At 30.2% G+C, this 72,089-nt stretch overlaps 6 protein-coding genes and 1 long non-coding RNA gene across 8 annotated transcripts in view; 3 read left to right on the top strand and 4 right to left on the bottom strand.

Annotated features, from left to right (window-relative positions):
* Positions 1–9,556: 9,556 nt before the first annotated feature.
* On the top strand, positions 9,557–11,314 carry LOC145950834 (uncharacterized). The gene is made up of 2 exons (XR_014428686.1): positions 9,557–10,053; positions 11,097–11,314. It is a non-coding gene; the product is annotated as an uncharacterized LOC145950834 (long non-coding RNA).
* A 1,747-nt stretch (positions 11,315–13,061) lies between these two features.
* On the bottom strand, positions 13,062–13,619 carry LOC109818451 (uncharacterized). The gene has a single exon (XM_020383924.3). The coding sequence runs from the start codon at positions 13,548–13,550 to the stop codon at positions 13,173–13,175; it is 378 nt and encodes a 125-aa protein (XP_020239513.1). The 5' UTR covers positions 13,551–13,619; the 3' UTR covers positions 13,062–13,172.
* Positions 13,620–17,066: 3,447 nt separating this feature from the next.
* LOC109818444 (uncharacterized) lies at positions 17,067–19,922 on the bottom strand. The gene has a single exon (XM_020383911.1). It carries the CDS (start codon positions 19,920–19,922, stop codon positions 17,067–17,069), a length of 2,856 nt encoding a protein of 951 aa, XP_020239500.1.
* Positions 19,923–23,082: 3,160 nt separating this feature from the next.
* LOC109818436 (uncharacterized) lies at positions 23,083–25,830 on the bottom strand. Its single transcript, XM_020383901.1, has one exon. It carries the CDS (start codon positions 25,828–25,830, stop codon positions 23,083–23,085), a length of 2,748 nt encoding a protein of 915 aa, XP_020239490.1.
* An 11,062-nt stretch (positions 25,831–36,892) lies between these two features.
* On the top strand, positions 36,893–39,637 carry LOC109818437 (uncharacterized). The gene has a single exon (XM_020383902.2). The coding sequence runs from the start codon at positions 36,893–36,895 to the stop codon at positions 39,635–39,637; it is 2,745 nt and encodes a 914-aa protein (XP_020239491.2).
* Positions 39,638–54,370: 14,733 nt separating this feature from the next.
* On the top strand, positions 54,371–58,000 carry LOC109818440 (senescence-specific cysteine protease SAG39). The gene is made up of 2 exons (XM_083062278.1): positions 54,371–55,999; positions 56,101–58,000. Exons 1-2 carry the CDS (start codon positions 55,564–55,566, stop codon positions 56,787–56,789), a joined length of 1,125 nt encoding a protein of 374 aa, XP_082918404.1. The 5' UTR covers positions 54,371–55,563; the 3' UTR covers positions 56,790–58,000.
* An 8,922-nt stretch (positions 58,001–66,922) lies between these two features.
* LOC109818449 (uncharacterized) overlaps positions 66,923–72,089 on the bottom strand; it is a 5,844-nt gene continuing 677 nt past the window's right edge. Inside the window, exons 3-10 of one of the 2 annotated variants that reach the window (XM_020383922.3) lie at positions 71,050–71,187; positions 70,899–70,958; positions 70,475–70,601; positions 69,366–70,156; positions 69,225–69,288; positions 68,796–68,935; positions 68,384–68,701; positions 66,924–67,917 (exon numbers count right to left, since the gene is read on the bottom strand). In XM_020383922.3, the coding sequence (XP_020239511.1) occupies positions 67,342–67,917; positions 68,384–68,701; positions 68,796–68,935; positions 69,225–69,288; positions 69,366–70,156; positions 70,475–70,601; positions 70,899–70,958; positions 71,050–71,187 (2,214 nt within the window). In that variant the 3' untranslated portion in view covers positions 66,924–67,341. Of the gene's footprint in view, positions 67,918–68,383; positions 68,702–68,795; positions 68,936–69,224; positions 69,289–69,365; positions 70,157–70,474; positions 70,959–71,049; positions 71,188–72,089 lie in introns of both variants that reach the window. The other variant, XM_020383921.3, reaches the window with a different exon arrangement.

Genomic DNA, 72,089 nt, shown 5'->3' on the forward strand with positions numbered 1-72,089 from the left:
AATTTAGGGACAAGTTCAGAAGAAAAAAAATTTGTGACAAAATAAAAATTTAAGATTACAAATGCAGTTAAACCTAATTTTTTTAAAAAAAATTGTAAAATAGTGGAATGGATTAGCAATTAATGCTCGAGGAAGATCTCTTCAAGTTGGAATGCCTAAATTTATTTAGGTGCTTAAAATAGTTATAATTTTTCGCCACTTTAATTTTTTTCATCCCCACCACATAGGTGCATCCCTATTCAGTAATACAGCTGAATAATCCAAAATGTTCGGATGCACATATTTCACGTCCAGAATACTAAATTCATGCGAGTATTTATTACTTTAATTGATGCACGTCTAGCTCAAACTGACACTGAACCAAACAGAGCCTTAATGAGAATATTTCTTCCTTTGAAGATTTTCAAATCTCTGGTCGAAGTGAGAGGCCAGAAGTAGCAAAGACATGAAAAAAAATGTAAATACGTATTCAGATTAAAATAATTAAGTTCAAATATCTATTATCTATTAATATATATATATATATATATATATATATATATATTTCGTATAAAAAACTGTCTAATAAATATTTTGTGAGATGTGTTTTGGTTTTTCCATTTGCGCAGTTAACACAAATTTTATTAAATTCTCAATATACAATTATGCATCACATGTATATATATTTTTTTTATCTCATTCTTAAATATTTATTAATTTTTTTCTCTTATCTTTTCACTACATTACTTATTATATTTATTATTTTTGATTTTTTTCTCTTTCCTTAATTAATATTCTATCTCAAATCATATACATTATAAACTGGATAAAGAAACATCATTTTGCTAAAATTAATTTAAGATTACACTTTACTTCAATAATCAACAATGATAATTGCATTTATTTATTTTTATTTAATAGTAAGTTCATATTTAATGGATAAAAATATATTTGAAGAGTTTTTTTGGTAACAAGATATCACCTTGCATTAATAAATATTAGTCACATAAAAATTATATTTATTTATTTTTAATTAAATATGTATATCAAATATATTGAATCTTTTTAGTAGTGTTTTTATAAAAAAAATATCTCAAGTTAAATTATAAAATAAAAAATACATGCACACATAACGGAGGTTTGAAAAAATAAACATATATGTCAATAACTATACAGTCTTTCCTCTCTTCTTTGTGTCAAGTTTCACAACTAATTCACCACTTTTTGCTTAGCAATTTTATCATTACGACAGTATTATTATGATTAGTGGGTTGAGGCACTAAAAATAAAAATTAAATAATAAAAATATAATAATTTAAAAGTTTTGAATTTATAAAAAAATATTTTTTTAAAAAAATAAAAAGATATAATAATTAATAAAATATGAAAAATTAAGATGGTTATTAAAAGGATATCCCTTTATATTAGTATAGATTTGACACCAACAAGATTTCATCGTTTCATCATAGTCACTCTCAAAGTCTCAATGGAACCTCGTCACGCCACACTCGTAATCAATTTTTTTTTTATTTCTTTATTTTTTTATTTCTTTTTTGAATGGGATTTTCTTGCACTCATCAATTACAAAATTCCATTCAATTATTTTACATGAACAAATATTTTCTGCACCTAACTTTTAAATTCACGCACCCATCATACCTATTCTACTTCAATAAGTGTTCCAAAACACATCTAATACAAAAAAGAAAAGAAAAAAAAAACTAGATACAGAAAGAAATTCTCTGTTAAGTAACACAGCCACATTAATGGTAACAGATTGGCCCATCATTTACCATCGGTAAAGTTATTCGAGCTTGTCTAACTCATTGAAATTGACCTATTACAAATTAATTAACACATTTTTAAGTTGATTAAGGTCCAATGTTACCGAATATTATTATTAATTGATGAAAATCTCAATGACTAAAAGAAGATTTACAAAAATTAAAAATAATAATTTGAAGAGTTCAATGAACCCAATAACAAATATTAAATATGTTATAATGGATTAAAATTTATTTAAATGATTTATTTATATTTTAGACTTAAAAATTACTTAAACTTATTTTCTTAATTTTAATATAAATTTGGTTATTTATTTTAATTAAATAAGTTCATATGATTTTTTATATTGTTTAGATTAGTTTTGAATACTTTTAGGTTTCTTAGTAAAAATAAATATTAGTGAGAATTGGTGAAATTTTATTTCCTAGTGAATTTTAGTGAAAAGTTACTACATGAAAATAATATATTGTTTATTTTATTTATCTCTTATAAGCATTCAAGACATATTTAAAATATTAATGAAATTATAAATTTTTCATTGTGAGAAACTTTTTTTGTTATAAAAGAAAACTTGATAATATTAATTTTATCGACAATCACGATTAAAGTCATATATATATTTTTTTAATAATGAACTAAATTTTATTACTTCTAGTTGGTCCTTAACAGATCACATGCTAAACAAATTGACTCAAAAGCCACACATTAAAAATATCATTTAATCATCATAGACTAAAGTAAAATATATAACATCCACTATAAAATAACAAAATAATATATATATATATATATATATATATATATATATATATATATATATATATATGGGGAATGCTAATGTATTCCCACCTATTTTTTAGTGGGAGTATGTTAGCAACCTACACCAAAATTTTAGGACAAAAAAACCACTCATTTATTTTGATTTGATTAATTTGTATAAAGGATATTATAGTAATTTAATTTAATTTTAAATGAAAATAAAATATTTTCTCTCTCTTATTAACTTCATTCTCCAATTCATTTATTTTTTCTAATTAATTAATTTTTATTTGTTCAGAGAAAAAGGGGAGAGACATCATGAGAGATGAGAGAGAAATGAATTAAAGAAAGAATTTAATAGGAAAGAGATAAATATGTTAGAGAAAGAATTTAATAGGAAAGAGAAATGAGTAAGAGAAGAAATTTAATAGGAGAGATAAATGACTTAGAGTGAAGTTAATAAGAGAGAGAAAATATTTTATTTTCATTTAAAATTAAATTAAATTACTATAATATCCTTTATACAAATAAACCAAATCAAAAGAAATAAGTGATTTTTTTGTCCTAAAATTTTAGTGTAGGTTGTTAACATACTCTCACTAAAAAATAGGTGGGAGTACATTAACATTTCCCTACATATATGTATATATATATAATAGAAACAAAATAAAATATGTCGATTGTATCAAATTAAAGTAAACACAAAATATTAACCTTAAAAAATGTAATATCCCAAATTTTATTAAATAAAACAAGTTATTTTGATTTTAAATATTTATTGAGATTATTAGAAGGTTTATCATATTTTTATTTACGTATTTTACTATTTACATATACGTATTTTACTATTCACATATATGTATTTATGTATTTATGAATAATAAATATATTATTATTTTAATGAATAGTAAATATAATAATATTTTAATAAAAAGTATATATGATTAGAATGCCAATCATTCGAAGGAAATACGTAAGCCCTTACGTAAGTTTTCAAATAATTATATTAATATTAAATTATATTATATAATATTATGAATAGTAACTTAAGAATTGTTATAAATAAGAGACGGAGGTTTTGAAAAATGATACAATCGAAGTGGAAATTTAGAGAGAAAGATAGAGGGAGAGAGAGAGAATCCAAAAGAGGAGGTTCTGCTCAAGTTGTAACTCTTGTTTATCTAGGTAAGGGGGAGGAGAACCTTATCTTTTTAAAATTTTATATACTATTATGTGTAATTATTTATGCATTTATTTGACTATATTTATTTAGTGGGGTGCCCCTAACCTCACTATATTTATATATTTATTCAGTGAGGTGTTTCTAACTTCACTATATTTATATATTTATTCAGTGAGGTGTTCCTAACCTCACTATATTTATATATTTATTCAGTGAGGTGTTTCTAACTTCACTATATTTATATATTTATTCAGTGAGGTGTTCCTAACTTCACTATATTTATATATTTATTCAGTAAGGTGTTTCTAACTGCACTATATTTATATATTTATTCAGTGAGGTGTTCTTAACCTCATTTAACTACTTAACTTTTAATTACAATGTTTATTTATGTTATTATTATATTTATTCAGTGAGGTGTTCCTAACCTCATCTAACTACTTAACTTTTAATTACTATGTTATTGTTATATTTATTCAGTGAGGTGTTTCTAACCTCATCTAACTATTTAACTTTTAATTATTATGTTTATTTATTTACGTTATTATTTAGTGGGGTGTTTCTAACCTCATATATTTGTTTAACCTTTAATTACTATTACTTATTCTATGATTATTCTTAAATCTATTTTGAGTAATTTTTTTATGATTAATATAATTTGTTAAAATGTCTTTTACTCATTTTAAAGATAATTAATACTCTATGGCCATAGACGATAAAGTTTGAATTATTTGTAGCTGGAGGTTTAACCTTGGGGATTTAAATGAGTAAGAAATGGAGGTGGAATATCTTTTGGTTGGTATTATAATGATGCTCATTATCCTGACTAGTCACTACAAGTATAATTCAAATTTTATTGTATCAAGAAAATCTAATATTTAATCTGTATATATATATATTTACATATATATATATATATGTTAAAATTTTATTTATAAATAATTATGTTTTTTTTTTGTTCGAATTATTGTATTTATTGGACATTGTTCTTACTCCTTTCTTTTCTTTGTTTTTTTTTTTTTTTAAATTAAATATATTATAAATAGATGGATCAACTTGAGATTCCAGATCATTTTGCTGTTATTGTTACTGCTGTCCTACATGGAAGGAAATTGGAATATGGAGACTATTTGATGGATCTGTTATAACTTTACTTGTCAATCATATTATTTTAATTGTAATTTTCTTTCCGTTATGAATATATATATATTGTATTAAAAGAGTAAGGAAAAGGAATAATGTGTAAAATAATACGTTATTCTAAATATTTTAGAACGATATGTTATGTATTAAATTCACAAGATATTCTTTTCTTTACTTTTATTTTTATTAAATAAATATATAGATATTGTTAATGATATAATTGCGAAAATATTATAAAATTTTATAATTTTATATTGTATAATTTGGGTATTAGAATTAGGCGTTACATTAAATGGTATCAGAGCAACGTTCCATGTGTAACTTGGGGAAATGTGCTAACCATGTTTCTATTATTATAAACTGATCTATAAAATTACAGATGGCAGGGAGAAGGAATACCGAACTAACAGAGGTTACAAGCTATTAGGGACATGGTTGCCGCCTTGTTAAGGAATCAACCACCAGGAAGAACAGGAGAGTCACAAGGACTTGTAGAATTCAGAAGCAATAACCCTTCCCAATTTGATGGAGGATACAATCCTGAAAAAGCTGAATTATGGATTAAAGAAATAGAAAAAATATTTCGAGCTATGAACTGTCCTGACAACCAAAAAGTAAATTATGCAGTATTTATGTTAGTAGGAGAAGCAGAATATTGGTGGGATAGTACCAGGAGATTATTAGAAGGAGGGGGAATAATCATTACATGGGAAGTATTTAGAACCAAATTTTTTGAAAAATATTTTCCTAATGATGTTAGGAGGGTTAAAGAAATAGAATTTATGCAGTTAAAACAAGGGAATATGACAGTGGGAGAATATGCTTCTAAGTTTGAGGAATTGGGAAAATACTCTACTTTCTTTTATCACCCTGATGAGAGGATGAAGTGTATTAAATTTGAGGATGGACTTAGACCAGAATTAAGAAAGGCAGTAGGGATATTAGAAATCTCTGATTTTCCCACATTAATACACAAGTGTCGATTTTTGGAAGGTTTTGATCATAATAAGGATAATAGACCAAAATCTTTTGACCCTCAATTTAATAAGAAAAGGGATAATGAAAGAAAACCTTATGTTCGACCACAATGGAAACCCCAATCCTCTCAATTTGCAGGAAATTCTAGTAGGTCCATTAATAATCAAGCCAAGTGTTTTAAGTGTGGACAGGGTCATTATACTAAAGATTGTCATCTCAAAGGACCTGTTTGTTTCAAGTGTGGAAAACCTGGTCATGTATTTTCTGAGTGTGGACAACCAAAGACGCACGTGAATACTTCCGGATCCAAACCAAGACCTTCTACAACTGGAAGAGTTTACACCATGACCGGAACTGAAGCTGCTCAAAACAACGATCTAATACAAGGTAAATGTTTCATTAAAGGCAAAACTTTAAATGTACTGTATGATTCAGGCGCAACTCATTCTTTTATCTCCAATAATTGTGTTCAATACCTCCAATTACCAATTTCTTCTTTAGAGAATAATTTGATTGTTTCAACCCCTACAAACAAATCTGTAATTGCCAATAAGGTTTGTTCAGACTGTCCTATTTTTATTGGCGATAAAAAATTTCTTGTAAATTTGATCTGCTTACCTTTATCACAATTAGATGTGATTTTAGGTATGAACTGGTTATCTTCCAACCACGTTCTTCTTAATTGTGCAGAAAAGTCTATAATATTTTCTGATCCTAAGGACCCATCGATTTCATTATCTAAACCAATAAACAAGTTTCCTTGGGGTAAAGTTCAAGGATATTTAATCTTATCCTCTATGGAAGCTAAAGAGGAAGTCAACTTGAAAGACATAGCTGTCGTTCAAAATTTTCCTGAAGTCTTTCCTAATGATATTCCTGGTTTGCCACCTAACAGAGAGATTGAATTTTTGATTGATTTAATACCTGGAACTGGACCAATTTCAATGGCACCCTATAGGATGTCACCTTCTGAATTAGCTGAGTTGAAGAAACAATTAGAGGAGTTACTTGAAAAACAATTCATACGCCCTAGTGTATCACCTTGGGGGGCTCCTGTTTTGTTAGTCAAAAAGAAAGATGGAAGCTTTAGGCTGTGTGTGGACTATCGGCAATTAAATAAGTTTACCATAAAGAATAAATACCCTCTTCCTAGGATAGATGATTTAATGGATCAATTAAAAGGAGCCACTGTATTTTCTAAGATAGATCTAAGATCAGGATACCATCAAATCAAAGTGAAAGCTGAAGACATACAGAAAACTGCATTTAGAACAAGGTATGGTCATTATGAATATCAAGTAATGCCTTTTGGAGTAACCAATGCACCTGCAGTGTTCATGGATTATATGAATAGGATTTTTCGTCCGTATTTAGACCATTTTGTGGTGGTCTTTATAGATGATATCCTCATATATTCTCGAACTCATGAAGAGCATGAAGAACACCTTCAAACTGTTCTCCAAATCCTGAAAGACAAACAACTGTATGCCAAACTTTCTAAGTGTGAATTTTGGTTAGAGGAGGTTAAGTTTTTAGGACATGTGATTTCCAAAGATGGAGTGTCTGTGGATCCATCTAAGGTAGAAGCAGTTCTACTATGGGAACCTCCAAAGACGGTAACAGAAATCCGTAGTTTTTTGGGTTTGGCAGGATATTACAGGAGATTCATTGAGGGATTTTCTAAAATAGCTATGCCTTTAACTCAACTCACCAAGAAAGGACAACCCTTTGAGTGGACAGAAAAATGTGAGAATAGTTTTCAGGAGCTTAAGAAAAGATTAACTACTGCACCAGTCTTAGCCTTACCCAATCCTAATGGACAATTTGTCATATTTTGTGATGCCTCAAAAATGGGATTAGGGTGTGTTCTTATGCAAGATAGAAGGGTAGTAGCATATGCTTCTAGACAATTGAGAGCTCATGAAAGGAATTACCCAACCCATGATCTAGAACTAGCTGCCATTGTTTTTGCACTCAAAATATGGAGACATTATGTGTATGGTGGTAAGTTTGATGTTTTTAGTGATCATAAGAGTTTGAAATATTTGTTTGATCAAAAGGAACTGAATATGAGACAAAGAAGGTGGATGGAATTTTTGAAAGATTATGATTTTGAATTACATTACCATCCAGGGAAAGCCAATGTTGTGGCTGATGCACTGAGTAGAAAATCCTTACATGTCTCCTCGTTAATGATTCAAGAGATGAATTTGATAGAAAAATTTAGAGACATGAGTTTATCAACTACGGTAAGTCAAGATAAAATACAATTGCATGCGGTTCAAATTACTAGTGACTTACATGAACAAATTGGTGAGGCTAAGGTAGTTGATAAATTCATTCAGAAGAAAAAGAGGTTGATAGGTCAAAAGGATGGTGAAAAGTTCGATTTAGATCAAAGAGGAGTTTTGAGATTTAATAATAGGATATGTGTACCAAATGATTCAGAAATTAAGAAAATAATTTTAGGTGAGGCACATAAGAGCAAGTTGAGCATACACCCTGGGGCAACAAAGATGTATCAAGATCTCAAAAGAATGTTTTGGTGGCCCAAAATGAAAAAGGAAATAGCACAATATGTGGCTACATGTTTGATTTGTCAAAAAGCTAAAATAGAACACCAAAAGCCAGCAGGAATGTTACAACCCTTAGATATACCTGAATGGAAATGGGACAGTATAGCAATGGATTTTGTAGTTGGTTTACCACGAACAATTCATAAGTTTGATTCCATATGGGTTATTGTGGATAGACTAACAAAATCTGCTCATTTCTTACCCATCAACATTAGGTATTCTCTAGAAAAATTGACTGAACTGTATATAAGAGAGATTGTAAGGTTGCATGGGGTACCATCTAGCATAATATCTGATAGGGATCCTAGATTCACTTCTAGATTTTGGGGAAGTTTACATCAAGCATTAGGAACTAAGCTTCGTCTTAGCTCTGCATATCATCCTCAAACAGATGGACAATCAGAAAGAACCATACAATCCCTAGAAGATTTATTGAGAGCTTGTGTGCTAGAGAATTCTGGTAGTTGGGACAAATACTTGCCTCTGATTGAATTCACTTATAACAACAGTTTCCATTCTAGCATAGGTATGGCACCCTATGAAGCTTTATATGGAAGAAGGTGTAGAACTCCTTTGTGCTGGTTTGAAACAGGAGAGAATTTAATCTTGGGTCCTGAATTGGTGCAACAAACCACGGAAAAGATCAAAATGATTCAAGAAAAATTGAGAATGACTCAAAGCAGACAAAAAAGTTATGCTGATAAAAGAAGACGACCTCTTGAATTCCAGGAAGGTGATCATGTATTTTTGAAAGTTACACCAACAGCTGGTATTGGTAGGGTAATGAAATCAAAGAAACTCACTCCTCGATTTATTGGTCCTTATCAAATCCTTAGAAAAATAGGTCCTGTTGCTTACCAAATTTCTCTACCACCTTTTCTTTCTAATCTCCATAATGTCTTCCATGTGTCTCAGTTAAGAAAATATATTTCTGACCCTTCTCATATAATAATGCCTGATACAGTACAATTAAAGGATAACCTTACATTTGAAACAATGCCTGCACAGATCGCAGACAGGAGGATCAAGCAGTTGAGAGGCAAACAGATTGCACTGGTAAAGGTAATCTGGAATGATGTTACTGGAAATGCTACTTGGGAACTCGAAGAAGAAGTTAAGAAAAATTATCCTTACTTATTTTAAGCAATAAAAATTTCGAGGACGAAATTTCTGTAAGTAGGGAAGAATTGTAATATCCCAAATTTTATTAAATAAAACAAGTTATTTTGATTTTAAATATTTATTGAGATTATTAGAAGGTTTATCATATTTTTATTTACGTATTTTACTATTTACATATACGTATTTTACTATTCACATATATGTATTTATGTATTTATGAATAGTAAATATATTATTATTTTAATGAATAGTAAATATAATAATATTTTAATAAAAAGTATATATGATTAGAATGCCAATCATTCGAAGGAAATACGTAAGCCCTTACGTAAGTTTTCAAATAATTATATTAATATTAAATTATATTATATAATATTATGAATAGTAACTTAAGAATTGTTATAAATAAGAGACGGAGGTTTTGAAAAATGATACAATCGAAGTGGAAATTTAGAGAGAAAGATAGAGGGAGAGAGAGAGAATCCAAAAGAGGAGGTTCTGCTCAAGTTGTAACTCTTGTTTATCTAGGTAAGGGGGAGGAGAACCTTATCTTTTTAAAATTTTATATACTATTATGTGTAATTATTTATGCATTTATTTGATTATATTTATTTAGTGGGGTGCCCCTAACCTCACTATATTTATATATTTATTCAGTGAGGTGTTTCTAACTTCACTATATTTATATATTTATTCAGTGAGATGTTCCTAACCTCACTATATTTATATATTTATTCAGTGAGGTGTTTCTAACTTCACTATATTTATATATTTATTCAGTGAGGTGTTCCTAACTTCACTATATTTATATATTTATTCAGTAAGGTGTTTCTAACTGCACTATATTTATATATTTATTCAGTGAGGTGTTCTTAACCTCATTTAACTACTTAACTTTTAATTACAATGTTTATTTATGTTATTATTATATTTATTCAGTGAGGTGTTCCTAACCTCATCTAACTACTTAACTTTTAATTACTATGTTATTGTTATATTTATTCAGTGAGGTGTTCCTAACCTCATCTAACTATTTAACTTTTAATTATTATGTTTATTTATTTACGTTATTATTTAGTGGGGTGTTTCTAACCTCATATATTTGTTTAACCTTTAATTACTATTACTTATTCTATGATTATTCTTAAATCTATTTTGAGTAATTTTTTTATGATTAATATAATTTGTTAAAATGTCTTTTACTCATTTTAAAGATAATTAATACTCTATGGCCATAGACGATAAAGTTTGAATTATTTGTAGCTGGAGGTTTAACCTTGGGGATTTAAATGAGTAAGAAATGGAGGTGGAATATCTTTTGGTTGGTATTATAATGATGCTCATTTATCCTGACTAGTCACTACAAGTATAATTCAAATTTTATTGTATCAAGAAAATCTAATATTTAATCTGTATATATATATATTTACATATATATATATATATATGTTAAAATTTTATTTATAAATAATTATGTTTTTTTTTTGTTCGAATTATTGTATTTATTGGACATTGTTCTTACTCCTTTCTTTTCTTTGTTTTTTTTTTAAAATTAAATATATTATAAATAGATGGATCAACTTGAGATTCCAGATCATTTTGCTGTTATTGTTACTGCTGTCCTACGAAGGAAATTGGAATATGGAGACTATTTGATGGATCTGTTATAACTTTACTTGTCAATCATATTATTTTAATTGTAATTTTCTTTCCGTTATGAATATATATATATTGTATTAAAAGAGTAAGGAAAAGGAATAATGTGTAAAATAATACGTTATTCTAAATATTTTAGAACGATATGTTATGTATTAAATTCACAAGATATTCTTTTCTTTACTTTTATTTTTATTAAATAAATATATAGATATTGTTAATGATATAATTGCGAAAATATTATAAAATTTTATAATTTTATATTGTATAATTTGGGTATTATGTAACGCCTAATTCTAATATCCAAATTATACAATATAAAATTATAAAATTTTATAATATTTTCGCAATTATATCATTAACAATATCTATATATTTATTTAATAAAAATAAAAGTAAAGAAAAGAATATCTTGTGAATATAGTGAAGTTAGAAATATAGTGAAGTTAGAAACACCTCACTGAATAAATATATAAATATAGTGAAGTTAGAAACACCTCACTGAATAAATATATAAATATAGTGAAGTTAGAAACACCTTACTGAATAAATATATAAATATAGTGAAGTTAGAAACACCTCACTGAATAAATATATAAATATAGTGAGGTTAGGGGCACCCCACTAAATAAATATAGTCAAATAAATGCATAAATAATTACACATAATAGTATATAAAATTTTAAAAAGATAAGGTTCTCCTCCCCCTTACCTAGATAAACAAGAGTTACAACTTGAGCAGAACCTCCTCTTTTGGATTCTCTCTCTCTCCCTCTATCTTTCTCTCTAAATTTCCACTTCGATTGTATCATTTTTCAAAACCTCCATCTCTTATTTATAACAATTCTTAAGTTACTATTCATAATATTATATAATATAATTTAATATTAATATAATTATTTGAAAACTTACGTAAGGACTTACGTATTTCCTTCGAATGATTGGCATTCTAATCATATATACTTTTTATTAAAATATTATTATATTTACTATTTATTAAAATAATAATATATTTACTATTCATAAATACATAAATACATATATTTGAATAGTAAAATACGTATATGTAAATAGTAAAATACGTAAATAAAAATATGATAAACCTTCTAATAATCTCAATAAATATTTAAAATCAAAATAACTTGTTTTATTTAATAAAATTTGAGATATTACAATAGGCGTTACAAAAAACATAATATAATATCATCTATAATTTTAACATTCGTATTAAAAAACTTATTATACCAAAAAATAAACATTAATGTAGTTCATGTTCATGATAGTTGGTGGCTCATGATTCGGAATTATTGAAGTATCTTAAAGTATCTATGATAAAAGTTACTTATAAGCAATCCCTGTACTACATCATATCACATTAGCTCTTTTACATTTTATGAGTTACTTAAATTTTAACACCGGATCTTCTACAAGCAACTATACTAAAATTTAAATAACTCATAAAATAAAAAAAAACTGATATGACATGATGTGGTAGAGAGGTTGCTTATATGCAATGCTATGCTCTTGTGTTACCGTTGCTTTTGTTTTGACTACGTAACACAATTTAATTTACACGTGGCGTAGTTATGGGAATTAGATTTCAAAGACGGGTTCCTCAAATTGCAATTGGGTACAGCTACAAGGTACAACATTAGAGTTGCCATAGACATTTTGAGTAACAAGTTTCAGTTCGTTTCTGACACAACGCAATGTGACGAATCTTCCAATATCACCCAAAAGGTGTTCAGGAAAATCAGATTGATCAGTTCCACCAATGGTGTTTTATATTCTCTTTTATTTAATTAAAAAAATACTATATATATTTTTTCCACAGAGAGAGTAAGGGTAAATTTCGCAAGGATCTAATGAAAAACACAAAATTGAAGCAAAATTCAACACTAAAATAGTAAAATTCATATCCCAACTTTCACTAACACAGCAAAGATAACCCTTAATTCATAACATTAAAACCAAACTAAAATAAAAAAAGATCACCAATCCTTGGAGTAACCCTTCTTTCCCTTGGGCTTATCTTCTTCCTCACCCTCGAAATCAACGGTGTCACTTTCATCGGAATCGTCGAACCCAGAGCCGTCCATGTCCATATCCATGTCATCATCGTCAAAATCAAACTCCTCCTCCACGTCTTCGTTGTCGTCTTCCTCGTTTCTTCTAGAAGCGCCACGTGGCGACCTCGCAGTGGCCATTTGGCGAGCAAGCGTGGAGGGTGTGAAGCGGGGGAGCGAGGGGGATTCGGGTCGGGCGAACGGGGCAACGGGTCGGGTCAGGAGCGGAGCGGGTTTGCGGAGGAAACGCAGCGGAAGGTTCAGGTTTTGCTTCAGCTTCAGCAGCGTTGTTCTCGTTGCCATAGTCGCAGCGAGTGGCGCTTTTTTTTTTCTCAGTGAACTCTGTTTTTTTGTTAACGAAAGGTGGCTACATGGTTGTATATAGAGGGGAAGAAAAAAGGGTTTAGGGTTTTAGGAATGTCGTGGCGCTGTGGGTGAACGACACGTGTCTCGTGCCATTGTGAAAGAGAAGGTTCTGGAACCGGCCTCGCCTGTGGAACCTAGGTATGAACTATTTGGACCAAAGTAAAACCCGAAATAGCATTCGCATTTGGCCCAAAAAAGTGGAAATAAAAAAAGGGTGATTTTTTATTTTTTAAATTTATATATTAAAGACTTAAATTCACTCAATTTTTATAAATTATTTTCATTATTACAAGATATTTTTATCACAATTAAAAGTTAATTGCAGGATTATTATTATTATTTTCAATAATGTGTCACCTGTATAATAAGTGCATTGCATGAATCAAATGTCTATGTCTCCAACGGGCAGGGTTAATTCAAACTAGACATGGCGGTTTATTGAAGTTTTATATTTTTTATATAATATTTTAATATATATAAATTTTGTAATATAATAATTATTATTTTGAAATATAAATATATGAAATAAGTATATAACAATTGTTATATATTATTTTTTATTGATTATATTATAAATTTGTGTTCACACTTCTACATTAAAAAAATTATTAAAAATAAGTATTGACATTATGTATAAAAATAAATATTACTTAAAATTAGTTTTGTAAGAGTGAAATTGAGGAGAATGTAAATAAAGATAAAAATTTATTATTGAAACTAAAAAATTGATTACAAAATAAGAAACCACCAATGAAACAAAAATGATATTAAAATAAATACATGTTACTATTCAGATGAATATTTGTTAAAAAAAAATTAGTGTTAGGTTGTTGAATTATTTTTTCTTTGATTTATTTTTCTTTAAACTTTGAATTATAATTGACTCTTCATTTGATAAATTGTCAATAATTTGTATATATGTCTTTTTTCTTGAATGAGTCTTTTTATTTGATAATGATTCTTTTTTAACTTCTTGGATAGTTGTTTGTTTGTACTTACAATAAATTTTTCATTCAAGGACGAAATTGGCTGTGGCGATTTAGGCTCTTTATTTAAATTTTAAAAAAATAATTAATGAATAATAATATTGATATTTTTTAAGATAATTAAAAAAATGTAACTAAAGTATGAATACTTATTTGCTTTATTTCTTTGTTAAGAGGCAGATCTTGAAGAATTATCTTCGGGATAAAAGTCTTTGTGATTGCGTAATTTTGAAATCCCTCCTTCAAGTTGTAAGACTTAAGCTTGATTTCAAAAATGAAATTACGATTGCAAAAGTTATTTTTATTTTGGGTGTTTAGGAGTTCAAAAGTTAGTGTGTTTAAAATTTGTTGAGCATCTCGATCAAACATTGTGAATGTTGCTTCACCGGTGTCATCAAATTCTTTCAATTGTATCTTGAACCTGAACATATAAAAAAAGTACTTATATAAATATAAATATATAGTTAATTGTGATACATGATAAAAAAAAAAAATACAGACCATTTTGACTCATTATATTTTCTTTTTTGGACCAGTATAACCGCATATAATTATAGTTAAGAGATATAATTTGATTAATATATCAGTTATAAAAATTAATATATAATATTTAATTATTATTTATTAAAATTAATGACATAATAGGTAAAAGTACTGATGTCACATGTCTTTCTTTATTAACACGTGAGTATATTTATTTATTAAACCGTACTAACATTATTTCATAATTTCATAAAAAAATTGTTCACAAGCATTGCAAAAATGCAATGTTAAAGCCATATATGTTAAATTACAAGCTATGGAAGTCATTCAACGAAAAATCTAAGGAATTTACAAGCATTGTAAGAATGCAATGTTGGAGTTGAAAAATTAATTTAAATATGTATGCTTAACAGACTTTTCAATAAGCTGATAGAAAAGAAAGAATGACAATATTTTTATAATTATATTAGAGAGAAGTTTTGACACATCTTTCTAATTTTTTTTATATTTTAATAAAGAAAGGAAAGTAACGTACTTAATTAAGTCTCGGGAAACATTAATATTTATAATTATTATGTAGTTATATCATCAAAATAAGAGAAAAAATTCAAGATCACACGTAAACAATTTTGTTAATATAACAATATTTTAGAAATATTTTAATTAAGCTAACGTGTCAACGTAATACAAAGTAGCTTAATTTTTATATTATAAATAAGAGGTAATTCAGGATGATACGAAAATAATTTTGTTAACATGAAAGTATTTTAGAAATATTTTAAACTAACGTGTTAATATAATATAAAGTAGCTTGACATTTATACTATAAATAAATAAATAGATGTTTACGTTGAATATGATTCTTACATAAATAATAAATAAATAAATAAAAATGTAGTCTTTCGTTGTTTATCCTGATTGTAATTCCTAAAGAATAACTCGTTTAATGTAATTACTCAATTATTATGTGACTCTGTCATTTATTTAATTTGTCACGTTAATTTCTTTTTTCTTATATAAAAGTATTTTTAATTTTTTTTTTCATCCATAAAAATAAAAATTACGATTACAATTAGAGGTTTTAAACCTTTTGCTCATTTTTTTTTCTCACACGACCTTTCGTGCAAGTTGTCCTAAACAGGGGAGGAAGAGATACGTACTTGTGAGTTGTGAGACAAAACTGTACTACATAATATGACTCATAGTCATAACAAAAGGAGCATTTATTAATTTTGGTTGCGCTAAATTAAGGTTAATGGTTAAGAAATTCATACTACCTCCACTCTTATATATAAAAAATTTATTTTGGATTAGATCTTATTTTTGTCTCTTATTATAAAAAATATAAATTTACTTTAAAATTTATTAATTAATTAATTGATAATTATTTTTTATATCCTTAATTTGTTACTGAGTATAAGTTTATTAACAAGTCTTACCCTATATTGTTTATTGAACAGCTAACACGAAAAATCATGTTCATTTGTTAAAATAATTGATTATGAACTTTTGAGTAATATCAATATATATAACTAAAACCTATATTGTTTAATTCTTAGGATATTTTAGAATATAATTTTTAAATTATCATATTAATAATTACAACTAAGTAATTTAACTACTTTTAACCGATCTTTATAAATTAGATATTTGTTTCTTATATATAAAACCGAGATACACATGTTTTTATAAAAATCACTGGAATGTATGCACAAATCATATTAAATGTCAAACTTAATTCAGGTTTTTTTACATTTGATTTCTTATCTATTATTCGTGGTAAAATGGTTAACAAAATTTATTTAGATATCAAGATTCCAAAAAGTAACAACAAAAAACAAATATTTGATGCTGCAGTGTAGTTGAAAACATAAATAATCCTACAGAGAGCTTCAGCATAGTGAGCTTTTGAATCCGGGATTCAACATCTATACCCGAGTCTACACATAATTCATAGTACTAACATGGCAATTTAGAGTGAAAATCATTTATATAAACCCGAAATGTTACAAATTTTGTTGCTCATAGAAGTGGAAAAAGACATGCTAAAGGGTGAGTCATTCTGTTTTCTCAGCATCACTATGTGGTCTGCTACATTTCTTTGGAACTGTGCTTCAGTCACCACAGGCAACTTTTCATATTTTTCTATACCTTTGATTCTCCAACAAAGAATGCTGCTACCACCAAACCGTTGTTGCAAATGGACAATTGCAGCAAACATTAAGCTTAGCAATGGAATGATTATATCCCAAGCAGTGGAATAATAGTCTGCAATTTCATCCTCATATAATGATGAACCATCAACATAAACAAGAGCCTCAAAGAGATCATATGCATGGGGAATTAATCTAACCAAACTGATTCCAAAGTAGAATGAAAAAGAAAGAGCATTGCCCTTGGAATTCCACAACAAATTAAGCAAAATTTGCGGCAAGAGAAAGCCATCTAGTACCAAACCTGAATAAGATTTCAAGTCCTCCCAAAATGAGTGTTGTTGTGAAAAGTTAGATGAAGACATCACATCACCATGCACGGTGTTGTTTTGGTGTACAAGAAATGAAACCAAGAATCCTGCTGCATACAAGGGAAAAATCACATACAAAACCTTCTTCTCAGCAATCCAAAGACCCTTTTGTTTTGTGTCAGCCTTTCTTGCTGACCATGTTAGCTGCAAGAGACGAAGTTGCAACAAGAAAGCCACCATCACAATTAGCCTCACAGCAATTTCATTCACTTCAAGCCATTCATTTCCAAGCAGAATGTTTTTCTTATCACGATTTTGTGCAAAAAGGGCTTCAAAGTTCAGAACAAGAGGTACCATATTTCCCAAAGTGAGAATCAATAACATGAAAAAGGAGATCAAGGGAAGCATATCAGGATTTCTTTTCACATGGTAGAGTTGCAAACCAACAAAGACACATGCTAGTGTGGTGCAAACCAGAATCATTATGACCTCCATGTCTACTTTTTTAAAGATTTGTGATGCTTCTTCTGTGTAAAATGCAGCTGAAATCACATCCAACTGTTTGAAGTAAAGAGGATCTGAATTTTTGCGCGTGCTTGCAATTCTTCCTTTGATGTAACCTCCTTTGTTCTTTGCATCAAGTGGTGGAAACTGAAACATGACTATAACCTCACAATCCAGAGAATTTGTTGATGGTATTTGGTTCTTTGTGCCAAGGTTTCTGCAACCTACCATACATAAGTTTCCAGCTTTAGCATCATAAATTCCCTCAGCTGAAACACTCACTGACTCATTTACATTTGTTGTTGTGTTTAGCATAGACTTCTCTTCACCTAACTTGGCATTAGGTAGTAGATTGAAGCTGATTTTGTAGCTAACATTGTACAAGCCAATGGTGCTAGTGTTTGCATAAATTAATTGTTGTGTGTAGCTAGAGTTAGAAGGTAAGGTTTCAGCTAAGTTCCATTGTTGGATCTGATCGCTAACAACTAATGGAACTGAATAACCCCATGCAACTTCAATCTTAGAGTTTCTAACTGACATGTCAAATCTCATGTCAGAAGAATAAACATCTGGATACCTCATTCCCTTGTTCTTCAGAGGTTCTTGTTTTGGGCACATCTTTCTCACTTTGTCAAGTTGGCTATACTCATACTTTATGCCAGAAATTTCAACTCTATGGTATTGAAAATTTCTTAAAATCATCCTCTTGAAAAAACCTGAATCCCCCACAGTTTTGTTGCTCCAAATTTGGCCCTCAATGCTACTTGCATCATTGATTGACCAAATCTTTGGAAACCTCAAGCTCATTCTTGTTGAGCAATCACCCACACGAACACTAGCCATTGATTCTTGCATTCCCAAGAAATGGCAACCAACTATATACAATTGGTTATTTTCCTCATCCCACCACCCTTCTCCAACTAAGGTAGCATTAGGATTGAAAGACCATCTAGCACCACTATTTCCAAACCCAATCAATACTCTCACCCTTTGTGTAACATCTGAACAAACCAATTCTTTCAAAGACACAATATAAGGCAATTGATTTGCATCCCCCCCAATAGGACTACAATTCTTTGCAGAATTGCAATCACTTTGGTATTGCAAATCATATTTACCATTAATCATTGGAAAAATGTTTGCACAAAAACTAACTGGATTAATGGATAAACCTGGCACTACTTCCCCTTCATCAGAATACTCATTTTTTGCTTCTTTAGTATCCAAGCTATACTCATAATCCATTCTAGGAAAAATAAACACAGAAATGGGTTCAAAATAACTCACCTCATGCTTAGGACTCAAGCTCTCCAAGCTTCCACTAACCAAGGTAGAAATAGTATTCCTCGAATAGACAACATTGTAAAGCTTGAAAACAACCTCCAAACGTGGCATGCTGTAGCCAGTTCCCGTTCCAACCATGCAAAGCTTCCCTGAAGATTCTGACCAGAACCCATCAAGCCTAAACGTGATTGAACTTGGAAAACGCTTACGGTTCTTCAATCTTTTGCCACGTGTGGAGTTTCCCACACGGTAATAGGAACTGGCACTTCTTACCATAAAGGTAGCTCCAACTTTGTGTATGCCAATGCCATCAGTTTCATACACACTCTTGATTTGAAGGGTAACTTGTTTCTGCCTCAGTTTCTGGACGGTGTCAGCACCAACAATTGTGTCACCACCAACGTAGTAACCAACTTGGAATGGACCATGAGGGAAGTCTTTGAACTTGGACTCATTGGGGGTTGAGTTTGGAACCATAGAAGCACAGTGATCTGTGTAACTGAGTTGAGAAGCATAAGATGAGAAAGTGTTGAGGGTGGTGAAAAGAAACAGTGGAATTAGAAGAAACGACAATGCTAGAGAATCCATGATCAGAGTAATCAAATTTCTCTGTAGAAGAAAGGAGTTGAAGGGGAACTATATAGAGTATAGACTCATGAAACTCTTTTATAGAACTTAGAATGAGAGCATGTATGAAACATCGATGGTAGATAATTTTTTTGCATTCAACTATATAATATATCAATTATATAAGGTGTTATTTCTTTCAAATTTAACTGGAAACAAATTTATTTCAATGTGCAAAAACTTTTCGTATAGCTACCAATTACCGTAAACGAGATTAGTCACAACAAATTAGTTCAACTTAATCTTTAAGCATGATTAATTATTTATTTGTTTAAAATCTTTCTTTATAAATAAACTAAACACATGTTAGAAATAAGTTATTGGTCTTAATGGTATGGACTTCATCTCTTAAACAAGATTTCATGTTTGAGTTTTATATATAAAAAAGTGATTATATAAATTACATAACAAGATTTTTATTCTACAAACATAAATTAATCTTTAATTATCAACTTTAATAAATTATATAAATTATATTAAAAAAAATCATAAATATCTCGTATCAATATCATCCTTTTAAAAAAGGCTTAACACATATTTGCATAAATAATCAAAGTTAAAAGATAACTCAATTTCAGTATTGTGATGTAAAATCACATTGCATGTTGGTGACGACGAGAATTGATTTTCCATATCTATTTAATTTGTAAAATCACATATTTTTTTTTTTAATTTATTGAGACGTTTTTTCAAAGATAAGATTATGATGATTCAATTTAATATCTCGATGTAATGCTCGTTGGAACGATATTACTGTCTCTGTGATGGGTCTATATTGTTTACAATTTTCCGACATTTTTTTTCTTGTTATAATAGCTAAATTCATCTGTTTTTTTTCTTGCAAATGCAAGCATTGAAGCATTATAATACCTAGCTTACTTGAATGACAGGTAGAGAATGTGCATGTCTTACTCTATTGTATCCATTCTAGTTTCAGATACTAGTGATTAATGTATTTACTAATAAAATCAAAAACTAAGAAGATAAAGTATTATGAAAAAAGAAATAACATTTTATACCCAACATAATGTTTTCAAGAATTGTCACAAACCAGTTGTGTCTGTTTCAAAAACGTATACTTCTCTTTATTGTCCTGTCACGCTATTTACGTCTTGTCTGAAAGTATTGAAAGTGTCTTTTTATTCAATTAATTTGTATAAAAAAATAAATAATTAAATGTAAGCCCCATGTTAATGTGTGAAAGGCTAAAAAAAATTACTTTATAATTTTATTAAGAACATTACTTATTTTAAATTTAATAATTGATACAGTGTTTGTACAAACATAAGACTAAAAATAACTAAAACTTTTATAACAAAGTATACTTCATTCATAAAAGAAAATGAATTTTATGGATACAAAAGTTATTTTTAGCTCTTCCATTACTTAGTGACAGATTTTTTTCGCTCTTATTATTAATCTGTAATATTTTTGAAAAAGTCATGAATTTCAAATTAACATTGTAAGATATAAAATTTTTAAATATCTAATTTACATCATAAGATGATAACAAACATATAGTATGTTATCACTCATCTTGATTATATAATTTCTTTCAAGCACATTCATTCGAAATATGAAAAATTTCTTATATAGTTTTTAAGTAGACATTACTAAGGAAATAAAAAGTGTGATTAAGTATTAGATTCTCTTTTACATCCTTCTCTATGTAGATTTGTGCTGAGGATGATAGATAATATATAATCTTATTGAAAATTTTTAAAAAAGTTAATAATTGACTTTGATCTTACATAAAGTTATATCTTGTTCAAATCTAAACTTCTACCAGTTAAAAAAAAAAAAAAAAGATTATATCAAATTGATCTGTGTCTACAGCAACTGAGGAGATTATTATCTTCCTATGGACTAGGAGATACCCAACCCAAAAAATAAAATACTATTGAAATCAAATCATAGCTTGATAAACACTTCGAACCAAGTGAATGTATTTTATATATTTTTTAAAGTAGAAATCAATAATATTACTTTTTTCAAATTCTTCAGCCAGTACATAAAATTGAGTTAAATGTTGTCATCATTTGCCAAAGGTATAAAATGCAACAAGTTTATTGATAATTCTGGTACAGACAGGTAGGCAATATATTTAGAGTTAATCATCTAGGCAATATATTTAGAGTTAATCATCTATATATTATTAATGTAAAATTTTTACACTAACAATCAATTATATTTTTTAAATTATTTTATTTTACTTTTATTTGATTAAATAAGGAAATGACATGACACTATTAAATTTTTTTTTTCTTTTTCCTGAAAATAGCGAACCAACAGGCTAAAACATGCCCAAAAAAAATGTCTATTTTTTTTCTGCATAAAATACTTTTCCTACTAAAGTTGCACATAAATGCATAAACTGCAAATTACTATAAAATCTTCATAGAACATGTCATGGGAAACAGCAAGGTAAAAAAGGATACACCCATTAATTTTCAGTCCCTACTAGATTATGCCATATGAATAGTCACCCTCCAAATTCAATGTTACTGGAGTATGGAGATCATTTTCTTTTACATTTTGCGCCAGAGGATTGATTTTTGTAACCTTTACCATCATAATACAAATTACAAAGAGATTAGCACAATTATCAGAGAAAGGCATCCTGTTAAAGCCTCACTGTCACTGTTTTTCAACAGATAAATCTTGTCCATTTCTTTTCACAATTATTAAGAATTAAATTTGGAAACAATTTTAATGTACAGAATATTCATCAGATGAGGAAAAAGTCCAGAACAAAGGCTTAAATAGGAAGGAAAAAGGAACAGTTTCTTAAGAGCAGGCAAAAAACAAAATTGAAATAGGGTAGTGAACATTAGATGGAAGCAGTTACAACGAATTATATATATATATATATATATATATATATATATATATATATATATATATATATATATATATATATATATATATTTACACAGCTAGTGCAATGTTGCTTACCAACACTTTAAAATTTTCATCAAGCACTAGCATGAATAAAATAATTTACAAGAATAAATCAAACATCTCTGGCTGCCTGCCATCTGAAATAATGAAATGGTAATTTATTGAATGAAAACATTGAAAGAGTGAAATTGTAATGTGCAACAGTTGGAATTCTTTGGAGCTATGCTTCAGCCACCACTGACACCTTTTCATACTCTTTATCTGTGTTTCTCCAAAGAAGAATGCTGCGACCACCAAACTTTTGTTGCAAATAGATAATTATAGCAAACACCAACACTACCAAAGGAACAATCATATCCGAAGCACGGGAATAATATTCACCCCGCTCCTCGTCAGTGTGATAGGTTGAACCAATAACATATATAAGAGCCTCAAAGAGATCATCATATGCCCGGGGAAGAAGTCTCACCATGCTTGTTCCAAAGAAAAATAAACGAGAAAGAGCATCGCCCTTGGAATTCCAGAACATATTAAGCAAAATTTGAGGTAAGAGAAAGCCATCTAGTACCAAACCTGAATAAAATTTCAAATTCATCCACAACAAATGTTTCTGATAGTTTGAAAGGCCATATGAAGGCACTGCATGGTCATGGAAAGCATTGTTTCGGAACACAAGCAATGCATTTAAGAATCCAGCAACATATATAGGAAAGATCACATACAGAACCTTCTTCTCAGCAATCCAGAGACCATTCTGAGTTCTATCACCCTTTCTTGCTGACCATGTTAGCTTCAGGAGTCGGAGTTGCAAAAGGAAAGTTGCCATTGCTATTAGCCTTACAGAAATTTCATTTAGCCCAAGCCATTGATTTTCAAGCAAAATGCTTATCTTTGCATGATTTTGTGCAAGAAGCGAATGAAAGTTGAGAACAAGAGATGTCATATTTCCCAAAGTGAGAATTAATAGCATGATAAAGGACATTAAGGGAACCATGTCAGGATTTCTTTTCACATGGTAGAGTTGCAAACCCACAAAAGCACATGCTAGCGTGGTACTCACCAGAATCATTATGATCTCCACATCTACTTTTCTTAAGATTTGTTTCGGTTCTATTGTGTAATACGCAACTGAAGACAGGTTCAAGGGAATGAAGTAAAGAGGGTCTGAATCTTTGCGCATGCTTTCAATACTTCCCTTAACATAAGCTCCATTGTTCTTTTCCTTTGGCTGTTGGAACTGAAACTTGACTATAATTTCACAATCCACAGAATCTGTTGTTGGTATTTGGTTTGGTGATCCAAGATTCCTGCAACCTACCATACACAAACTTCCAGATTCAACATCATAAATTCCCTCAGCAGAAACATTAATTTCTGTCTCAGTTGCGTTCGTAGTTGCATTTAACAATGACTTCTCTTCACCTAATTTTGCATCAGGTTCTAGACCGAAGATAATTTGGTAGCTAATATTGTACAGGCCAGCACTGCTGGAGTCTGCTGAAGTAAATGGTTGTGTGTGGCTGGACTTGGGAACAAAGTTTTCATCTAAGTTCAACTTTTGGATCTGATCATTAATAACAAATGTTATAGAAGAACCCCAAGCAACTATTTTGTCATAGTATTCAACTCCCATGTCAAATTTCATGTCAGAAGAATAAACATCCGGATACCTTATTCCCTTGTTCTTGAGAGGTTCTTGTCTTGGGCACATTTTTCTGGCTTTGTCAAGTTGGCTATACTCATATTTTATACCAGCAATTCTATCCCTTTTGTCTTGATGACTTCTTAAAATCATTCTCTTGAAATAACCTGAATCCCCCACAGCTTTGTTGCTCCAAATTTGGCCCACAATGCTACTTGCATCATTCATTGACCAAATTTTTGGAAACCTCATACTCATTCTTGTTGAGCAATCACCCACATGGACACTGGCCATTGATCCTCCATTTCCCAAGAAATGGCAACCAACTATGCACAATTGGTTCTTTTCCTCATCCCACCACCCTTCTCCAACTAATGTAGAATTAGGATTGAAAGACCCAATGGAACCAAAATAAATATTGCCAAAACCAATCAATAGTTTCAGCCTTTGCTTAACATTTGAACAAACCAATACTTCCAAAGACACAATGTAAGGCAATTGGTTGTCATCAACTTCAACAGGAATGCAATTTTTTGCAGATTTGCACTCACGTTGATATTGCAAATCATAATTACCATTAATCATTGAAAAAAGCTTTGAGCAAAATCTAACTGGATTAACGGGTAAGCCCACCACTACTTCACCTTCATCAGCATACTCATTTCTTGTTTCTTTAGTATCCAAACTATATTCATAATCCATTTTTGGAAAAATAAACAGCGAAAGGGATTCAAAATAACTCACCTCGTGCTCAGAACTCACGCTTTCCAAGCTTCCAGTAATCAAAGTAGAAATAGTATTCCTCGAATTGACAACATTGTAAAGCCTGAGAACAACTTCCAAGGGTTGCCGCATGCCATCATCAGTTTCTGTTCCAACCATACAAAGCTTCCCTGAATATTCTGACCAGAACCCTTCAAGCAAAAACGTTATAAAAGTTGGAAACTGATCGTAGTTCCACATGTTGGTATCTGAGAAGTTTCCATCATGGACACGGTAATACCAAGTGGCACTTCGCATTTCTAACCTTGCTCCTACGTTGAGGATGCCAGCAACATCAGTTTCGAACACATTCTTGATTTGAAGGGTAACATCTTTCTGACCCCCTCCCCGGGGGTAGACAGTGCCACCACCAAGATAGTAACCATGTTGGCGTTGACCGTGTGGGAAGACTTTGAACTTTGAGTCGTTGAGGATTGAGTTTGGAATTGGAACCATAGAACCACAATGATCCATGTAAGAGACAGGAGAAGCAAAGGATGAGAAGGTGTTTGGGGACACAATAGTGAAGAGAAACAATGGCATGAGTAAAAATGACAGTGCCATGATTTCAGGGGTAACCAAATTTCTTTGTAGAAGAAAGATGAAGTGCAAGTATAGATTAGATTCTTGAAAGTCTTTTATACAAAAGATAAGTGGGTAATTATATATAATATTGCATAAACTCCCCTAATATCAATTAATATTGCCCAGCAGAGGACAAAAGGCATGTTGGCTTTAGATTTTTCAATCATTTATATGATTAATTATTTGAAAATATTGAGCTTTGATAAGTAAACTAAAACATCTACATAACTACCGTTTATTGTATAGATATGGCAATCGAAAAAAAATAACAGTGTCATACCAGCAGCTTGCTATGATAAAATTAAATTCAAGGAAACCGTTGACTCTGGATAGTTGACATTATTTATAAGCCAACTAAGGATTTTATAAGCTATTCCCATTTATTAATAATAACAAAATGAAAAATTATATTTTATAAAACTTCTAATTTAAAAATTAATTATAATCCAAAAATATAAAGAAAAAAGAAAGAAAAATGTGTAATCAAATAGTTAATGTGAGTGCGATGAAAATTGAAAAATGATAAATAAAACAAAGAATTAAATAATGGTGTAAAAAGAACATGTTATAGCAATTATAGTATGAATACTATATTTCTTAAAAAATAATTATGTTGCCAACTAAGCCAGAGAGGACTCCGGTAGATTCTCCACTATGTATATTATTCTTTTAAAACATTGAGGTTTAATATGCAGTAAAAAAAATGCAAATTAAATATATAAATAATCATTTTGTTGTATATTTATAAGTTGAAAAATTAGTATCATCTAATATCTTAAATTTTAAATCAGTTTTATTATTTAAGCATTTAAAAATTGACAATACATCTTGATGGAAATCTTCTAGAGAATCTAAATAGTCATGACTTATCTTTCAAGTTCCTCCCTAGACCTTTGGCTTGACACTTCTTAAGCTTCTTAGAGGCCTCTAATGGAGGCACTAGTACAAAAATGACTTTTAAAATCGGAGTTTTAAAATCGATCATCAAGTAGCCGATTTTAAAAGTGACGCAGTGGAAATTTTGTAAATAATGACATTACTTTTAAAATCGGCTACGTTATGACCGATTTTAAAAGTCTCTGACGCTACTTTTAAAATCGGCTCTTGAACAGCCGATTTTAAAAGTGAGACTTTTAAAATCGGCTCTTGAATAGCCGATTTTAAAAGTGGGACTTTTAAAATCGGCTAATGAGTAGCCGATTTTAAAAGTATCACTTTTAAAATCGGTTATTGAACAACCGATTTTAAATGTAGCATCAGAGAGTTAATTATACTATCTGTGCTCCCATTGCTCCATTCTCTACTATCTTCAATATCATATATTCTTCTCTTTATTCTCTCGGACTCTCATCTGAAGTGTGCAGTTTCTCATTTTTTGGGACGAATACAACATCAAGGTAACATTCTCGTCTCATGCATCTTATTTCGTTGTTGCTGGGCGAACTTTGAGTCTGGAACGGCCCTAGAACGGGCCATTCTGCTTACAGTGCAGGCCGTTCTGCTTGCAGAACAGCCCATTCTAAGGCCGTTCCAGACTCAAAGTTCGTCCAGCAATGTAGGGAAAGTTGAGTCTTTTTTGTGTTGCTGCTTCCTCTTTCACCTTCTGACTTTTCATCAACAAACAATCACCACCTTAGTAATTGCAAATTATTTTCTAGTTAGTCTCAAACAAAGTAAACAAGTCATGAAATGTTTTCTGTTTACATGTGTCGTTGCAAATCTACTTGGCAGTTTCAATGTCCGAGAAACATTGTTGGACTTGTACTTGTTTTACTTGGAGGTGACCAGAAGAGGAGGATATCACCAGGTATATATGTTGCCCATTTACCTCACCTCACACATTTTAGTTGTTTTGTCTGTATTGGAGCTTCTATGTGCATGTCAAGTTTATTCATCCAAGTTTATCAATGCATGAATTTGTATCGGATTTTCAAATGTAATATCATGTTAATGTGTTGGATTTTCTGTTGAATGATTCCAGGTTGGTCGAGAAAAGAAATGGGGGCAAGTAGTCTTTGCCCTGAAATTGGAAGGGAATAGTGTAAAGTTATGTGCTCAAGTTGAAAAGCTTTACGAACATATTCTCTACCAATATGAGCTATTGTACTTCTACAGGTGTCCTACAAATCAAGCTGGATCTAGCAACAACAAAGGTTAGCCTTACATGCAACTAAAGAGAAGAGGCTAAAAAAATATATTTGAGTACTTGATCACCCCATAACACAATTTGTACTAAGGTGGTGATTGTTTGTTGATGAAAAGTCAGAAGGTGAAAGAGGAAGCAGCAACACAAAAAAGACTCAACTTTCCTTACATGCAACTAAAGAGAAGAGGCTAAAAAATATATTTGAGTACTTGACCACCCCATGTTTTAACATCGGTCATGGTATGATCGATTTTAAAAGTCTCACTTTTAACATCGGTCAATTTTTACTGATTTTAAATGTGGGTGTAACACCCCAAATTTTTTAAAACGGTACTTTTGTAATTAATGACATTTTGTAATTTTAATAAAGGAATAAGGGTATTTTTGTAATTTTATTATTAATGGCATTTTTGCAATTTTATTAAAGTTTGAGGGGTAAAAGGGTAACTTGGAACGGGCTGTTCCAAAATTGGAACGGGCCGTTCCAAGCAATAAAAATATACTGAAATTTCAAGTTGAGAACGGGCCCAGAACGGGCCTTTCCAACAAGGAGAACGGGCCGTTCCGGAGGGAGAACAGGCCGTTCTGCTGAGATTGAGAAAGGGCCGTTCTGGTTTCTGAACGGGCCGTTTTGCTTTTTGAAAACGGGCCGTTCCGATATTAGAACGGGCCGTTCCAGTTGATAATTTTACGCATATTTGAACGTTCCGGAACGGGCCGTTCCGAAATCAGTACGGGCCGTTCCGGGTGCGTCAGATTGCCTATAAATAGGAGGCAGGGGGCTGTGAAAAAAATCATACAGCCAGAAGTGGAAATTTAGAGAGAGAAAGAGAAAGAGAGAGAGAGAGAGAGAGAGAGAGAGAGAGAGAGAGAGAAAGAGAAAGAAAGAGGGAAAGAGAGGGAAAGAAAGAGGGAATCCAGAGGGGGGAGGTTCTGCTCAAGTTTTAGCTCCTACTTATCCAGGTAAGGGAGAGGAGAACCTTATCTCTTTAAAATTTTATCTACTCCTATTTTTATTTATTTATGTTATTTTTTTATGTATATTTATTTAGTGGGGTGTCCCTAACCTCATTTATTTGCTTAACCTTTGATTATTTTTGTCTATAATAATTATTAAGGTGTTCATATTTTATATTGTTTCATTATTTTATAATGATGGTCATTTTTATTTATATCATTGGTATTCTTAATATATTCTTTTTACATAGATATATTTATTGTAAATATATTTATAATCAACTATGTTATAGTTGTGATATCTTGGACTCGTTTTGTTGTTATTTCTTCACGTATTTATGAAGATAAATATTGTTCTATGGCCATAGAAGATAAAGTTTGAATTATTTGTAGCTGGAGGTTTGACCTTGGGGATTTAAATGAGTAAGAAATGAAGGTGAAATATCCTATTGTTGATTAAGGTGAAATATCCTTTTATTGGTTGATGTTATGATGATGCTCATTTATCCTGACTAGTCACTACAAGTATAATTCAAATTTTATTGTATCATGAAAATTTAATATATGATCTGTATATATATTTATATATATATATATATATATGTGTTTAATATTGATTATAAATAATTCTGTATATTCTTTTGAGTTATTATATTTATTGGATATTGTTCTTACTCCTTTCTTTTCTTTGTTTTTATAAATTAAATATATTACAAAATAGATGGATCTACTTTGGATTCCAGATCATTTTGCAGTTGATATAACTGTGGTATTCCTTGGAAGGAATTGGAATGTGGAAGCTATTTGATGAATCTATTACAATTTTTGTAAATTTATTTTCACTATCAATGTAAATATTGTAATAAAAGTGAAAGAAAAATATATTGTGTAAAATAATACATTATTGTAAATATTTTAGAACGATATATCATGTATTAAATTCACAAAATATGATTGTTCTTTATCTTTATCTTTATTAAAAAAAAAAGTATTGTTAACGATATAATTGTGAAAATATTATATAAGAAAATATATAATTATTATTATATAAATTGGGCGTTAGAATCGGGCTTTACAGTGGGACTTTTAAAATCGGTCACCGACCGATGTTAAAAGTCCCACTTTTCAAAATCGGCTCTTTTAAAATTGGTCAGAGAACTGATTTTAAAAGTAAAAAATGACCGATTTTAAAAGTGTTTTTTCCACTAGTGAGGTAAAAGCTTATAGTTTCATCTTAGGAGGTGAAGAACACTCTTCAAGTGATGTCACTCCTTGGAAGAAGATGAACCACTTCAATCCTCACCACACTCTTTAGGAAGAGGATAAGAGAATTGGAACCAAATCAAGAGGTTTTAGGACTTTAGGAAGAGATAATTTGGAGGAACATTAGTACAAAAGAAGTATTCCACGTCGGTTATTTTGAGCTTTTTACGTCGGAAAAAATACCGACGTTAATGTAGGAGACGTAAATCTATGTCGACTTTGTAAAACCGACATAAATTTACGTCGGACATTACCAAGGTCCGACGTAAAAAGGTAGTAAAAAAACAAAACATAACGAGTGCAAGCAGAACGGCCCGTTCTACAAGCAGAACGGGCCGTTCTGCTTCATAAAACAACTCAAAAGAAAAGGCCAACAACCCATACAAATAGAACAACCAAAAAATCGAATAGAACAGATAGCCACAATAGCAATGCGAAGCAAAAAGGTGTTAACGAAACCCTGATTCATACCTGATGAACTGCAACAGTTTGCGAATGAGTAATAAAGAGTTCACCCCACTCTGCAGAAGACAAAAAAATGATTCAGTAACAAAGGAGAGGGAGAGGGTTTACAGAGAAAAAAAATGAAAAGTGATGAAGAGTGAATGCGCGCGGTGTGCCTCGCACTCTCTTATTCAATTTCGCGTCCTTTTTTTACGTCGAACCTAGTAGGGTCCGACGTAAAATGTTAAATCTATGTCGGACACAACATACATCCGACGTAGATTTGACATTTTATGTCAGACCCTACCAGGTCCGATGTAAAAAAGTTCGTGAAAATTACAAAAATGCCACCGCATTTTTTTTACGTCAGATTTTAGTGTGTCCGACATTAAAGAGGTGACGTAATATACTAATTTTTCACTAGTGGAATAAACTCGACAACTCTCAAATATATCATCTAAAGTGAGTTTTACAAAGGAAATAACCTATATAAAGAGGTGGAGTAGCTTGTAGAGCAAGTTAGACAAGATATGGACGACGTATGAATACTTAGATCTAGATTAGTCTATCCTAGCTTGCCAAGTGTCACCTTGTCTCCTTGGCTAACAAGAAGAAAGTGTGTAGGAGAAGCTAAGTAGAATTCGGCCATTGAAGGAGTTAGGCGACCAAGGCTTGTTTTCTACATCCAATCCAATCCAAAACTCTTGGAATTGGTTTAGTTAGGTTCAAAAAATGGTGGTGAGATCTAGGTAAATCAAGTCCTTGGAAAAAATGGAGAAAAACATGCTTAATATCTAAAATTTTGCCTAGGCCCAACAAAGACTCAATTACTAGTTTCACCTACATACTTACTATCTGTCACCCCACTTCTAATACTAAAAATAAGAAAATCAATAATCCTTCATAAAAGGTCAAATGGAGCAAAAGTCTCCAAGGAACATATCCTAGAATCTTAAGGGTATGAGTTACAAAGAAAAAAAAAAAGATGTCTCACAAATACAAAGACAAAAATACATATACAAGTATCTATCTATTATGTACAAGTACTATATAATGTATATACAATGAAGACTAAGAGACTAATAAGAGGAATCATATTTAATGCTCATGCAACATAAGTCTAAGAAACACCCCCTCTTTAGAAGCCTCATCTAACCTCTTAATCATAGACCTAGTTAAAGGTCCAATGATCTTCATGTATGAACTTTCCTCTCATGATCCTCCATCACATTTCCATATTATTTTCTTTATTTGGTTTATTATTTACATATGCATATTCGAAATAGACCCCACAATCAAAGGGAAAGCATTTATTGTCCAAATTGTGTGTTAAGAACATCATTTAATTTCTTTTTAATAAACTTGTTGACAATCACATACTTGCATGATGCTATTTTTATATCAAGCATTTAAAATATACCGTCTTCTCGACTTGATCGTAATTAGAACAATATTTATCAGCATGTATGTGATTGTTTACAAATCTTCAACTCCTATTATTATAATTAAGTTGATTGTTAATATATATATATATATATATATATATATATATATATATATATATTTTGCAAAAGATGACTTTGTCCCACTCTATCGTATTTTAGTTGATATTAAATATTGGTTAGTAACAACACTAGTGCAAATAATTTTAAAAATTAGTTATTTTTAACCTTTAAAATTAATTATTTTTCAATTTTGATAGGGTTAATGTTGTCCGAGTGAATTTTTAAAATTGAGTGTTTTTAAAATCAATTATTCATAATCAATTTTGTATCATGCATATACAGAAGATTGTATCATTACAACAAAATTTATCATTAATGATAATAAATTAATTGTTTTTTATTTTATTATCTAATATAAATGATTAATATATAATAGTCATTAAAAATATATTTATATTATACTAAAATTTACTATTAGGATAATTATTTGCCGAGAAAAACTTAAGTTTCACATCGACTAGAAATGAGATAATTAAAGAGTATATAAGTGGATGAGAAAAAAAATCAACTTAATTATAATAAGAGTTGAAAAATAATTAATTTTAAAGGTTAAAAATAACTAATTTTAAAAATTATTTTGTGCTAATGTTGTTACTGACCAATATTTAATATCAACTAAAATACGTTAGAGGGGACAAATTCACCTTTTGAAAAAAAAAATATTAAACAATCAACTTAATTATAATAACAGAGTTGAAGATTTGTAAGCAATCACATACGTACATACATGCTCATGAATGTTGTTCTAATTAAGAATTTAAGATCAAGTCGTGAAGACGGTATATTTTAAATGCTTGATAAAAAAAACTAACATCATGCAAGTGCGTGATTGTCAACAAGTTAATTTAAAAAGAAATTAAATGGTGTTTTTAATACACAATTTGGACAACAAAATGTTTTCCCTTTGATTGTTGGGTCTATTTTGAAAATGCATATGTAAATAATAAATCAAGTAAAAAAACAAGATGGAGATGTATTGTCAATTTTTTAATATTTAAATAATAAAACTGATTTAAAATTTAAAATGTTAGATGATACTTATTTTTCAACTTATAAATATACAACAAAAGGATTAGTTATATATTTAATTTGCATTTTTTTTTGACAGCATATGTAGTTTGCATATTAATTAAAACTCAATGTTTTAAAAGAATAATATACGTAGTGGAGAATCTACGGAGTCCTCTCTGGCTTAGTTAGCAACATATTTTTTTTTAAGAAATATATTATTCATACTATAATTGTTATAACATGTTCTTTTTACACCATTATTTAATTTTTTTTTTATATCATTTTTCAATTTTCATCACACTCACATTAACTATTAATTTGATTACACATTTTTCTTTCTTTTTTCTTTATATTTTTCGTTTATAATTAATTAATTTGTAAATTAAAAGTTTTATAAATATTTTTTCATTTTGTTATTATTAATAAATGGGAATAGCTCTATAAAATCCTTAGTTGATGACGATGTGGCTTATAAATAATGTCAACTATCCAGAGTCAACGGTTTCCTTGAATTTAATTTGATCCTAACAAGCTGCTGGTATGACACTGTTATCAAAGCTCAATGTTTTCAAATAATGAATCATATAAATGATTGAAAAATCTAAAGTCAACATGCATGCCTCTTGTCCTCTGCTGGCTTAGCTAGCATCTTAACCTTTTAAAGTTATACTATTATTTATATATTCATTTTCTATAATAATTTTTTTGCTTTTATGTAATTAATTATCTTATCACGTATTTCTACGGCTCCAAAACTATATATTGATGTTTTAGTCCTTCTCTCTTTCTTCAAAATTATTGATATTATATAAATTCTAAGTACCCTTTTATATATATATATATATATATACTTCTATTTAATAATTATTTCAGTACTACGAAAATAATATTTTGTGTCGGACTTTCTACATCATTTGTTAAATAAATAATAACTGTTATGATATTAATTAATTAATTAATTTAATAAATATTGAATATAAATATTTTAAAATTAATATATTAATTTTTATGATATTAAATATTTCTCAATATGTGTATTTGACTTTGAACATCTGTAATTTTAGATAGGAAAGAGTTGATTTTATTTTATTTAAATTTTTGTAAAAAAAGCTATAATTATACCTTTTTCCTTTTTTTAATTGTTGAGAAATAAACTAGAATGATATGCATTAAATGTTTTACACAGTGATTTAAAATCTGGATCGAACTGGCCGGTTGAATCAGTATTGGACCGGGAACTGGTGGTCTAGCCAGTCCGAATCTTAAGTTAGATCGGTTATGCAGTTGACCTGTTTTAAATCGGATTGAACCGGTCAATTTTCCGGTTCAACCGGTCAACCGGTGGGTCAAACCGGTTCAACCACTTTTTTTTCTTATTTTTTTTAAATTTTTTTAAGGGACCATAAACCACAAAAATAATAATGAAAATTGAATCTCTTAATAGAAGAACAAAAGGTCTTATTAAATATAACAATGACTACTTGTTCTAATGTATTTGTTTGTAATATATACAACTTAAATAACTTTTATAGTATATTATTAATTTTAAATTATATATTTAATAATATAATATCTATGTAGATACTACATATATTATTTTGTGATATCAATTGCAAGCATATTATATATGTACATATTATTTATATTTTTAATTTGTATTAATATATAGTTTAACATGTAATTTTTATGTATTTTTTTACAAAAATAAAAATAAAAATAATTTTAAATAAGATAGAAAAATTGAAATTTAAAATAAATATGAATTTATTAAAATTTATAAGTATAAAATATATTTAATATGAATATTTTTTTAATAAAAATAAATAAAAATCGAGTCATGCGATTACTAGTGACTCACCTGTTCAACCTTTGACCCACTGACCTCATACCTTAACCGGTTCAATGACCAGTCTAGTTTTTAAAACTATGATTTTACATATCAACATTTGGTTGAGCAAACTTTAAGTTAAAAAATTTTAAAGGAAGCCCCGTTCAAGTTTTGGAAAGAATAAAAATGTAAATGGCACATAAGATTATATTTGGTTAAAAGGAGGAGAGAAGGGGAAGATTTTAATGAAGGGAAAGGAAAGGGAGGAAAAGAGTTAAAAAAATTATTTGGTTGAAATGAGAACAAATGATTAAATATTTGTTTTTCTCATTTTGTTTACAAAGGGAGTAGAGAGATTTATAAAACAAATTTACCCTTATATTTTTATAAATTTAAATTTAAAAAATATAAATAAGAATAATTTGAACATACTAAAAATGTTTTAAAATCTTTCATTTCCAATATTGCATTAAAGCTAAAGTTAATTGAGGAAGAGTTTGCTCTTTTTCTTCCCTTCTCATCTTAAACATTCATCATCTCTAACAAAACACTATTTAGTGGTCTAGTAAAATAAAAGTTAAACATAATTTAGTATTTGCACATGTAGCTGATTTTAAGTTCCTATGCTTAAAAATTTATTAAATTAGTCCTTACATGTATAAGTATTATTGAATTAATTATTATCATTATTTCATGATTAAACAGCGTTACAAATGGTTCTACATAGGTTGTTAAATACATTTAGAACATATTATCCATCACCAATTCCTAAATGTGTTTAATATTGTTCAATTTATTCTTTTCTAACAAGAGTTGTAGGCACAATTACAAGAACAAACATAAAAGAGAAATGGTCTTGGAATCCATAGACTTAGAAGCATTTGCCACTTTAAACTACGACACTAATATACATGTATGTTTTAGTTCACTTCTTTGTTAAAGTGGAAAACGACATGGTCACACACATATATATATATATATATATATATATATATATATATATATTTAACCATCAACCTATAACCTTTCTAAATAAGGAGTAATAATAGGGACCAAATTGATGACATATTGATGTGTAGGGACTAATTTCATATTTTTTCATGTATGGATATTAAATTGAGAATAAAATTAAATTATGTGTTTAACAAAAAAATAAAAAGACAATAAAAACATGACTGTTTAAAGCTTCCACCACTTGCTTCACATAAAATATAAATCATAAACAGCTCCACCAACTAAGATATATAACTCCAGATTTTCTGAACGAGGAGCAGTAGTTGGACAATCATCCCGATAGTCAAATACAACAATTTGAGTATCTGATTTCAATTCCACCTTAGAGTTTAGTTAGATAAACTTCAAAAAAAAAAAAAACTTATAGTCAAAAGAGAAAAAATTATGAAAAAAGCATAAAATAAAGTTTTTAATAAATTAAAATTAATTTATACATAAACTAATTCATAAAACCTTTTTTCAATTAATTTTTTCAAAATTTTATTTTTTTTATTATGCATAAGTTAATTTTAATTCACATAACAAAATTGCCTGGCTCATATCAGAAAACTTCCCGCAAGCTGCATGCGCTTGCTTAAACATGAACACTAACTCGTATTAAAGGTAGAACTTCAATTTTAATGAAATAAACAAGTATATTTAGTAAGTTGGACAATTATACAAGCAACTATCATAACATTTAGAAAGAAGTATTAATAAGAAAAAAGAGATAAAGAGAATTAATTGATATTAAGGGAGTTTATGCAATATTATATACAATTATCCACTTATCTTTTGTCCTTCCTACCCCTATAAAAGACTTTCAAGAATCTAATCTATATATACTTGCACTTCATCTTTCTTCTACAAAGAAATTTGGTCACCCCTGAAATCATGGCACTGTCATTTTTACTCATGCCTTTGTTTCTCTTCACCATTATTGTGTCCCCAAACACTTTCTCATCCTATGCTTCTCCTGTCTCTTACACGGATCATTGTGGTTCTATGGTTCCAATTCCAAACTCAACCCTCAACGAGTCAAAGTTCAAAGTCTTCCCACACGGTCAACGCCAAGATGGTTACTATCTTGGTGGTGGCACTGTCTACCCCTGGGGAGGGGGTCAGAAACATGTTACCCTTCAAATCAAGAATGTGTTCGAAACTGATGTTGCTGGCATCCTCAAGGTTGGAGCAAGGTTAGAAATGCGAAGTGCCACTTGGTATTACCGTGTCCATGATGGAAACTTCTCAGATACCAACATGTGGAACTACAAAAAGTTACCAAGTTTTATAACGTTTTTGCTTGAAGGGTTCTTGTCAGAATCTTCAGGGAAGCTTTGTATGGTTGGAACAGAAACTGATGATGGCATGCGGCAACCCTTGGAAGTTGTTCTCAGGCTTTACAATGTTGTCAATTCGAGGAATACTATTTCTACTTTGGTTACTGGAAGCTTGGAAAGCGTGAGTTCTGAGCACGAGGTGAGTTATTTTGAATCCCTTTCGCTGTTTATTTTTCCAAAAATGGATTATGAATATAGTTTGGATACTAAAGAAATAAGAAAGGATTATGCTGATGAAGGTGAAGTAGAGGCCGGTTTACCAGTTAATCCAGTTAGATTTTGCTCAAAGCTTTTTTCAATGATTAATGGTAATTATGATTTGCAATATCAACGTGATTGCAAATCTGCAAAGAATTGCAGTCCTGTTGAAGTTGATGCCAACCAATTGCCTTACATTGTGTCTTTGAAAGTATTGGTTTGTTCAAATGTTAAGCAAAGGCTGAAACTATTGATTGGTTTTGGCAATATTTATTTTGGTTCCATTGGGTCTTTCAATCCTAATTCTACATTAGTTGGAGAAGGGTGGTGGGATGAGGAAAAGAACCAATTGTGTATAGTTGGTTGCCATTTCTTGGGAATTGGAGAATCAATGGCCAGTGTCCATGTGGGTGATTGCTCAACAAGAATGAGCATGAGGTTTCCAAAAATTTGGTCAATGAATGATGCAAGTAGCATTGTGGGCCAAATTTGGAGCAACAAAGCTGTGGGGGATTCAGGTTATTTCAAGAGAATGATTTTAAGAAGTCATCAAGACAAAAGGGATAGAATTTCTGGTATAAAATATGAGTATAGCCAACTTGACAAAGCCAGAAAAATGTGCCCAAGACAAGAACCTCTCAAGAACAAGGGAATAAGGTATCCTGATGTTTATTCTTCTGACATGAGATTTGGCATGGGAGTTGAATACTATGACAAAATAGTTGCTTGGGGTTCTTCTATAACATTTGGTATTAATGATCAGATCCAAAAGTTATACATAGATGAAAATTTTGTTCCCAAGTCCAGCCACACACAACCATTTATTTCTGCAAACTCCAGCTATGTTGGCTTGTACAATGTTAGCTACCAAATTAGCTTCAGTCTAGAACCTGATGCAAAATTAGGTGAGAAGTCATTGTTAAATGCAGCAACAAACGCAACTGAGACAGATATTAATGTTTCTGCTGAGGGAATCTATGATGCTGAATCTGGAAGCTTGTGTATGGTAGGTTGCAGGAATCTTGGCTCATCAAACCTAATACCATCAACAGATTCTGTGGATTGTGAGATTATAGTCAAGTTTCAGTTCCAACAGCCAATGGAAAAGAACTGCGGAGGTTATATTAAGATTAAGGGAAGTATTGAAAGCATGCGCAAAGATTCAGACCCTCTTCACTTCATTCCCTTGAACCTGTCTACAGTTGCAGATTACCCAATAGACCCAAAACATATCATAGCAAAAGTAGATGTGGAGATCATAATGATTCTGGTGAGTACCACACTAGAATGTGTGTTTGTGGGTTTACAACTCTACCACATGAAAAAAAATTCTGACATGCTTCCCTTAATGTCCTTTATCATGCTATTGATTCTCACTTTGGGAAATATGACATCTCTTGTTCTCAACTTTCATTCCCTTCTTGCACAAAATCATGCAAAGATAAACATTTTGCTTGAAAATCAATGGCTTGGACTAAATGAAATTGGTGTAAGGCTAATAGCAATGGCAACATTCCTTTTGCAACTCCGACTCTTGAAGCTAACATGGTCGACAAGAAAGGGTGATAGAAATAAGAATGGCCTCTGGATTGCTGAGAAGAAGGTTCTCTATGTGATCTTTCCGTTATATGCTGCTGGATTCTTAATTGCACTGCTTGTGTTCCGAAACAATGCTTTGCATGATCATTTTGTGCATTCATCTGGCCTTTCAAAATATTTATCGTGGATGAAATTGAAATTTTATTCAGATTTGGTGCTAGATGGCTTTCTCTTGCCTCAAATTTTGCTTAATATTTTCTGGAATTCCAAGGGCAATGCTCTTTGTTTTTCATTTTTCTTTGGAATCAGCATGGTGAGACTTCTTCCACGTGCATGTGATGATCTCTTTGTGGCTCTTCTACTTGTTCTTGGCTATGTCATTGCCGAGCCGCAGCAACAGGTTGCATATTATTCCCGTGCTTCGGATAAGATTACTCCTTTGGTAGTGTTGATGTTTGCTATAATTATCTATTTGCAACAAAGGTTTGGTGGTCGCAGCATTCTATTTTTGAGAAACAAAGGGAAAGAGTACGAAAAGGTGTCAGTGGTGACTCAAGTATAGCTCCAAAGAAATCCAACTCTTGCACGTCACAATTTCACTCCTTCAATACTCTCATTCAATAAATTGCCATTTTACTCCTACAGATGGCAGGCAACTAGAGATGTTTGATTTATTCTTTGAAATTATTGTATTCGTGCTAGTGTTTGATAAACATTCTAATTTGTTGGTACAATATCATTGCACAAGCTGTGTAAAAAGAAGAAAAAAGAATTTTAATTTGTTGTAATTGCCTCCTTCCCTTCCTTATTTACCATGACAAATTTATCGCCACTCCCAATGAAACACCAAAAACCATACCAAACTATCTCATCAGAATTTTGGTACAAACCCTCATTGGGTCATAAATAAGGATATGGAGAGAAGAAGAGGAAATGTAATAGCATGCCTCAGTTGGAATCCCTAAAGGTATTAGGATATTAGGATATTAATAATATATCTTTTCATATTAAGATATTAATAATATATCTTTTTAGTTATCTTTAGGATATTAATAATATATTTTTTCCTGTTAGTTTGTTCTACTTTGGCTAATATATAAGTTGGCCTTGCAGTACACAATAAAACAGATAGTTTTTCAATCATATAAGTCTCGTGATTCTATTATGGTATCAGATCCATTTAGATCCACTTTAAAAAAAATGGGTCACCTACCATTGATGCATGCTTCATAGGCGTGAAGAGGTGTATTGGAAAAAATTCAAGTCCCGCCAATCCTAGATCATTAAAAAGGGTCACCTACCATTTATCCACGTACTAAGCCCAATAGTGCTGGACGTGTGGGGGTGTATTGGGAAAAATCCAAGTCCCACATCGACTAGAGATTAGGTAATTAAATAGTATATAAGTGAAAAGCAACCCTCACCTTATAAACTGGTTTTGTAGGGTTGAGTTAGGCTTAATCCACTATTCTAACAAAAGGGTCTTGGGAAGGGAATGAAGTATCCCTTGGGAGAGAGCTTTTTGCTATCACACCTTGGAATATTTTCTTACTTAAACGGAAAGAAAGAGTGAAACTGAGTGTGTGTTTGCTTTTCACTCTCTGTCAACTTGGACCGAAGTACCAAACAAGCACCGAGTGTTTATGATTAATATGAATTGAGGGTTGGGAAAGAATTTAGAGGATTTTTTTTAGGAGTCTCCTCATTCCCATTAGCCTAGTCCATTTAGATTAATCCTTCATTAAAGCCCATTCAGCCCATAAACGATATTAACCCAAAAACTCACTTAAGTTATTAATTTTTACAAAAATAAACTTACTTCCCCTATAAATTTTAATAAAAACCACTAGATCAATCATCAGAAAAACAGTCAAAGTTACAAAAATGTATTCAACTATATTATAAGATTAAGTTACACACACAATTCTGTTTAAAAAGTTATCCATATGTTGTAGAGGAAAAGAAATGTTGTAGAAGTTTTTTTTTCTTCCAATATTTATTAGATTTTCCTGATCCGTGTAAAATAACGTAGGACTACACACTTCTTATGGAAGACAGAGGAAGTAAATAGTTTATATGAATTTTTAATATAAAAATTAATATTTTTAAATTTATTAGTAATAGTAATTAGTAATTAGTAATATTAGTAATTATTAATGAAATGTAAATGTAATACTAATTAGTAATTAATTACAGTAAAAAAAATATTAAATACATAATTTCAGTGTAATTTCTTTTAATTTTATAATAGAATTTGTATACGAAACACTTTTGGTGGGATTTTTAGGACTGAAAGGTGTGTTGGAGAAGTTGTTCCCTTTTTATATGTTATGCATAGATGACAGGAATAGTTGGATGGATTAAAATGTTACAGAAGTTGTTCCCTTTATTTCTTCTATTCATCAGCTAATTTTTCTTAATTTGTGTAAATTAATTTATGATGAAACTCATTATAAAAGTAAGAGGGACATGATTTTTTAGCATATAATAATGTATAATTTTAGATCTAGTTGTATCGGTAATTATAAATCTAGTATTATTACTAATTACTAATACATTAAGTAAATGTAATAGTAATTTGTAATTAGTTACATAAAATTATTAAATCAATATTTTTTTGTCTAATAATTTTTTATAATAAAATTGTATATATATGAAAAGTTATGGCAGAAATTTTTGGAGGAAAGGGAATGTTGAAGTATTCCCTTTACATATGTCATAGATAAATGTCATTGATGGGGAAATTTTGGAGGACAGGGAATATTACAAAAGTTGTTCACTATATTTTATTTATTTATTATTTTTTCTTAATATGTATAATTTTGAATGATAATAATTATAGGAGACAAAAGTATTTATCTTATGTGAATTTTTAACATAATTATGAATAAGTTCACATCTAGGAGTATTAGTAGTTAGTAAATTAGTATTATTAGTGATTTTTGGAGGGAAAGAAGTATTGTACAAGTTGTTCCTTTTATTTTGTCAATTTATTAATTTTTTTAATATTTATAAAATAATTTAAGATAATATTTATTATGACTATTTAAAAGCAGGCACTTCGTGTTTCTAAATACTTTTAAAAGTAAAATAAAAAATATAATAATATAAGCAATAATTATTTAGAGAGAGAGTAAGTTTAAGTAGATTTACTCAAAGTAAATAGATCCCTCTTCTATATATAATAGTTTTTTTATATTAATTTATGTAAATTGATTTAGGACGATACTTATTAAAGAGAAATGGAAGGAGATAATTTTTTAACATAATCATGCATAAATTTAGATATAGTAATTATAAGTCTACTATTATTACTAATTATTAATGAAACTTAAATGTAGTAGCAATTAGAAATTAGTTACATAAAAGTATTAAATCAATCTTTCTTTGTCTGATTCTTTTTTATTTTATAATAAAAATTGTATATGAAAAGTTTTGGTGAAAATTTTTGGAGGGAAAGGAATGTTGAAGAAGTTATTCCCTTTACATATGTCATTCATGGTGGAAATTTTTGAAGGATAGGAAATATTGTAAAAGTCGTTCACCATATTTTATGTATTTATTACTTTTTTTTAATATTTGTAAAATAACCTAGAACCATAATAATTAAAGGAGATAAAAGAAGTATTTATTTTATATGATATATGTAAAATAATTTAAAATGACACTTATTATGATAGAAGTTATTATTATATGTTAATTTTTAATAAAAATAAATAATTTTAAATCTAGTATTGTAATTAGTCAATTAGTATTATTAGTAATTAATTATTAATGAAACTTAAATGTAACAGTAATTAATAATTAATTACATTAAAAAATATTAAATACATATTTTTATCAAATATTTTTATTTATAAAAATTTGTACATGAAAAACTTTTGGTGGAATTTGTTGGAGGGAAGTGTATTTTGCAAAACTTGTTAAAGATATACAATATTCAAAGAAATATTTAGAATAATAGTGATATTAGAATTGTGTGAGATGGCTAAGCTTTCTTTGGCCCAAATAATTTTGGCTCTTATAATCTTTTTGGTTTTAGGTTTGGTTTTTTTTTTTAACAAAAAAATAGTTAATATTATTGGAATAAACGGGTATAAGGGATATTTGAAGCCTTTTACACTAGATATATGAAGCAATTAACAAGGAAAAGATTAAATTAGAATAGCCCCTATAAAGAGTAAGGTCCAACCAACTAAGAAGAAGCAAAATAAACTCGTTCCCTTCTTTTTGTAAAACTACACGTGTCGAGAATATGAGGCATTCAGAGCACATGTCAAACCACCGTACAACCACTACATCAGTAAAGTGCCTAAAATCACGTAATATAGCATTTGGTTGCTCCTCTATTAGGACGTGAAGCATTAAGTCATCACCATTATGTGCCACCAAAGTCAATGTCTTTTCATTCCCCACCATGTAATAGTGCCTCGAATTGCCACGTAAAGACGAAGACACTTCTCAATCTGCCACTTGCACCATATGCTAATAGGGGTGGGCAACGGGCGGGTTCGGTTGGGTTTGGGTGAAAAATGTTCAACCCGTTGCAAATCGACTTTGGAAAAATATGACTCATATATGACCGACTGAGCTTTCGGTTTAAGGCGGTTCGAGTTGCAACGAATTTGGATTTGGGCAGGTGGGTACAATCGGGTTTGAGATTTTTTGTGGACCAAGTTATTTTAACAAAGGTGAAGCTTAAAACGGTAAAAAAAATATTTTTAAAATAGTGTACAAAAATAGAATGAAGGTAACAATAGATGATGTAAGTAGATTCGTAAATGAAAACATTTACAAACTAAAGAAGAAAAAACAAAAGATAACAAAATTCATAGTTGTTACATGCAAAAGAAATCTAAAGTTAGATTACAAAATCTATAAGAAACCATTGTCGCACAAGTTGTACTCAAAATGGAGATAGGAAGATGGAAAAAAAAGATAAAGAAAGAAACAAAAAGAAAAGTCTAAAAGTAGACTAGTCTGTTCAGAAATTGAATAAGGAATGAGAAGACAAAAGAAATATCTAGGTTATGAGAAAAAGAAAAAAAAAGTTACAAATTGATGGCTATATTATACTTGAAATAAAGACTTTTGAGTTTGGATCATTGTTGTTTAGTTATACAAAAGTAATAAAAATATAAACTTATCTCATTTTCGGTTGGGTTCAGTTTTTAGCGAGTTTAAAAATTTAAAACCAAACCCGCCCAATATAACCCGTATAAAATCAAAATTTTAACCCGATTTACCCATAAAACCTGTCCGAACCCACCCAAAAGTAATATTTTTTATCGGATTTTTTAGGTTCGGTTCGGATCTCGGTTCTATGCTCACCCCTACATGATAATTAGGTTTGTCATGGCTTGTTTATACCCCTTCTCCCATACCAAAATAGTAGACTACTTTTGAAGAACCATAACTCCAATAGGTCCAAATAGACCCAACTAGTTATTGAACACTTCAAACTTTGTTCGAGCACAAGCAAGGTTCAGGATTGCTGCACCAATGCACAAAAGAGTAACTAAAGTATTTTTTAAGTGTTAAGAGCCACCTCTAGCAAGAAGACATGATATCTATTATGATATTTTCATGACTAAATTGGTGCCCTTCGAAGATACACCTGTTTCTATGTCTCCATATGTTCCAGGTAGTAGCCATCCATACTACATGTCAGGATACCGCATCAGATTTACACATGATTGGGCCTGGAATAAAGTTGTAATGTTGTCTTACTTGTTGTGGTAGCGGAGTAGGGCACCTGATCCAAGACAAACACTGTTTCTTATCTTGTCCACCTTAGGGCTTGTGCGAAAAATACGATTAGAGGTTTCAGCTACACCTTTACAAAATTGACACAAGGACTGTTGTCCACCAAGTGTTATGTTTCTTCTTTCCAAATTTTCCACCGATGGAAGACCCTTATTTACCATTCTCCACACACATTAATTTGGACCTTTAGAGGTACTGGAGTTAACCAAATACTATTGGAGAATTCATCATCCTTGACACTAGCATATTCAACAAGTAAAGATTTATATGTCGTCCTAACAGAGAACTCTCCCGAAGAATCACCTAACCACCTCTATGAATCTTGTTTCGCTCTATGGAAATTGATACCCCTTATTGTCTGATATAGTTATTCCTCTTGTGAAGCTTCCCACACGAATTTATTCCTTATCCACCGAAGTTGCCATTAATTTCCATCCTCGGTCCGTCCATGACCCTAACTCTGCAATTAAAGAATGTTGATGAGCAAAATTAATCAAAATTCTCAGATAGGCTACTGCAAAAATCGTTGGACCAGCCCATTTGTCAAGCCAAAATCTCACTCTAAACCCCTCCCCTACTCGCCATTCTATCATCTTATCAAACCAGTTTCCTTCCTTCTCTCCCTCGCACACGATAAACAAGTCTCTCCGCCATATAGAATCTTTGTTGGAAGGGTTTTGAGCATAAAGATTACTTCCATCACCATATCTAGATAGTAAAACTTGGCCCCAACCAGATAAAGGAAGATGGAATAGGTTCCATCTCTATTTGGCCAGCATCGCCGTATTGAATAGGGTGACATTTTTCACACCCAACCCTCCTTGTGCTTTAGGCAAAGTCACCTTGTCCCAATTTATGCAATATACTTTTCGCTGACCATCGTTGCATCCCCATAAGAATTTCCTCTGTATTGAAATTATCTCTCTACTAACCGACCCAGGAACTTTGAAAAATGAAATATAATATAATGGTAATGCTGTTAATACTGAGTTCACCAAACACACTTCTAAGCCATAGACAACACTTTGCCCTTCCAAGTCAAAAATTTCTTCCTTAGTTTAACAAGAATGGGCTCCAATGTGGCCTTTTTTCTTAGATTTGCACCAATGGGAAAACCAAGATAGCAAAAAGGTATATGTAGTAAAGTGCAATTTAATAGGTGTGCATAACTCTCAACTAAAGGTATATTAACCCCAATAGCATCGAACTTACTCTTAGAAAAATTAACCTTCAACCCAGAAATAATCTTAAAGCATCTTAAAATACCTTTTATGGCGATGACATTCTCCTAGCTAGTCTCACCAAAAAACATGGTATCACTTGCATATTATGCAATACTAATCTTGACTTGTTTTTTTACCAACACTCACCCCTGTAAATATTTTGCGTTTCTCAGCTTCACACATCAACCCCGTCAATCCCTGTGCAACCACCATAAAGAGAAAAGGTGCTACAGGATCACTTTGCCTAAGTCCGTGCTTAAGTGGAAATTCTTCTGAGAGGCTTCCGTTGATGAGTAAAGATACCTTTGATGAGCTTAGGCATTCTTTAATCCACCTCACCCATTTATCATTAAATCCCATTCGATGAAGCATGTATAGAAGATAGTGCCAACATACGGAGTCATAGGCCTTCTCGAAATCCACTTTAAAGAATATCGTGGGTTTCTTGTATCTTTTTGCCTCATCTATAATCTCATTCACCACCCGAACACTATGGAGCATTAGCCATACTTCAAGAAATGCACTTTGTTGCTCATCAATGATTGACGATAGCACTCTTTTAATTCTATTTGCAAGGACTTTGGGTAATATCTTGTACATGCATCCAACCAACGAAATGGGTCTATAATCTTCCAAATTTTAGGGGTCATCTTTCTTTGGTATAAAAGTAATAAAAGTAGAATTGGATCCTCTTGGAAGTTTCCTATTAACATGAAATTCATTCATGAAGCGACAAATATCTATGCTTAGGGTCTCCCTGAATGCTTTTATGAATTTAAAATTAAAGCCATCAGGCCAGGGCACTTCGAGCTACCACACTTCCACATTGCATTACAAATCTCGTCTTCTTCAAATGTGCAACGAGCATCTCATTTTGAGATTCAGATATTGATTTAAATTGGACTCCATCCAACCTTGGTCTATGATAGCAGTGTTCCTGAAATTTGCTTTGGTAATTTTACGGTTTTCAATTTCTTGACTTCCAACAATTTTTATGGTGCCAAAATACGAATTAGTTAAAGAAATTCTTGTGTAAAAAAGTGTTTGGCAAATACCAACAACCGAGGCGTAGGAAAGTGTTTCAAAGATATATACGGTTTTTTCAATTGTCTTTGCATTTATGATTGTTGACCTTCCTTTGCATCGCTTTTAATGTAATAGTAGGATTTCTTCTACACAGCCTCAGACTATTTCAAGTTCATAAATTGATTGGCATAACCATTATCGTTTTCACCATTTTAATAAAGAAAATAAGCCAGTTTATCATACAAGTCTTAACATAAAAGTTATTTAAATGATAGAAACAAGTATTTTAAAAGAACTAAATTAAGACGCATTAATTTCTAGAGTTGAGGGTTTGCACGATTAGTGCCTATTTGATTATTTTCTCTGCTTATTGATGGTGAATTAAGAAATGATAAAGACATATAACTTTCAAGATTTTAAACACTTGAGTTCTTTCTATCATGCATCAAGAAGTTTGAGTCCCCATCAACTCTTATTGGAAACTGAATTCTTTCTCGAATTTTCATATCACTTACTCTGTTTATTTTGTTTATCAGATGATAGATATTCTTGTGTAATTTTTGTGATTAGGTTTATTGAGTATATTCAATGCAATGAAGATCTTTATACATATGCATTCATAATAATTGATTTAAATATTATAATATAAATATAAAAATTAATTTTTATTGAAATTATATGATAAAAGTTGGTGACGTATAAAAAATTTATAATGGATTGAAATTTTGAAAAATAATTTTAGCATAAGAAAAAATTGTGAATTTTAATGGATATTAAAAGAATTTTTTTAAAATTTATTAGAATTTCATAATTTTTAGGATTTTTTTAAAATTTATTAGAATGTCATAATTTTTAGGATTTTTTTAAAAGACTTTTAAAACTTGAATTTTAGTCAAGACTTTATAACTCGGATTTTAATGGATTTTGATGGATTTATATTATAAAATTTTAAAGAATTTTATGAATTTCACAATAAAACATAGATTTGAATACTACGAGATTTAGAAAATATATAACATAAATAATAAAGAAAAGTACAACCAACACAATTTTTCTATCTTTTGACAAATAATTACCTCTATCTTTTAATAAATAATTGACTTTGATGTCCTTCTAACTAACATGTGTTCACATATCTAACATTATATTTGTCCTCCATGCATTGACATATTATCTTTTGTGCATTTGCATTTGAGAAAAATGTTTAAAATTATGGTCTTCATTAACCAGTAACATTAAAGATGAAGATTCATGTACTAATTTAATTGAAAATTCACTAAAACGACATTCTTTGCAAAGAAAGTTATGTAGTGCTACATGCTAATACAAGCTCAGCTTAAATATTACGATTTTGTAATTTTAAAAAATAATAGATGATAAAATCAACTTGTGAGATCAAAATAAGAGTTTTAGATAATTGTATCAGCTTTCTAACAAAATTTTGATCAAATTGATATCATAAGTATAACTCTATATATCGTGTTTATATCCTATAATGTTGTAGGAGTTTGAGATAAAAAAAGATAATTTAGAAGTTGTAATGGTGAGTTGCTTTACCCTTGAAATGTGTAATCTTAAAAAAAATTCAAGAAATTTATATAAATGGTTAATAAAAAGAAAGAATAAAAGGGGATATTTGTGAATGAGTTATGATGAAGATACAAAACTATGTATGTGAGACCTTGTGTGTGAGGCTTTCTATTTGTAAGTAATGTGTGAAGTTCCTACATGATGTGCATGGTATGATATGTTTATGCACAACATGAGAAATTATATGTGACAGGAGACAATTATACATGATGTGATATGATATGGTAATGCCTAGTGTGATGAGATGTTGATGTTTAAGTTGAGAATATGGTGTGAAACCTTTGAAATTTTGGCAAATGATGAGTGTGGAGAAAAGATAGATACTATAAGGAGGGTTGAATAATGTGTATCAAAAACTCACACTTTTTTATAGTGAATTAGTAATGTTAGTCATATAGAGTACAAAGAAAAATTAGATGCAACATTGAGTATTTTTATACTGGTTCGACTCAACTACCAAGAATACATCAAATTCTCAATCCAACCAGATTGAGTTTCATTATCTTTAAACAAATATACAAGTATTCTTTCAACAAGTCATTTCAGGCTCAACCCTAAATATTTTTTGACTTGCCACTTTAAGCAACTACCCAAGTATTCTTTTCACAACAAGTCTCTCCAAACTTAACAACCAAGTATTCTTTTATAGACAAGTCTCTTTAGGCTTAACCTTGCAACAATAGTTATAAAGGTTACAAAGACATTTTTTCATCTCATTCAGACGTTATACAACCAATATAGTATAATAAGCTTTGTACAAGAAATAATGAATTTTATACACGTATATAATTTACAAAATGTGTCTCTTTTTCTTTCTAAACTTTAAATCTTCTTATAAAGTAGTTTTAGAGGAGATGATCATTCCAACACTTTGAGTCCAACTCACAAGTATGATTCATCTATCATCGACAACTTTTCTTGTAATGAAAGGTAATCATTGACTCGTTTAATGCAAGGATTAAACACATTTCACCAAATGATACGTCTTATATAACTAAGGGGGTTTCTTATTATTAACAATGAGATGTGAAATGATGATAATGTTTGAAATGAGAATGAGACGATGATGATGTGTATGCATGAGATTTACATTAAGATGATGTGTTAAGTGAATGAGATGAGTATGAGTTGAATCTATGAGACAAAGTGTTGCATAAAGTCTTATATATGAAGCATACATGATGAGAGTCTTTGTGCTATAATTGTTAGTTTATGGTGTTGTGTAGAGTAGAGTATGATGAGGAATGTGAATTGATTGATGTTATGACATGTGTAGTGGATGACATAATTAATTGGGCATTTACATGTTATGAGATGTATGTGACAATTGAGTATGAGATATAGATTATGAGTAAGAGATATGTGTCATGAGTATTATATGTGTTCAATAATTGAGTATGATGTGTATTATGAGCATAAGCCTTCAAGTCATGAGTATAAGCCTGCAAACCATGAGACGAAACCTTTAAGCCACGAGTAAAGCTATTGAGATTTTGAGTTATTTTTTTATTTGTTTAGGCATCATCAAAGGATTATATGACTTAATGTGTTGGGAATGTGGAGTACAAGTGTGTTAATGTGAATGTTGTGAACAATGAAGCTATGTAAATATATTGATGTTTGTTATGAATTATAAAGTTACCTTGTTTAAATTAAGTATATGCTAAACATGTTAGAGTGAGACTTTTCTCTCCCCCCTCTATTTTTCATTATTTCATGTTTAGTGTGTTGTAGGTAATGATTATCATGTTGATGGTGTAGGTGAAAAGGCATGAATCTTGTGGGGTGTTGCGTAAGCTCTGATAAAATGTGATGCTAATGAGGATAACATAAGATTTTCTTGTTATTTCAAGTTATGATTAATGTTAAGACATATGATTTGTTTGTATTTGAGAACTCTAAAGTATTCCTTTGATTTAATAATATGTTGTAAATCTTGTGAACAATACTAAACTTGAAGACTATTGTGGTTATTTACAGTTGAGTACTTTAATATAGTTTTAGGGTTAGCAGGTGTCACAAGCACCAAAATCATACAAGACAACTAAACTCCACAAATGAGACACACTCCATGGATCAAGTCGTTGGACTTTGAAGATTCAACACCAAAAAGAGTAAAGACCCTCTCCAAGGCCTTCTATTTACTGGCTTGGAAACCACTCCCACTAACACTCACTAACTCCTCTTAGGATTGGGAAAATTCCTTGATAATTTTCCCTTCCTTGGACAGTTGAGACAAGTCACCCTTTGCTTTGGATAAGCTGACGACTTGTGGTCCAGACAAACACTACAAGAATTTCGCGGATTAGCGAGGAAATTTAGCCGGGATATAATTTCAAGCTATTTTCTCACTAATTAGCGAGGGATTAGAGAAGGACAGTGTTCCTCTCTAATCCCCCGCTAATTAGCGAGAAAATAGCTTGAAATTATAACCTTCGCTAAATTCCCTTACTAAATAGTGATTATTTTGCGACCAACCTTTATCTCCTCGCAAATCCTTCACTAAAGTTAATTATCTAGCGACAAACTTTGGTCCTTGCAAATGCCTCACAAATCCCTCTCCAAATTGTTAGAAAAAATTAAAAATTAATTTTTTCATCTAGCGAGGGAGTTTCCTTGTCCAAATCCCTCGCTAATGAGCTATAAGTATAGTCCTCGCAAATCCTTCGCAAATTAGGGAGGAAAAAATTTTTTCGCCAATCCCTCGCAAATAGACGAATATGTTCCTTGCAAATGTCTCACAAATTTAGAGCACAAGTCCCTCACAAATTACTACTAAATCCCTCACAAATTTAGAGAAAAAGTCCCTCACAAATTGCTTTAAGATTATTTTCCTTATCCTCTTATCTTGTCCAATATATATATATATATATATATACATACACGTCTATTGATAGAATTATTGTATTCAATAATTCATGAAACTCATTGAACTTCAACAATCTAACCATTAAATTCAAATTTATTGATTAAAAGATCAAATACACAAATTTTTAGACTTAATTTATTAAATAAGAAATTTAATATATAACGTAATTACACTAATTAATAAGTAATTCTTTTAAGAGTTACTCTTGATGTAACTGGATTTTCACTCATATATATACATATATTTTTTTAAAACCCACATATATATCATCATAAATGTTAAATATAATTTATATGTTTATAATGTGTAAGTTTTGTTTTCTTAATTTTGATAATTTAAAATACTTTTGTTCATTTTGATTTAGATATGAATTTAGTCTGTGTAAGTTCATGTTTTCTCAATTATAGTTCTTATAAATATTTTAATTTATTTTTGTCCTTATAAATATGCATTTTTCTAATTTTAGTTCCTTAAATATTATAATTTTTCTTTCATTGTTAGTTCATGTAAATTCGTACTAACAACTAAAATTAGAAAAAAAAACTTATTTCAACTAAACATTAAAGAAGAAAAAAACATTATAAAAATTGAAACTGAAAAAGGATAATCTTATAAGGATTAAAAATAATTGATAAATATAAATCTACTTTATATATATATATATATATATATATATATATATATATCATGCATTCAAGACAATTAATGGGGAAGGCCACTTTAAGTAATAAAGGTGTATGTTATTGAAATTAAAAATGTATTGCTAACATCAAATAATATATACAGTATAATTCAACAATTAGCTGTTTGAAATATTTTCTACGAATACCCAAAAAGATATATATGTATACATTTAAATAATCTAAATGAAAGTTATTAATTTGTATTAAATAATTATATAAATTAAATATTTAATATTTTTTTAAAAAGTAATAACGTATTGTTTATTAATTAGTTTAGTCTTATATTTTTGTATATCACAAAATCTCACATCGCCTATTTTAAAATAAAATTAATTAAAACAGAAAATACTTTGAATTTGTTTATATTAATTAACGATGTGAGCTGACTTGTTAAAACATATCATTCGGATAAAAAAATTACAAAATAATTTCTTCCCAATTATTACTTCCTAAGTGTTGTATTGTAGTCACTTTTGATCTAAAATTACAAATTATTATATATAAAGCGGGATTTTAATGTTTATCTATGCTTTATATAAACTCTTATAATGTTTATCTTATTTTAAGTTAACTTTTCTTTTTATCTTGTGTACAATTTAAGCATTTATAATATTAATGAAATCTTTAACTTAATTATAAAATATATTTTTTAATGAAAATAAAAAAATAATTAAGGGATATTTTGACACCTCCATCAATCCAAGTTGGTTGCACTGTATAGGCAAAGTAAATGTCAATTGTGCATAGAGCTGTCAAAACGGGTTACCCGGCCCGGCCCACCACGGGTTGGCCATTTGGTGGGCCAACCCAACCCGGCTCATTTATCAGTGAGCTCAAAAAAATCGAGTCTGGCCCGACCCACCACGGGTTGGTGGGTTAAACGGGTTGTCTCACCTTTAAAAAAAATAATTTTTTTATTTTTTTCTTCTTCTTAATATACAACTAAAACCCAAAAATTTAAAATTATTTTAAAAATCTCAGATTCTTAATTAAGACATCCATAAATGAATCATTCATCCCAAACATTAAATGATAATTTTAAATACAATCAAATCAAATCTAAATAATCTCAAATAGATAAATATAATCCAAAATCATCTTAAACTTCAAATATAATCCAAAATTATCTTAAACTTCAAATATAATCCAAAATCATAAAAATTACAAATCAAATCCAACATTAAATTATTATTGTCTCATGTTGGACTGCACCATGACCCAATAGTTATTGTATTTTTTCAAAAAAAAAATTTAATCACGGGTTGGTGGGCCAACCCGGCTCACCACGGGTTCAACCCGGGTGAGTCGGGTTGTTAGTGAGCCAGATTCAAATTTGACCCGCATTGAAACTTTCAAATTTGTTTTAACCCAACCTGGCTTGAACCCGTGGTGAGCCGGGTTGGCTCACCGGGCCAAGCCCATTTTGACAGCTCTAATTGTGCGACTGTCATTGTGCCAAGTGAATTTTGCTGATTTTATTCATTTTTTTTTTATTAAATTATTATTTACTTATTCATTTTGTCTAAATTTTTTAGTTTCCCTCGCATAAAGACGTTTGTGAGCACATTTTTTTGGTTTACCTCGCAAACCCTAAGTGCAAATTTCATGAAAGGAGAACCCAAACTCACGAAGGTGCGGTGAAGAAGCATTTTGCGATGAAGAAGGTCCATTACGAAGGTGAACATGAACAAGCATTTCATTCCACTTTAAAATTTCATCTGCTCTTTTTGCGATAACCAAAGAGAAAGCCTCCCCTCACTCGTTAGTATTCCACTTTTCTTGAGCCAACCACCCACATTAAAATTTCGTCTACTCTTTTCAGCAAGTCTAATCCGTGAATTGAAAATAGAAAGAAGTATTAGAGGATGATCCTGTTGGCAATTTCAACCTGGTGCTTAATTTGAGGTTTGCTTATTGGTTTCACTTGCTATTTTTTAGATTATTTTACAATCATGAGTATTTTATTTTAACTCACTTCTATTAACTATGTTATTGGTGAAGAAGTATGCTTAATTTGCTTATTGCTTGTGCTCTCTTTTGTATTTAGTATAATTGAATTTTGACTGCTATATGAATCAGAATAAAAATTTCACAAGAAAATAAGAAATTCATGAATATTCTGCATAGCTTTAAATTTCTAGTCTTTCTGCACTTGACATAATTTCAAAAACATTTTTTCTCTTTGAAATCATTTACAGGTAAGTACAACTCAAGTTTATGATCAAATGATTAAAGAGATAAGTTATGGTCCATCTAAATTTGCAACTTCTTTTAATGGCTTAATAGTTAATGGATATAAATTTCATACTAAGGACAAACAAATAATTAAGATAAAAGTACTTAATTCTCTAAAAATAATTATATATCATGAATTTTAATTTTTTTAATTAGATTAAACCATTAACAAACAAATATTTCAATAATTTATTTATTTATTTTAAAATAGCCTAGTCATTTATTAATTTTATTTTTTCAAATAACTTTTGCAAACATTAAAACGTAATAAAATTTAGAATTAAGAAATCAGTTAAAGAAAAATTTATTGTTTTTTTCATTATTTTATTTTTTTTATAAATTCATATCATTGTTATATTTTATAAACCCTAAACATTATTATTATTATGATAAATGATTTAACTCTAACTTAATAGAAAGCCTTATATGTGTAATGGACAAATTTTAAGAATCACTTATACAATTAAATATATGTTAAGAAGTATAAAATAATATCTAAGAAGCAACTTACTTGCAAGACCGGCTATTATTTCATGGAACCACATATGATGGTGGCCGAGTCCTAGCAAGCCCACTATAAAATTCACCCAAAGAATGATACAATTTGTGGCATCCCAAATACGAAGTTAACAATCGTTTGTTCAACACAGAACAATAGTGAAGATCTATTTTTGTTTTGTTTATTTGATTGTCTCGTAGATTTAGTAATGTCTGCCATCTTGTTTTTTGTTTTGTAGTGTTGTACTTCTTTTTTGTTATTTAGTCATATTCTATCATTTGGATTGGAAACTTAACTGACCCACCTTTGGTTAGCCTCTATTTTGTTTTCTAATGCACAAGTGATTCTAAAACAAAAGCAATTTACCAAAACAGGAGTCATCCTTCAGCTAGAAAACAACTTCATTCTCATTAAGGTCAAAATAATTTCTCTTAAGTGACAATACTTCTATATATACCTTTCAAAACATTTCCTTCAAAGCATACCAACAACTAACACATTTCCAAACACAAACCTCAATAGGGCTGCTATACCAATTAAGCAAAGCCTTGAGACAGTGTGTAAAAGAAAAAATCATTAGTCCTAGTTAACAAAAGCATGGCTTCCATTGGCTTAAAGCAACACGTTTTAGCTCTACTGCTTCTTCTCTCGATTTGTACTTTCCATGCAATGTCCAACAACCTCCATGATGCATCCATGTCCCAAAGACACGAGCAGTGGATGAAAAAATATGGTAAAGTATATAAAGATGCTGCAGAGAAGCAAAAACGTTTCCTCATATTCAAAGACAACGTTGAATTCATTGAATCCTTCAATGATGTTGGGAAAAAATCTTACAGGCTTGGCATCAATCACGTTGCTGACCTAACCAATGAAGAATTCAAGGCTTCCCACAACGGATACAAGAGCTCTCTTGGGCTGAGAATAACAACACAAACACCATTCAAATATGAAAACGTTACTGATATTCCTATTGCTATGGATTGGAGGCAGAAAGGAGCTGTTACTCGAATCAAGAACCAAGGCAAATGTGGTAAGAAACACAAAGAAAACCATACATTACAAGTGGTACTATTTATTTATATATTTTCTCTTTTGAAACTCACATCACATGACATTTTGGTTACAAAACAGGTAGCTGTTGGGCATTTTCAACAGTTGCTGCAACAGAAGGTATTCACCAAATAACTACGGGTAAGCTAGTGTCCCTATCAGAGCAAGAGTTAGTGGATTGTGATACAGTGGATCATGGATGTGATGGAGGTCTTATGGAAGATGGATTTGAATTCATTATAAAAAATGGTGGAATCACCACTGAGACAAACTACCCCTACACTGGAGTTAATGGAACTTGTGACAAAAACAATGAGGCTTCACCTGCAGCAAAAATTAAGGGGTATGAGATTGTACCTCCTAATAGTGAGGAGGCACTCCTAAAAGCTGTTGCAAACCAACCTGTGTCAGTTTCCATTGATGCTGGAGTTTCTGCTTTCCAATTTTACTCAAGCGGGGTTTTCACAGGACAATGTGGGAATAAAATAGACCATGGTGTTACGGTTGTTGGTTATGGTAGTACTGATGATGGTACTAAGTATTGGATTGTGAAGAATTCGTGGGGCACAAGATGGGGTGAAGAAGGATACATAAGGATGGAACGAGGCATAGATGCCAAAGAAGGTCTATGTGGCATTGCCATGGATGCATCTTATCCAACTGCTGTCTACGTAGAAAACCTTGCAATGATAAATTGCGTTTCATATTTGATTTATTTTGCATTGTTAGTGCATGTACTTGTACGCAATGAAATTTTTCCTTATTTTTAACAAATATAATTTCATAGTTATTTGAGGAATGATTCATTTACTTCTTTTGGAAGTCTTTAACCTTGTAAGCTCTTTTATCTTAGGATCATTTATCTTAGCTTAACAGTTAGTTGGTTGTTAACATAACACGTTAATTGTTAACCTTGCATGCATATTAATTATATTGAAGTTGCAGAGGTTGTGCAACAATATAGTGATACAAAACATGATTCCATTATAGTAGAACCGAATAATGATGCAGTAATTGTACAAAAACAGATTCCACTTCCTTTTCCATCCAAAACAGTTCAACCAAAGAGATTTGAGCTAGATAGTGAGTTGTTGGAGATCTTTAAGAAGGTGTAAGTCAGCATTTTTCTCTTTAATGTCATTCAACATATTTCTAAATATGTAAAGTTACTTACACTACTATAAAAATGGAAATTAGAGACGGAAAAAAATCCTTCACAAAATTAAAGAAAATCCGTCACATAATTATTAGTGACGGAATTTGTGACGGATTTTGGGTCGTCACAAAAAATGGCGTCACAAAATATTTAATGACGGAAAATTTTATTCGTTACTAAATTTTCCATCACAAACTGTGAGGGATTCAAAAACCGTCACAAATTGTGAGAGATTCAAAATCCGTCACAAAATCCTAATTTTTTATTTTTACAAATTTTTAAATAAAAAAAATTAAATTATTCCAAATTTATGATTTATACAATATATATTATTTTCACTTTTTTTCTAATCTACAAGTATTAATTATTAATTTTCAGATAATTGATAATGGTAAGATTCGAACCCCTTATCTTCTACTCATTCTAACCTTAACACTCCTTCTCCATCCATCTGAGCTACCTTATCAATTTAGTACTTATTTAACAATATATATATAAATATGAAAGAATATCAATTTTTTTCACAATAATATCAAACATCATTAAACATCAAATTAAAAAATTTAAAATAGATTCATAGTTAAAATCATAATATAATTTATTTTAGAATTTTTATTTTATTAAATTAATTGAAAATTAATTATATTTTATCACTTTTTAATCAAGTGAATGAATTATAATGAATTAACAAAATTTTTAAAATATATTTTAATTGAAAGTATATTTTTAGTAAATATTTGAATATAAAAGTATTTTTATAAATAATTAAATGAAAAATATATTTTAAAATTTATTTCTCTCATAACACCACTTAAGTAAAAATTTTCAAAAAAAAACTAAACTTATATTTGTTTGCGTTATTTTTCCAAAAAAGTAAAAAAAAAAAAAAAAAGATCAAACCTTTTGATAATTAAGTCATCCAAAAATTAAGACGAAAAAATAATGTTGATTGGACCAAACTACCCAATACATACGGACTGAGTTCAATGTGATATCCTCCACCAAAAAGAAAAGGACAATAGACTCCGAAACGGTAATGCATAAATAGAATTTGAAAATTAATAATTGATAGACTTAATTATACTTTTTATTAAATGATCAAGCACAATGAATTTTCTAGCGTCAACCATTATATATATATATATATATATAGTTATATATAATTATATATAATTTATAAATATACTTTTATATATTTATTTTTAGATTTTTTAGTTAAAATGCAAAATAATATTGTCTTTTTATAATTTCATAAGTATTTTTAAATTAAAAGTTTTTTCCTAATTCATATTTTAATTTCTTATACTTCAAAATGACAACTTATTATTTAAATTAATTCATTTCTTATGTTTTAATTTTTAATCTTTTGATGAAAAAAATATTTTAGTTTCATAAATTTTTAATTATTTTTTTAGCAAAATATTTTTTATTTATACATAATTCTTAAATATAATAATTGTGCAATAAAATTTTCTATTTTGAGAGGGATACGTAATCCATCACAAATTGTGACGGAATTTGTGTTGGAATACAATTTTTAAAAATATTTCGTCACAGAATCCGTCACAAATTGTGAAGGATTCAAAATTCGTCACAAAATCCTAATTTTTTATTTTTACGAATTTTTAAATAAAAATAATTAAATTATTCCAGATTTATTAATTATATAATATATATTATTTTCACCTTTTCTTTTCCTAATATACAAGTATTAATTATAAAGTGTATTATATAATATATATAATACACTTTATAATTAATTATATATATTTTTTTTTCACCTTTTATTAATTATATAATATATATTAAATTATTCCATTTAAGTGTATTATAAAGTATGATGATAATATTTTTATATATTTATTCATAGACTTAATTGTACTTTTTATTAAATGATCAAGCACAATGAATTTTCTAGTGTCAACCATTATATATATATATATATATATATATATACATATATATATATATATATATATATATATAATTATATATAATTTATAAATATACTTTTATATATTTATTTTTAGCTTTTTTAGTTAAAATGTAAAATAATATTGTCTTTTTATAATTTCATAAGTATTTTTAAATTAAAAGTTTTTTCCTAATTCATATTTTAATTTCTTATACTTCAAAATGACAACTTATTATTTAAATTAATTCATTTCTTATGTTTTAATTTTTAATCTTTTGATGAAAAAAATATTTTAGTTTCATAATTTTTTAATTATTTTTTTAGCAAAATATTTTTTATTTATACATAATTCTTAAATATAATAATTGTACAATAAAATTTTCTATTTTGAGAGGGATACATAATCCCTCACAGATTGTGACGAAATTTGTGACGGAATACAATTTTTAAAAATTTTCCGTCACAGAATTCGTCACAAAATTATTCATTAAATTTTGTGACGGATTTTTGTGACGAAATATTTAGAGAGGAATCAAAATCCGTCACTAAATCCGTCGCAAATTTTTTTTTTATTAGTGACCCCGTTTGTGACGGGATTGTTAGAGACGGAAATTTTTCCGTCACAAAATCCGTCACAAACTCTAAAAATAAGTAGTCTATCACAAAAATAAAATTTTCGTCACAAAAGTCGTCACTATTAGTGACGACATTTTATCCGTCACAAATTTTCGTCACAAGTTTTAATTTTTCTAGTAGTGTTAAGGATTTGTGCACAAACAAGAGAAAATTGAAGGGGATGAGATGATTAAGATGGGAAGAAATGGTTCTGCATTACTTCAAAAGAAAAAAAAATAACGTGTTTACACTTATTTCTTCATAATTACTACCATAGTGTAAAAATCATGGCACCTTCACTGTCATTTGTACCACAGGAGAATGCATTTTCATTGATGTTATCTTGGATCTTGGTGCTTCTATTAATATCATGCATGCATCAGTTTTTAGATCAATGGAAATTGTTGATTTGATGTCAACAAGCATGGTCACTTAGTTGGAAAATAGGAGTATTGTTCATCCATTCAAAGTGGTGGAAGATGTACTAGTCAAAGTCGAGGATTTATTCTTCCCTACAAATTTCTACATTTTAGACATGGAGGATGAATCATCCAGTCATACTACTTTGATTTTAGGGAGACCATTTCTAAGGACAACTAGGACCAAGATTGATGTGCATGCAGACACTCTTTTCATGGAGTTTGGTGATAATATTGTGTTATTCAACGTGTGTGAGGCCATGAAACACCCTACAAAAAACCATTCTATTTTCTAGTTAGGTGTTCTTGATTTACTTGATGATGATGGCATAAATGAATATGTTGATTTTTATACTTTTTTCTAATTATGTTGATTTGGATTACACTTGTGGTGATATAATTACGTATGCTACATGTGCAGGAATTAGTGTTGTTATTGTAGGTTTATCATCCATTGTACCTTCCACCTTACCATTCATCATGCAAGCATCTTCTTTGGAGTTTAAATTTTTACCTACACATTTGAAGTATGCTTACCTAGAGTATAACCAAAGTCATTATAGCTAGCAACCTTCAATCTGACTAGGAGGAGATATTGCTACCGATTTTTAAAGAGCATAGGAAAACCATTAGTTGGACTCTAGCTGACCTTTTTGGGATTAGTTATATTATTTATATGCAGTAAATATTATTAGAAGACGAGTCCTAACCTATGAAATAGCCATAGAGATGACTTAATCTTACCATTCTAGATGTGGTGAAGAACGAGATCATGAAACTACTTTCAATTGGAATTATTTATCTCATTTTTGATAGCTAGTGGGTTAGTCCTATATAAATGGTTGCTAAGAAAATTAGGATCACTGTAGTGAAGAACAATGAGTTGGTTCCAACTAGAATGTAAAATAGTTGGCGAGTGTGCATAGATTATAGGAGACTTAATCAGGCAACTTGCAAGGATCACTTTCCTCTTTCATTCATAGATTAAGTGTTGGAGAGGCTTGTAGGTAAATCCCACTATTGGTTTTTTGATGGATTCTCAAGTTACATGCAAATTAACATTACACCAAAGGACCAACCCAAGACCATATTCACATGTCCTTTTGGCACATTTGCTTATTCCAAGATGTCATTTGGCCTATGCAACGCTTCAAGCACCTTTCAGAGGTGTATGGTGAGTATTTTCTCAAATTTATTGGAGACTTTGATGGAAGTGTTTATGGATGATTTCACTATATATAGTCTTTCATTTGATGAATTCTTAGAGAGTTTATCTAGGATGTTGTACAAGTGCATGCGTTGAAACTAACCTTGAGCTAAAATTTGAAATGTCATTTTATGGTAGTATAAGGTATAGCTTTTGGGCACCTATAGTCTCTAGTAGGGGCATATATAGAGGTTGATAAAACTAAGATTGATGTCATTGTCTCTCTACCTTATCTCGCATCTATGTAGGAAGTTTGTTCTTTTCTTGGACATGCAGATTTTTACAAGAGGTTCATCCAAGACTTCAACAAGATAGCACTATCACTGTCCAAGTTTTTATAGAAAAATGTTGAACTTGTCTTTGACCAACCATGTTAGGAGGCCTTTGAGAAGGTGAAGAAAAGGTTCACCTTTACCCTATTATTCACCCACCAAATTAGGAGCTTCCCTTTGAACTCATGCGCAATGCATCCAACTTTACTTTTGGAGTTGTTTTAGCTTTGGGAGTTAGAAAATTTTCTCATGTTCTAGTTTATGCCTCTCAGACATAAGATGCAACTCAAGCTAATTATACGACCACTAAAAGAAGCTTTTAGCTATTTTTTGTATTGGATAAATTTTGTTCTTATTTGCTAGGTTTTAGGATTATGGTGTTTTCTAACCATGCAGCGTTGAAATTCTTATTAAAGAAGCCCAATGCTAAACTAAGGTTGATTAGATAAATGTTTTTTCTTCAAGAGTTTCACATTGAGATCAGAGACGAGTGGTGCTGAGAACTTGGTAGTTGACCACTTGAGTAGGATTGAGGAAAGGAGGATTGATCCCCTAGTTGTCAGAGATAATTTTCCTGACGAGCAGTTGATGCACTTACGTGATATTGCTTTGGCCTTGTTATATCCATACACATCCTTTTACTTTAATTCAAAATTCAATCAGTCAAATACTTGTTTGTCACTCATATATCCATTCATCATCATCAAATCATGCAAAAAAAAATTCAACCAAAATAAAAGTTCTAATTTATGCACACATTACCCTAACCTATCACTACTTCAATTCAACACCAATAAGTTAATACAACATGAATTCAGACTAAAAATAATAGTCAATTGTCAATTTATTTATATGTCTTTACAAAAATTAAATTCATCAATCTAAAAGGCTTAGGGATCGTCTCTATCCTTATCCTTGATATATGCAAATGGATTTGACAATCTAGCTCCCCCAGGCCTAGAGTGGTAATCTTACAGCTCAACGTGCTTGCCATAGCTTCAACCTCTATTTCACACCTTCCTTAGTGATCTCCTCTAGATTTCCTCTACAAGTGCTTTTAGTTTTTTGAAGATTCATATTAAACCTAATATCTTTTATTTTATTTCTTTTAATAAGTATTTGGGTTAAGCTCAAAGCCCAACTCAATACTCTCTAGTTTATCACCTCACTTATTTTATTAATAAAACATTTTTCTATATTATAATTTAATTATTCTAATATTTATTTATTTATTTTATTATAAAAATCAGGATGTTATATTAGATGCCCTGTTGTGTTTAAACTTCAAACCATAAACATTTAAAATTGAATATCTTTTAATCGATTTAATATATTACATTCAAAATTGTTTAAACTTTTATCAATTTAGAATATAGTATATTAAAACGGATTCAATTGATTTTTAAAATGTTACCATAAATTCCAAAAGACCACATTTAAAACTATGTTTTAACCAAATTAATATAATACATTCAAAATTAGTTAACTTTTTAACTGGTGCAAAATATAGTATATTAAAATAGTTGTGACTCATCTGATTTTAAAAATCTTTTCATAAATTCAAAAATGTCACCACATCATCAATTAAATCAGTTGTAATACAACTTATTTAATAGATTGACGTTGTGAGTTATTTTTTCACTATTTACCATATGCAACCAAAATTATACATTATTTAAGAATGACAATAATCCATCTCAATAAATAAAATCATTCAAGAAGGCAAGATATCTCATGCCATCAACAACCACAAAGATTTCATTTTCATTGGTTCCAGCCATTAACAACAAGAGACTCAACTGGGAGTCTATTAAGTTTTAATAGGAACCCAACAATGAATTCTTATATATTCTTACTTTAACACCGTTGGTCAACTAATAAAAAAAATGTCTTCAATTTAAGAAGATAAGTTCCTCCAAGATTCGGCCAGCAAGATGTATCCTTCCTCGGCTAAATTCTACCATGACAAATTATTGCTAAGCTAAATAAGGCAAGGAATATGTCACTCCCAATGAACACACCAAACCATAACAACTATCTCATATCAGAATTTTGGTACTAAAGAAACCTTCATTGAATCATAAATATAAGGATATGGAGAGAAGAGGGAATATAATAGCAGCATGACTCCGTTGGAATCATTAAAGGGTCTTGAGAAGGGAATGAAGTAGCCTTTGGGAGAGAGCTTTTAGCTATCACACCTTGAAATATTGAGTTCTTACTTAAAAGGAAAGAAAGAGTGAAAGTGGGTGTTTATGGGAAATCTGACTTGTTAGGGTTGGGAAGGAATTTAGAGGATTTTTTAGGAGTCTCCTCATTCCCATTAGCCTAGTCCATTTAGATTAACCCTTCATTAAAGCCCATTCAGCCCACAAACAATATTAACCCAAAAACTCACTGAATGTTATTAATTTTTACAAAAATAAACTTACTTCCGCAATAAATTTTAATTAAAACCACTAGATGTCTAGATCAATCATAAAAAAAACAGACCAAGTTACAAAATGTATTGAACTATATTGCCACTTGGAAGTGGGTTTAAAATGAATGAAAAAATTGTTACTGTAAGGTATGTAGTACATAGATAATGATTACATTATAAGATTTATAGTAATTTTATAATTATCTGTCAATTTAAATTAATAAAATAAAGTATTAAATAATTTTTAAATTTTTAAAAAAATTTACAGACTTGATCTATATGTTAAGAATTTTAAATTTAATGATTAGATCATTAAAATTTGATTTAAAACATAAGTTATTTAATAAAGTAATTTTAAGTAAACCTATACAAATAATATTTGTTGCTTTATCAAATTTTCACATAAATATTATCAAAGTATATTAGTAGGCGACAACTGCCTACCTCCACTTCCAAAGATCATCATCATCATTGTACAATCTAAGAGAGCAATTAATGAATCCATAATGCATGTTTACTATCCTCCACCGTTTAGATTGAACATGTATCTAAATAAAGTGTTTTTTAAAGAAAACTCATTTTAAAATAATAAAAATTTAAAGTTTATATTATAATAAAATTGTCATATAGTCACATATATCTTATAATAATATAATATTTATCATTAAAAATCTTTTATTCAATAATAAATACAATATATATGTTAGTATATTATTAAAAAATAAATAAATATTATAATAACACATGAAATATATTATTAAATTTAATTTAAAATTAACAATAAAATTAAGTGTCATGTCAAATAAATATATAATTATATATATTATATTTATAATAACATTTTTATATACTACAGTAACGTTTCTTATTATACCGAAAGAAAAAATCACAAATTTTACAAAGAACAAAAGCATAGTTTAGTAAAAAGAAAATATAAAGTTTGCAGATTTTTCCTACTCCATTAATGCATTACTAACATACTCTTCACTTTTTCTTGCATTTGTCATAATATATTCAAGATTCTATGATTACTGTATAAATTACAGTTTTACCTATCAATTGTTTTTTTTTCCTTTTCTTGCACGCTCTTTCATCTCTCTACTCTACCAAACCCCGAGCGTGTGGTTCAGCGATAGGGGTTGACCCACGCTTAAGCAAGGTCAGGGGTTCGAATCCTGCCTTGTGTATGCAACCGCGTTAAATCTTGGGGCCAACTATCCCACCCTTTGAGGTGCCTCCAACCTAGCGAGGAGATTAGTCACTGCTGTCGGCGGTGGATACTCCAGGGACAAACCAAAAAAAAAAAAAAAAAAATCTCTCTACTCTACCACGAAAAAAAAAATTATGCCATCCGAAACTCCTGAAAATTTCAAATTTCACAGGTCTTTTTTTTTTTTTTTTTTTGGTAATTGGAGATAATGAAAGCAAAAACAAACAAGAAAATTACAAACGTAAATAACTAGTCCCTATTGCATTTGCATGCAGAGCCAAACCCAAGTAGGGCGAAGGAGCCTCTAAGACTTGAAAAGAGATCCAATTTGGGAAGACCCCATCTTGACTATAATAATGTATCAACACACACATTCCCTTTTCGAAGAATGTGATTAATATGAACGATCTACTCTCTTTGAAGAAGCTTCTTGATAGTCTCACATACTGCAGCATGAATATGAGAAGAAGGAAGTTGTTAGTTGATGAGCACTATTGATTGTAGCGAATATGTGTACAGACGGATTGTTCTGAATATGCCACCTTACTCTCTTTTTTTTTTCCTTTTAAAATTAATTCAAATCTTTGATTTCTTTAGTTTCCTTTCACTTCCTCATTTCACAAGACCTTTCATACACATATATAACCATAAAAAAAAAAAAAAATCATAAAACAAAGTTGTATAGTTTGTGAGCGACAAAAACTTAAGTTTGTGGAAAGAGAGTGAGAAAAAAGAAGAACCAAGCGAAGGAAATAATCACCAATCATGATTTATGGCCGAACCAAGAAAGGCAGAAATAGTAAATAAATAAATAAAAGATAAAAAAAAATATAAAATAAAAAAGTGGTCTAATTTCTCAAAAACAAGCATCATGTAAAAAATAAAAACATAAAAAAAAGTGCTTCATTCTTCTTTTATCTTTAGTACACAGTTTAGCCCTATTTCTGTATAACAAAACATGCTCATAACTTTAAATAAACATATTTAATTAAAATTGTTCAATCTTGGCCTTTAAGGAAGCTTCTTAGGCCAATAACATAAATAAATTTTCATAAAATTTACATAATTTATTAATTTAAAAATTAAAATAAAGTAATTTCATATAAAATACAATAATTATATTAAAAGTTGCATTTATTAATCTTAAAATCAAAAGTTTGAGTTCCATAACTTTTTCTTTTTAACGAGTTGAGTTCCACAACTTATTTAAAAACAAGTTTAATTTCTAGCTAGTATTGTTAATGTAAAGAATCTTATACAAACAACCAATTTGAAATAATCATTAATATGACTTTTATAATAATTATGAAAAATTCAACAAATTTACTTAAACTATTGAACAAAGTATACTGCTTTTTATTTGAACAAAATAATAAATTACACCCGCTGTTAGAAACCATAGACTTGAAAGTTTGAATAATTACCCATTTCGATCATTGAAGAATTAAATTAAAGCTAATTTCCTTCAAAATATATAAAAAAAAATTAATTAAAAAACTAAATTTTTTTCAATGTTATTTTGTAAAATAAGTTTTAAAAGCTGTTTTTAAAGGTAAAAGATAATTTTATATAAGTAAACTTTTCAAAACAGTTACCAACCAGCTATAAATCAACATCTATTTTAGAAAAATGATATTATATCACCCATGAAAATTTCAAAGCAAGGGCAGATGCTTTGGTGCACCTTCTGAACATTTCTTTATGGTAAAGATTGTGATAGCCATTGCACCCGATTCAACAATAAAGTGTTAATAATTAAAATCTTCAAACAAAAACTACTAGTCTATTATGCATTGCACCAAATGACTATTAGAACAATAATAAACAACAAGTCCATTCCATATGCGGGTACCCCAATATAAGCGCAATAAATAAGCAAGGAAACTCATAAGCCAGAGAATAAATTGAAAAGAAACCTTATGCAATTCCAGCAATGCATTAAACACTCGTCTGCAACAACTATATCAAATATCCACATTATGAACACAGATTATTCATGGATATAATATAGTTTGTAAAGAGTTCAACATAAAACATAAAAACATAAATTAAACTTGCTATCAGCTTAATAAAAACTATATTAAACTAAGAAGTCTTGATCAAGTCTCAATAGGCGGCATATTCAGAAACTCGATCATAGTCATCACTTGAACTTGCAGCACCATCAGACGAACTTGAAGATGAATCATCATCCTCGCCAGAAATTGCAGCACCCCCCGCAGCTGCTAAAATAGTAGCATCCCACTTAGCAGAAAAAGCAGCACTCCACTCAGCTGGCGCTGCAGCAGCATTATCAGCTAAAACCGTAGCAGCAACAGACGCATCAGCTACAATTGTAGCAGCAGTAGCCTCATTAGCTGATGAAACCGTTGCAGGAGGAGCAGCAGTAGGAGCAGCCTCATTCATTTGAATATCACGCAACGGATTTTCCGCTGCTTGTGATAGAGTGATCTTGGCACAGTCCTTGGCTCCAGCTTTTGTAAACTCATTAACAAGCAAATTCACATATGCAGCTAAGGATCTCTTGAACATGATTGAACAGCTCTTGTTACCTTGATCAAGATTCTGCACCCCTCCTTTCACAAAACAGCCAACTTTAGCACCAGCTATGTACGCTTTGCATGCCAAAATAATTTCCTGAGCTCGGGTGCAGAAGTGGCCAGCAACGAAATCCTCGAAATTCTGAAACCAAAAATATGGTCAATTTTTTAACCCAAGAAACAAAAGTTATACGAGTAAACCAACAATTCACAAACATATATATACACACAAAAAAAAAAAAAAAAAAAAAAAACTCCTCACTTCTTATTTACTCTTCATATATATATCCAAAGATCTATAAGTTAAAAACCCTAGACACTAAACCCTAACCCTATACCAGGAGAAAAACATGAGAGGAAGGGAGAAGATAAGGTCACTGAGAGAGTGGTAACACGTAGATGATAAAAAACATTTAGCATGTAATTTTAAAGAATAAGTGACATGGGTATGAATGTATGATGTTGAATTGATATTTGATATATATGTAATATATGTTGATGATGAATTTGCAATGAAGTGATTTAACCAAATAAATATAGTTTTTTCTGACAATATACCTAGTTTAATATATACAGAAACGAAACGAGAGACAGTTAAAGAATCAAACCTTTGGAGGGTTTCTCATGATATACACCATGGACTTCAGAGATAAGAGGAATGTGTCCTCATTGTACCTCAGGGAACAAATCTCACCAGCTTTTGTACCACTCTGGACCACTTGAACCCCAGGCTCATTATAGTAAGGCTCTGGAGTCAAGATCAGACCCTGAATCGAAACCAGAACCTGCAAAATTGTTGAAACATTTGGAATCCATCTCTCAGTCACTGCTGCACCACTCCAAGTGCCAAGAAGACTGAGGCAAACTTTGCCGCAGTGGTACAAGTTAGGGTTTAATTTGAGCCCACAAGAACGGTAGTGGACCAACTGCATTGAAAAATGTTCCTTGAGTTAGACTTTGAAAATAAAAGTGAACATGAAAATAATGTGCAAGTTAGATACAGTATCCTCAACCGCATACCGGTGGCACATTTGGGTATGCATTAGGAAACTTGATATCAAAGAAGAAAATGCCATCATGATATGGGGTTCCTTCAGCACCTATTATAACAGCCCTCAAAAGATCTAGCCTGGATTCGAAGACTCGAACAAAAATTGTGTCTGATCAAGATAAAATATAGTGTCAAATCAACAACATCAAGGGATTAATTAATTGCACCAAAACCCTGTGGCGCTGACACATTGCTCATTATGATATTCAAAACATAATTTAATTACAGCCATTTCCACGAAGGGAAACAATTATAAAGCACTGTTTCATAAGGATATATATTAAAAGTTATGCAGCTATTCCAATGGTTTGACATTGGCATATTGATAACAACAATGGAGACAATCATACAGTACAAATTCAAAAAGTGATCGAGATAATAAAGAAACTAACTCTCACCCGGTAAATTCTTCTCCAACATTTTCCACTCCTCCATAATACGCTTTGCCCATTGGTTTGAAGGCTGTTCAGGAAATAAATATACAGTAAACATAAATAATTAAGATTAAGACTGAAAAAGAAGAGCAATTGAAAGGTTACCTGATTCACGTTAACGTTATGAACATAAAAATGGTCCGACCCATTCTGGACGATGTCAAACTGCTTAAAGTTTTGGAATTTCTTGAGAATTTCATATCTGGCTTCGTCAGATATTGGAGCAGCATTAGCACTACTGGCAGTCCCATTAGTGCTATTATACAAAGTATTTGGAACCCAAACGTTAGGAAACAATTGCACACGAGGGGCATGAAACAAATTCTGAGGAGCGGGGTAATTAGGACCAAAACCATAGGAACTGTGAGTAGGAAACATATTCCGATGAGAGGAATAAGTACCAAAAGCAAACGGTATTGGCTCAGGTGTAAAACCATGAGCAGGAAACAAATTCTGAGGAGATGAGTAAGGACCAAAAGCATAAGATATTGGATCCGGTGAATAACCATGAGTAGGAAACAAGTTTTGAGGAGGGGCATAATGAGGACCAAAACCATAACGAATTGGATTACATGAATGACTGGGAGTAGGAAATGGCTGAAAAGGAAAAGAATTCTTCATTCCCAAAACATTGGCACTTGCACCTCCCGGAACCGGAAAACCAAATGTAGGTCCAGCAAAACGTGAACGATTCTGCAAACTTATAGTACTTCCAGATGAAGGTCCAGCAAAAAGTGAATGATTACGCAAACTTGAAGTACTTCCAGAAGATTCCTTTAAATTTTGCAAATGTGCCATATGAAGTGCCTGGCCTACATGCGGCACTTTCCTGGGCCCCAAATTAGACCAGTTCAAAGGAAAGTAGGGCTTGGGCAGCATTTTAATCTCAGGAGGCCCTGAAAATTAACAAATTAGATTTAGATGACCCCATTCCAAATGCCAACTTTAACTTACTTCCCTGAATTGTAAGGCATTTGATCCTTTCTGTGAGTATATAATAAGTTTAGAAGAATATTTAAAAAAAATTCTACCAAAAATAAAATGTTTTTTCTGATAAATTTTTTTTCAAAAACACTGCTAAATTGTATTCAAACTGGCTCATACTCTAGAAAGTTTGAGAAAGTCTTAGAGGAAAAGATGCCTCCATTCTAGAAGGGTGTTTAATTATAAGCTTAATAGATAATAATAGTTATTTTGGAACTAGAAGAATATACCTGCAGAAGGTCCTTGTGTTGAAGGCTTAGAAGGTTCTTCTATTTCAGTCTTAGGAATCTTAAATGGCAAAAGTGGAGGCTGAGATGACTTAGTCGACACAGGAGAGTTATTGGCACCAGCCTTAGTCTGAGACAAAGGAGACAATGAAACATTGTTAGTCGCTTTTGAACTGATATTAAGGTCTGCCATCCAAGGAATGGGAGCCTCAATTCCTGCAGGTAAATCCACACGGTCAAATTGCTTTTGTAGAATAGAATTATAATTATCTACTTCCATTTCGACGTTATCGTCCCAAAACAAATCAGAAATGTTCGATATTGCATCTTCATCACTTAAATTATCAGAAGACTCATCAGAATCATGTTCATCGAATTTGATGATCAAATTATGGGTTTCTTTAGCACCGCTATTGGAAGACTTGACCTTGCTTTCTGATCCGGATTTAGCCTTTCCGCATGGAAGAAATAGATCATCAAACACCAGCTGAAAAAGATTTCAAGCAAAATGTTACTGTTGCTTATCATGTTGAAAAAGATGACATCAACCATCTGCAAGAAAAAAATAAATCATATACCATAGTTTGACTATCGCCGTAACCTTCCTGAATGAGTTCAATCGCCTTCCCTTTCTCACTTTTGACAACAATATCACCTTTTAATGCTACCTTTGCAGAGTTATCGTCATTGTCTACGTTGATACCTTCATGCATGACCTACAATAGTAAAATACGATTAATTTATTTGTTTCAGTAAGAAAAACATAAAGCTCATAGAGGCATCATTGATCATTGAATCTTAGAAAAAAAACAAGAAAGCAAGGAAAATTAGTTCAAAGGTAAAAGCATGCATGTCAAGGACATAATGATAATCCAGTAAATTCAGTCAATTTGAATATCTCACAGTTTAAATTAAGAAATAAGGAAGTACTGTTCATAATTTATGATGAAGAAAAAAAATATTCATCAGCAACTGGAGAAGAAACAACATGATTAGGAATACCAATCACAAAATATTAACAAAGCATTAGTGTCTTAAGTGGTGCTGAGTGTTACCAACTGAAAACAACCCTACACATAGCTCTGCATGTTATAATATATCAGTAAAATTTCAGACAAAAAAGAAAAGAGAGAAACAAAAATTCTAGAAGAAAAAAAAAAACTTTTTTATGTAAAAATATTTTTGCATGCCGGTTAATTCTTGAATTGTTGAGCACCCAATCACTTGACTCCGCCCAACAATAGCATAATTCTGTAAAAATCCATGCAGTTTTTTGTTTTTCCGACACGTGACTAAAAAAAGACATGATCACGACTACAGTGATATCCGATCTTTGCTACATTCCCAATAATCAATGTAATAAAAAATCCCAAAACTGGTAACTTAATAATCAAAGAAACCCGAAATTAATGCATCAAAATGATAGTATAAAATAATTTTGTTTTTGTTTAAAAAAAAAAACACTTCCATTTCTCAAAAAAAAAAACACAAACACACACAGTTTACAATGTTGCAGTCAATAAACGTCCTCTTCTCAGAGAATTTCCGACCAACGCCAATCCCTCTCCTGAAACCCAAGACCAACAAACTAAGCTCGTAGCACGCAAACCGAGAAACC

Source organism: Cajanus cajan, chromosome 8, assembly GCF_000230855.2.
Source record: "Cajanus cajan strain Asha chromosome 8, NIPB_CcT2T_4, whole genome shotgun sequence".
Taxonomy (NCBI): Eukaryota; Viridiplantae; Streptophyta; class Magnoliopsida; order Fabales; family Fabaceae; genus Cajanus; species Cajanus cajan.

Coding starts and splice junctions, on each gene's coding strand:
- LOC109818440 (XM_083062278.1), top strand. CDS start 55,564: ATGGCTTCCATTGGCTTAAAGCAACACGTTTTAGCTCTACTGCTTCTT. Junction 56,000..56,100: donor CAAGAACCAAGGCAAATGTG/GTAAGAAACACA, acceptor GTTACAAAACAG/GTAGCTGTTGGGCATTTTCA.
- LOC109818436 (XM_020383901.1), bottom strand. CDS start 25,830: ATGGCACTGTCATTTTTACTCATGCCATTGTTTCTCTTCACTATTGTG.
- LOC109818451 (XM_020383924.3), bottom strand. CDS start 13,550: ATGGCAACGAGAACAACGCTGCTGAAGCTGAAGCAAAACCTGAACCTT.
- LOC109818444 (XM_020383911.1), bottom strand. CDS start 19,922: ATGGATTCTCTAGCATTGTCGTTTCTTCTAATTCCACTGTTTCTTTTC.
- LOC109818437 (XM_020383902.2), top strand. CDS start 36,893: ATGGCACTGTCATTTTTACTCATGCCTTTGTTTCTCTTCACCATTATT.